The following is a 70,103-nucleotide window of genomic DNA, read 5'->3' on the forward strand; positions in this document are numbered from 1 at the left end:
TGTGGGCAAGTCTGAGCCTTCCTGAGCTAAAGTTTGACAGAACAAACACTTGCCCTGAGACGAAGGACCGGGCCATTGTTTACAATAGTCTCAGTGAGGGTCTTGAGTCATTGAGGAAGTTGATAAAACCAACCCTCTCATTCCCATTATCTACTCTTTGTTAAAGGGAGTCTGCTGCTTTCGTTTGCAGGCCTTCAAACTTGTGTGACTTCTGAGGCCTGTCTGTCTGTTCACTTGTCCTGCACTGGATACGTCATTTTTTGTATTTTATGAGTGTCAATATTGACACTTTTTTGCATTAAATTAAATGTCAAATATGAATGTTTCTGAACGTGTCATCATATGTTATTCCTTATAACCATTGCAGATTGTTCCTGGCACACATGCAGGAACTAAGAGAGAGAAATACACACCCACACACATGCATTCATGGATACATACTGCCACCTAAAAGCACCACAAAGAGAGGGCAGATCATACATTTCAAATGTCAGATAATGATTGATGACCTTGTTAAACGACATGATCTGTTTTTTTTGCTGACATTTCAATTACTATGCTTTACTTGTACATAAGGTTGTAAAGGATTTGTTTTGACTTCACCAATTATCAGTTTTTCTCCACACCCCAGGGCTGGCACACATTAATCTCCGCTATGTCAAACATGTATTATTGCACAGTGTACGCCTCCATTCAAAGACGCAAGGTCTAAATTTCTCACTCTCACAAGCACAGAATGAAGGCGCCATGAGTAAGACTGTAGGCAGAGCATGAAACCACACAGGCCTGCTCCATAGAGGACACCCAGCCTTACACACGCCATTCTAAATACCCATTCATTGGCCAGGATTTAGTTATAGCCAACTGAATCATGAAAAAGCATAAAAGGATCATGTAATTTCCAGCTCAATTATATTTTAACACAACAAACATGTATTACAGTAACAGGAAATGGAATGCAATGCAGACTTTACTTTCACTTTTAACAAAATATGAACGGGAATGAGGCATTAGCATTAGCATCTTAAACAAAGTTTTGTCTCACTTCAAACCATTTTGTACATCTTTGAAGTGCTCTGGGCTCAAACACCTCCAGACAAACACATCCGGATCCAAATGAGGTTCTTCATGGGAAATGCAACAAGCACCCCCCCCAGCCCTGGCCTTCCTATGTGACCATGTCTAAGCTCCAGTTACCTCATTCATTTTCTGTCCTCAACAAAAGGTAAGTGTCAGTGTTATAGAGGAAGTGCTGTCCACCTCCCATTCAGGATACGTCCAACGTTCAAAGTCAGCTCTCGCGGTCCGCTCTTCCCTTCCTCCAGACTTGTAAGAGGAGAGCAAATAAACACGGATAATGGCCGTCATCCCATATGAGCGGTCAGGACCGTCTTTTGATGTCAAAAATAAAAGCAAGGGAATAAGACAATATAGAACTAAACATTTTAGGAACTGTGGGAGAGGTGCACAAATGTGTGTGTGGTTGCATGCGTGTGTTCATTTTTAAGTGTGGCTGCTGTTCATGTCAATGACCACAGTCGTCAGTGATATACATTTCTGTAATTTGATTAAAGGCGGAGTGATCTTAGTTTGCAGAGTTGACATATGGGCTTGTAGTGATGGACGAGTGCGTGACTAAATGGTACGTGGTTCTGTCTGAACGCCTGACTGCTCTCTTACTGTTAGAACTCTCTGGAATTCTATCTCAGAAGATGAGTCTGTAGATGAATCAATGCTTCACGCCCTGTATCAAATGCCTTACTGACTAATTACACTGAACTGGCAACACTACTTTTCTGTTGCAACGTCTGAGCATCAGGTACCAACAATGATGGATTAACCTGTCACCAAAAATGACTGAATTGCCTACCTATACTTAACGTCTAAAAAAGTATTACTTACAGACTCATAAAAATAAAAGCAACAAGTTATGGTTCTAAACAGGACAAAAAGTCAGCTTTTACTTTTTGAGGATGTTGAGTTAAACGTGATAAATTCCACAGTTTGTGATTCTTTGTACAGCTACTACGACCGTGTCAGTAAAGGCAGGGAGGGAGCCCCTTTGTACTCTGAGACTTTTTCCATTTCAGATTGAAAGAGAGAGAGATAGAGAGAGGGAGAGAGAGATAGATAGAGAGAGAGAGAGAGAGAGAGAGAGAGAGAGACAGGGGGTGGGGGGAGTATGTAGAGCCATCCAGTTCAACCTCCCTCCTCCACTCTCCAATGAATGCCTACTTCTGGCTTTCACGTATGACGTCATTACTCCCGATCTCGGAAAACTCTGAGTTTCCGTGCCAAGACGCTGACTTTGTCAAGTCAAAGATGCCCTAAGGGTTGGCACAGGCCAACATGGGCCGTTCCTCTTAATGATGGCAATAAAATAAAACTTCACAGAGTATTTCTATGTCGAGGGAAGACAAAAGAAACAAGTAAATAAGATTGCTCTGTTTAATCTCTCATTGGGAAGGATTTTTGGCGTTTGCTGAGAAGTGCAAAGCCTGAGTTGTTTTGCCGGCTGGTTAAATAACAGCAGCTAGCATTCAATACCTTGACTGAAGTTTATCAGAAGGCAAAGGCAGACCAGAGATGGTGTCCATTGATATCTCTCAGGTAACTGAGTCTTGAATGCCTCTTACCTGCTGATACCATCTTTAATGAATAGCTGCATGTTCTCAAGGGTGCTGACTGATAGCTATCACATGTACCAAAAGGGGAATGAGGTTAAAGGGACAATCACCAAATTCCATCTGAACTATCTGGATGTCTTCCACATTGCCACACGCCCTGAGATTGCACCCATAATTGGCCTCATACTCCAAAATAATTCCTAGCCACCACCCACAGTTGGCCCGCCAACATATGAATGATCTTTTTTTCTCCTATCAGCACCTCTTTGTTGCCATGCCGATGGCAGTTAGAGATAGTGTTGTGTGAGTGGCTTGCCCCACATGGACAGATCGCCATCAGGCTTATCCCGGTACACCACTGGGTCTATCTACTACTCAGCATCGTAGGGCAGACCTTTCACCAACTCCCAAGAGAGCTTTATCAGTAACTGGAGCCAGAGACTGTGAACAATTAGCCCAATACTAGACTAATACTGTAAACTGGGGTAATAGTTGTGAAGTTTAGTTTTCTCAAATGGCGGGAAGAATGTGCTTAGCAAGTAGCCGAAAACAAAGGCGCTTGGATAAAAAATGCAACCTAGGGAAACCAATTTGACCATCATTTTTTACAAGGGTTAACCTTCAGGACAGATACCTTTTAGGAGATCCCTAAGAGGACATCTCCAGTCCCAGAGGGGCGAGCGGGAGGGTGAGCCTCGGTGATGTGTGCACATCAGAGAGAGAAATCTTGTCATGGCGTATGACAGCGTGACCAGCTGTTACATGCCCGAGGAGAAGGAGCAATGCAGAGATAACTCCCCATGCTTTGTTTGGCCTAAGAGGAACGCTTCGCTGGAGGTGGCTGAGGTAGCAACCAGCAGGGAGGCTGGAGGTGGCTGAGGTAGCAACCAGCAGGGAGGCTGGAGGTGGCTGAGGTAGCAACCAGCAGGGAGGCTGGAGGTGGCTGAGGTAGCAACCAGCAGGGAGGCTGGAGGTGGCTGAGGTAGCAACCAGCAGGGAGGCTGGAGGTGGCTGAGGTAGCAACCAGCAGGGAGGCTGGAGGTGGCTGAGGTAGCAACCAGCAGGGAGGCTGGAGGTGGCTGAGGTAGCAACCAGCAGGGAGGCTGGAGGTGGCTGAGGTAGCAACCAGCAGGGAGGCTGGAGGTGGCTGAGGTAGCGGCCAACAGGGAGGTTGGAGGGATCGGCTGCTGCCTTCCGTACACCTGGCAGTGTGTAGACATACACACTGTAGAATACTGCAGCACGCGTTTGTGAAACTGTTATACTATTCCTAAACTGATAAGGATTTTTTACTAAATGAAGGTAAGGAATTGGTTTTATAATGCAAATATTTCATACCCTAATATGATGCTGTAGGTAATATCGGCATGGCGTTATAACCATAGAACCAACCATTGTTGTTTGCAAATTCATTTTCATGCTTAAAGGGAAATGCTGTACCTGCACACTCAATGGATGACCAAGTTCACGGTGGGTTCATGACATCCTGTCCAATCCTGTCGCCTTATGACAGAGACATCCAGTACACTGGAGATCGCTGGGAGCCTTGGAGACACTAATGAAGACCAGGGGTCACAGTTAACAGCATGTTAGCAGCATGGCACGTATGGGTCCGAGGGGAGAGGGCCCTCACCTTCCCTATGCCGTGAAACCTGAGAACTTCACGTGGCCGGAAGACCTGCCTCTCTCTCTCTTTCTCTCTCTCTCTCTAAACCTGCGCTCAACTATTTTAAAAGCTTTGGCTCACCTAATCCCCAAGTCAAATATTGTGAGAGTTTCTCTTGATGCTACAAAGCCCCGATCCTCCTTTCGATCCAAGCAGGGATTAACAGATCAACAGCCTGGGACAATGATCTAGTGGTGGCACTGGATGGAGGGCGCAGAGGTCAGGGACTTAAAGCCAGCCAATCCCATAGCCAAACACTAACTTGAACTGACAGGTCGGATCAGTTGATCTTTGTTGGAGGTGCCTAATTGCAGGTGCAGCGTTTGGAATTGACCACGCAGTTGGATGGTCATTGTCCAATCAGACAGGGATGTCGCGCCATCGGCAACGCAGAGGAGGAGTGGTACCGAGCATTCCATGTGAAGCTTCTCTATCTCACCTGTTGAGAGGATGTTTAAACCACAACCTTCAAACTCCTTCTGTCCCACACTACACCACTCCATTCATCTCCTGGTTACACTGCCCCACTAATCCCACTGGTCTCTACCAGGTGATGATTGGACAAATTGAATGTGGACCATGTTGTTTCCTCCCAAATCAGCACAACTGAGCGAATCATGTACACAAACTGGCAAAAGGCGGGCCGATCCGTATGTGGGTCCATTTAAGATGTGCGCGAGGATTAAGATGTTTTCCTACAGGAGCCATTCCACTTGGGTGGCACAGTGAGAAGTCACCGTGGAGATAGCATTGTGTGCGTATAAAAAGGTAGCACGCTTCAAAGGCTGTTTGGAAGTAGGTGAAGCTGGCAGGGTGAAAATATGAAGGCATGGGCTCCACTGTTTCCACTCCCAGTCCTCTGCTAGGTGACTGGAGGACGACTCTCATTCACAGCAAGAATGACAGAGTGAGATGTCGGTTGTGGTGTTTTCTAACCGCTCCTCCACATACACACAGGCTTACAGGCACACACACACGCACACACGCACACCGTAGTATCTCTGGACCACACAGGTCAAAGCAAAAAATGCTTTCTCCGGCTCTAGTTGACTTTAAAGGCACTCAGAGACTGTGGGGTGAAAAGGTGAGCCCCGGAAGGGAGGCTAGCGCAGATGAATCACACAGTCTTTTCAAAATCATGTGACAGTGATGCAGCTGTCATCCGAAGAAAACACCAACAGTGTCCGTGTCGTCCTTTGGGTCTGTACCTGTGACACTTCCAATAGATCGTTCCTACCAATCAAAATACGTTGTCCTCAGTCTCTCTATTAAAGATCTTCAGTTCTGTGTTTGGAAACAGTGGTTGAAGTGTCTCTGCATTGCGGAGGGGTGGCGTGCAGCATGGGAGAATGTTGATTGGCTGAACGTTTCACTCTCAACAGCTCGGCATGTTAGCCGCCGGAACAAAGCCACTTTGAGTACTTCACAGGGTGGACAGTGTCGAGGAAGGCATCTGAATCGCCGGCGGTATCAGAGGACTGAGACCTGGCTTCTTCCCTGCAGATGTGTCATGGTGTGTGGAAGTGAGCCGGGTCATGGGCCGGAGCTGACCCTGGATGTCCACATCTGCGCAAGCCCATCCCCCCCCCCCTCCTCCATCCGTTCACCCTCCACAGTCCAGCGGAGACCATCATGTGGAGTCATCGGCTCTCTCTCTGCCCTTGTCTCTGAGCAGATGGCCACGGGAGGCCCCCTTCAGCCCCAGCCTGGTGGGCACTCCACCATGCACCTGAGAGAACTTTCCAGGCGAAAGCATGTCATTCAACATTGGACTATAAAGGCCAAACTCTGCATCTCACATGGCAAATGGTTTTGTCTTGACTAGGACAGTTTTTCATTTTACATATGTCAAGAAACGTAGGCGAACTACCTCCTGCCCCATGTGTAATGAGTTTTGTCACTAAACTTGTCTTTGCAAAAATACACAGAGTTAATCACCGACGGATACCATTCGTTTTCATCAGGGTGGTCCCCTTTTGAACTCCAATGATTATCTGCTATTAAACAACACCCAAATCAGATAAGAATTCTTGTCAACAGAGTGAGCAGTGTTTATTTCATGCTAGCCATGTAGATCTTTAGTACACAGACTTCATAGAAACACTCAGTCATTTTCACAAATACATAGAACAGTCTTTCAAAACGACATGTGACTACTATCAACCGTGCGTCCCAATGGTCTGACCAAAGAATCAAAGTTCACCCATCTATTTTCCCATCAGTCATCGGTTGCCTGCTCCTCAGCTTATAGACCCCCCACTACTGTTGGTGGTCTGCTATTGGTCACTGTTGGAGGTCTGCTATTGGTCACCGTTGGTGGGGCAAGGCTTTCCCCTCCGTGTGACCTCTGGCGGTGTCTGCGGCCCTGCCGTGCCCTCTCAGGGGTCATTAGAGGAAGGAAACAGATGTCACAGCCTTGTTTTATGAGTGTCTCTGTGGACGTGCTCCCTCGGCTCCTGTTGAACATCGACTGTTTGTTTTCAGACTTTCCCCAGTGTCCATAACTTTCCCCAGTGTCCACAACCCTGACCGAGGTGTCTGGATGACAGCTGAAGATGCAAAGCTAGAAAGTGGAAACCAGTGGTGTTGTCGATAAAAAATGTTTGGCTGTTCAACCGTGTACTGCACTGTTTATCCACACACTGGATGCTTAAGACATCAGTTGTGAATCATTACTGTTGAGGATACAACAGACTACGGTAGAGGAGGAAGGGACAGGATATTCAAGGCCTTCAAGATCCCCCAACAATACATGTTTTTCTCCGCTACTTAGTCCACAAAAGGTTGACACCTGATCAAAAGGTCTGGAGAGGCAGTGAAAATTCCTCACCTGCTGTTAAAGGTACAGTGGCCCTCATTAGTCGAAAGAAAACAGAGAAACTTAGTAGCTGTTAAATATGACCTGACGATACAGTAGATCTGACTCACTACGGCGTATCCCTTTTGGTTCTCTGATTCCCTTATTTGCTAGAGCTGAGGGAGAGTGGCTTTAATCAACACTTAAACTGGACAAGGTGTGTGCCTAAAGAATGTCCTGATGATAAACCGTCTTTACAGCCTTTAGACTGGATTCAAGACCTTCCTAATGAGGCTAAATGAATTCGGAGACTTCCTTGCAACAACTCATTGAAGTCACTTGATGTCAGCCTTCAAGGATCTAGACACTCGCTGAACTGGAACACCCAGACCTTTTATCGCGCTAATGCCCTCCATCGATCTTAAACTGTATATGTTGTCCAGATACACACAGCAGAAACAAGTGGGACGAAAGGCCTTATGACGCGAATTAAGAGGGCATTTACCAACAGGTTTACAACCCAAACACACGTGAACCTGAGTCCCTACCGCTCAGCAGGGGTTGAGAAGCAGTAAAACATACAGTCAGACAAGGAAAGAAATGACTGATTAACTGCAGATGAAAAAGAGTGACACTCTAGGCCGATGTTGCATGTCACTGGTTTTAAATAGGGTGGGCGAAGCCCTGAGATATGGCGCCATTTATCTCATAACCCAGCAGGAGACTGATGGAACACTGGGCTTGTGTGTGCAGCCTTACAGTACACGTACTGTATTTACTGTAGGTGTTCATTGAGAGAGAGAGAGAGAGAGAGAGAGAGAGAGAGAGAGAGAGAGAGAGAGAGAGAGAGAGAGAGAGGGAGGGAAGAGGGGGGAAGAGAGAGAAATTTAGCTCTCCAATGCAAAACAAGTAGAAAATCGAGCACTGGTGCAATTTTCGTAAAACAAATCAGCTGTGTCAATGGCAACACGTTTTGCAGTAAAAATTTGACATTCATCACAGGCCACAAAATCTACAAGCAGGAGGATCTTGAATTCAACTTTTCCTGCTAAAGTGACAATGGGCCCCCTTAAAAGGGGATCGCACATTTCCAACATGGCAACATCAGATACCCCTCCACAGGAGCAAACATCCAAGGACAGATTTGCAACAGATATTTCTCTCGATTAATGACACATATCGAGCTCGTTCAAATGATATGTATTGGAGAGAAATGGTTAGACCACCCACCCCAGCAGTGTTGAAACGAGGCCCACAGAGGGCAATTAAGCCGTTTCCCCGGGTCACTCAAGTCCAACTTGTTAAAGTTGTGAACTTGGGGAGGGGGAGCCACTGGCAAGGATCCAAGAACACCAGGTTGACAGTGAGGAGCACGGGCCAACAATATTTCTGTCCGTCAACGGCAGCCTCGTGGACCACATCGTGTCTCACTAACGAGGTAGGGAGCATTCCTCAATCGTCTCCTCTCGGGTCTATTTTCCGAAAGGCACGAGGAGAAGGTGTGTGTTGTCAGAATGAACTAAGCCTTTCAAAGCAAAGGCTGTATTCAAGCAAAATGGCCGATATGTGTTTTTTTTTTCTTTTTTTTTCACGTTTCTTGTAACAGTGCTGCATATCAAGGTGAAAATCAACGTTTTTTGCTGTGCTTGAACTGCATGCGCTTGACTGGATGTTTTCAGCTGTCCTTTTAAACAGTTATGGCCGTCCTGTTCAAATCTAAACAGTGACTCTGAGAGTGACAGGACAGTCTCATAAATCTTCTTTGTGTGGAACAGTGGGATGAGTTACTGTTGTCCAGGGACAGCTGACTGTTAGCCAGAGCTGGCATGTGAAAATAGCTTGGATAACTACTCCCTTTCCTCAATGGACAAAAGCCAAGAAATCCTCCCTTCGAGTATTACTTCTCAGCTGACCTACTTCCACACGTGACCTTCTCATTGTGAGGGAAGAGAGCAGTTCCTTGCCACCAAGGCCAAAGGTGACCCAGACTGCTGGACCTTCGGCGGTATCGCAAGAGTGGAGCAGATGTGGGCCTGTGAGCTGTGAAAACAAAATGGCTGCCAAAGTCGCGTGGAGTTTCTTACATCAGCAGTTGTGGTCCTGTGTGTGTTGAGGCTGGAGCCAGAGGTGAAGAATTGAGATGGAGCCAGTGACAGATCCAAAGGGCCGGTCAGGTTCTGAGGGGAATTCTCACCCTCTTGTTTTGGCTAAGGTCTTCCGCACACACCACCGACCACTGACATCATTGACCGTCTGCTTGGCGGTTGACGTCGCTGGCGTGGGTGTGGTCACGGGCCATAGAGAGCAGCAGAAAGGATCAAAGGGGCTGGAGCCGCTTGTCAGTCACCCACTGGGCCACCAACAGCAGTAGTAACACACAAGGGTGGAAGCAGGCGCATTAGGTCACACACTGAAACACTGGGGACGCCAGTCACACTCTCCTCTTTCCCTCTAACTCTCCTCTCCGGGAAAGTACTCTGGAGGGAACAATGTTAGTGTGGCTTTTGGGGGATGTTTGTTTAGTCAACAACATGACTCCTTGTGAGACTACCCTCATGGGGCTGACAGTATTTCTGTTGACGTTCATTTACAGACTGTCGAGGTATGACCTTTTGAACATGGTTCTTTAGCTTTATGTTTATCTGATATGTACTGTATGGATATTCCTCATAGAAGCCTTTGCTGAAATCGTTTTCCTGCAACAGCAGTGCACACTCTCAGACAATGGTAAAACCAACAGGAACTGCGAAGAACAATGGGGCCAGACAGTGCTGTCTGAAGTCTGTCAACATTTGCAGAGTCATCATGCGTCGTCATCAGTCATCTGTCGCAATCCAACCATTCTAGTTTTTGTCTATATTTTATCTATCTGTCTCACACGTACTCTCTCCATCTCTTTTGTAATATCACACTATGAGTGATCATTTGCTACCAGGTCACAACGTGCTTTCACAAGTCTCGTGTCCAAGACTGCCTACCCACAGTTGTCAACCATCCCACGACTACACCATCTCACCCTCATCAACTTATCTTGTCCCCGATAAGAATGTAACAAGTAGCTGACAAAAGTTGTGGTACAGCAGGTTTTGCCACCTTCATTCACCAGTCAACAGGCCTTTAGGTGCTTTTTCACTTGGGGCCACTTTGAGAACCACAGTCACACAAGCTGGTTCTGAACCACAGTCACACAAGCTGTGTAAATACACATAAAATGGTCAACACCAAGAACTTCCTGACAGACAAAACTTCCCAAAGTATTACATAACAGATTATTTGTGACACATTCAAATTAGTGGAGCTTTCCAGTAAACGTGGAGGAAAATGAGCGGCCTTATGGTATCTGTATCTTAGATACAGCCCGCACTGTGGGGCACGCTGGTGACGTACGTTTTTTTTTTCAAGTGGAGGTGAGAAAACGTCCTACCTGCATTGTCTTGTTTGTAAGCACAGCAGAGGAGACAGATAATCTACCATGGTGAGCTAGGGGCTGTTATAAATTACCTGCCGATGCCAGCGATAAGCTCTGTCAAAACTACCTCTGCCCCTCGTCCTGCAGGAGAGAAAGATCCCCATGGAAACCTCAGATATTAAGAGATAAATCACCTGGATTAGGTTCATTTACAGAAGATACACATTTAGTGGAAGGAAGACTGCACCCAATGACGGCCAAGATGTACCTGGAACTTATTTTAGTTATATAACTACCAAGGTATACCATGGTACAGTAAAAACAAAATGAATAAATCCAAGGAAAATGCCAATAACAAACTATTGTTAATGACTTTCCTCTCAAAACACTATAACAAAACCAAGTTCAAAAATAATAAATATAACCCCTGCAGTAGGACTGACATCTGCTGGCATCATCTTAATCAGCCATCTCACAGAGCCTTAGACTTCAAATTGACACCGTAATTACAGATAAAAGCAAATAGCAGATTATGTACTGCTTCAAGTGGTGTATTTAAAAAGCTGTGGCTACACGATAGTATCTTACCACCCCTCCACTCCACCCAGAAAATACCAAGTCTCAAACATTAAATAATCCTGCTATCAGACATAGCTTAACTTTGATGTTGTTGTTTTTGCAAATGCCCAAGCTCCATTAAGGGTGGAATTGCCGTGGCAGTCAGTCTGAGTAGGCGCCAGGCTTTAGGTCAGACCAATAGATGTGTGGGCAGGAAAATAATGCTTGACATGCAGTACAAAGACAGAATGAACACACATTTGTACTCATAATTACTACCGATAAGTCTGACGTGCATGAATACAATGGTTATTCTGTGATTTAAATATCTGCCCATTCAAGACTTCCAGTGTACTTTGCTTGCCACTTTTTAATAAAAAAAAAAATGTTTACCTCAGAATTTGTGGATAGTGCAAAGGAGAGAGACAATGTGCTAAATGATGTGCTCTAAATCTAGATATAAGCAAAGAATTCTACACACTTCAAACGGGACTCGTCGAGTTCTTTCAGGAAATCCCTCATTTAACATCTGAGGATGTAAATACATTGGGCAAAATCGGCTACTAAACCCTTACTGTGAACCAAATCAAAAAGCTATTTTACACAGTACAGACAAATCACCTCTGCCCCCTCAACACACAGACACATCACATTATATGGTCAAAACTGGCAAACCAGTCAAACAATAACAGAATATTCTGAACAGATTAGGGGATCAGAACATGTTGTATTACAGCCAGAAATATGTTACCTGTGGGAACAAAACACCTCCAATTTACCCACAGTTTGTCTGTTCTGTATGGGGAAAGCAAATGTTTATGGTGTAGAGCTTTGTACACACTTGCATTAGCCTAGGACGTTAAAGAGTGAACGAGTCATTCTAATTTCCTTGATCCAACTCAATGCAAGTCACATTAGTCCAAGAAGTTATTTATTATTGCTCAGTCTGTAGCAATAATCTGCTAATCTCTCCCGGTGGTCTCCTGGGACCAGTCCTGGCTACCGTGGAGAGAATGTTGGGGAGTTCCAAGGGTCATTTTCACCTTGTTTACATATCCTAGTCAGCTATTTGGATTGTTTATTTCAGGGCTAACTTGTGGCTTGAAGTAGTTTGCTAATTTGGTCCACTTAATTGTGTAATCGGCCTTTTTGAAAAGCTCTGTTTATTTTCATCGATGACGTTTTGCTAATGGCGTTGGTTAGATTTACACAATGGTAGGGTTTCAAAGAGAGTAGTTGATCTGAGACAAAAAGTCATAGAAATTGGTTCCTGAAAAACAGGAGAGTGGTGGTAAAATGGGAAGATTAAAAACGAATAGGGAGGGGGAATATTTCCCCCCCTCCCCCTCCGTCACACAACGAACACGTGAAACAACATTTTCACATTCAACTAAATTACACCTAACTTTTCTAGAAAAGATGATTGTAAACTCAAGAGTCCTGTTGAGAGACCAAGAGCTGTATTAAATCATGAGCCACATGTTGCAGATATGTTGAAATGTAAAGCCTTCCATCTCTCTTTAGTAGCTTCTACATGACTAGAGTAAACCGTGGCCAGACCCTCCTGGATCTTATTTGTCCATATTGAAGACAAGAAAGGCCAAGATGGATCCACCTGGTCCTCATTGCAAAGCAGCGGCCTGTTCAGATACATATCCTGATCACCGCAGATGACCTACTGGCTTACGCACTTTATAAAAAGTCTTCCATCATCTCTACAAAACTGCAGAATACCGGGCCATCACCTGAAACATCATAAACACCTAGATCAGCGTCTTCTCTTCAGGGCTCACTCCGAAAGCAGACCGACTTTTTAAGAGGACATACGTTCGCTAGAAAAACAACATGCATTCCTAATAGGCCTATGATGGACTCCGATTTCAATAAAAAAGAAAACACATAATTTGCCGGTGGAGCTAAAGCACACATGCATCTGCTTTCCGAGTGCTTTTGATAGAGATCACAGGAGTCACACAGAGTCAGTTAACCTAGTGGGAAGCAAGCCAGAGAGAAAGCCATGAGTGTGACTGACGACCAGCTGGCCAAAGTATACCACATACAACATCAATGGCGAGCCAAAAAGCAGATTTCTGTAGCTTGTTGTAAAAGACACATTTGATTTGCTTAAGGCAAGAAAGAGGACGTTTGGTTGCCCAGGTAGGCGGCAATTCAGAAAACATGAAACAGAAAATGATCTCATAGGGTTGTAGTGTTTTTTTGTGAAAAGGCCAATGCTCCCCTTTGCGAGGGTTGCCATGACTGTGATTGTATCTCGAGCACAGAGGGGCTTACTTTCAACAATCTGAGAGGAATCCACTAGCCTAATTGACATTGCCACATCTCAGATAGGATCATTAGATCAAACACTTGTTTCAGGCACATGAGCCCATCCTTCCTGACAGGCATCAAGGACACCCTTTCAGCAACAAAGACAGAGACAGCTCGTGTTGCTCATTTCTACCCTTGGTTTCAACTGAATGGGAACATTTCCCAGTGTTAAAAGACCCAAAGTACTGCTTACTGACGGCACAACCGGAGCCTTTCTTCTTCCAATTTGTCACCGTCAATTACTAAGGAACCCAATCACAGCCCAAAAAGGTGTTTCAGTATAAGGGTGTCCCTTTATTGGACTATGTGTGAGTAATGTACACAAGTAATGTACACTTCATACGACTCCTGTGCAGGAAAGTTGTGTTTGGAATACTGTGTGTTGTTTTTAGAATACATTTTTACATGAGACGTAGTATAAAACATGTTTTGAAAGAGTTTCCACAAGATAAACAAGTTCAAATTATTATTGTTTGGCAATTACAAGGCATTTTTTTCAATCTTACCTTTATTAGCATTAACTAAAACTAAGAGAATACCGTAGTGAAGAATGTCAGAAGACTTTGAGATCTGTCTGAATTGGACCCTTATTGAATTGTGTAGTTTGACTATAAAGCGATTTAATGCGTGCTAACATAATGGATGTGATTTATTTCTTATAAGGGTTTGATTTCTCCAATTCTGGTCTGGATATGTAGCCATGATGCTTTGTTTAGGGTGGTTGTGATTTTTACGTGGAATTCAAGGTTAGTAATTTCTGCCGAAGCACACAAGTAAAGATGAATGGATATTTACTCACTCTTTCTCTAACATAAAAAGGTGAGGTAACACATGAAATACAAACGTGAGGAAGTAGATGAACATAACCCGTAAATTCCTGAAGCAATCAGTAGTAATATCAACCAAAGCAAGCGTACACAACCATAATTCATTTTCAATAAAAAAACAAGTTCTTCTGCAAATATTTTGGTGAGATTTATTTTATATTGCACAAACCAGCCATCCACTGACGTATATTTACTTGAAATATAAAATAAAATAGAAAGCTAAATAAAGTCGATTCTCCATTGACGCAACAAAAAAACATCTTACTTCACAGAAGAGGGGAGTGAAGCTCCTGTTCCACATGCCATAAATCTAAGCAGGGGCCTGCAGGTGGAAAGGTCTTGCCAACACCAACAGGACCACAGAGCAGCTACTGCTGCCCTGCGGCTAAGCTGGGGATTCGACCCGACTGACCCTTGCTTCAGACGACCGCAAGCTACAGGCGGCACCTCAGACAGACCCACCACCGCATGCCCTTGACCAGCTGGGCTGAGAGAATGCAACAAACAACCCCTTCTCTATGAACAGTTTCTGGAACAATCTAGGGTCATATCTTCTCGAAGTGTCGCTTTTATAGTCCAAGTGTCGCACGGTAATCTAAATTAAACAACTCTGTGGCTGCTAGGGTCTGTAAAAGTGCCTACGGCATGTGCTCACAGCACTATTAAGGGCTGTGGAGAATTCCACAGCAATACTGCCACCTTCTGTCTTAATTGATGCTGGAAGATTAGTCTCTTCACACTGCAGAGATGTGTCTGAAAATATTATCTATTTGGGTGACAAAACTGGCAGTTTTCTGATCTGCGCTTTCTGATACTCTTGGATTTGCACAACTACAGGTTCCTAATAGAGTAACACGGCTAATAATAACAACAGGTCTACATGGTTTATGATTACATTTACATTACATTTACATGTAGTCATTTAGCAGACACTCTTATCCAGAGCGACTTACAGTAAGTACAGGGACATTACCCTAAAGGCAAATAGGGTGAAGTGCCTTGCCTAACGACACAACGTCATTTTGCACGGCCGAGAATCGAACCAGCAACTGATTAATAACCCAATTCCTTAACCGCTCAGCCATCTGACTCCCATAAGAAATATGTATGTGTAACAGATGGTATGTGTCTGTATATACACGCTGTATATAAACAGTCATATTTCAGTCAAATGTCATAGAAACATACAAACCAGGATGTTGAGTAAATGGGAGAGGTCCGTGCTTGACAATGTACATTTGTGAGGAGCGGCGACCTCCAGCAGTAATCCATCTGAGCTTGTGATTCTTTAAAAGGCATGGCCAGACACCCAGGGGACCCCATGCTGGGTTGTCTTGAACTCTCCCACGCAAATGCACAATTAACTCAGGTAAGCTCCTGGAAAATCCCTTTCTGTTCATCTGGCTAGGGGAAAGACTTCAGGACAACAACTCATTTCTGTTACTGTGCACTCTTATGGATTGAGATATGGATTGAACACAAAATAATACCACGTAAATGTGATCCCATGATTATATAAGACAAAGAAGTATCAGAAGTGAGAAAAAACAGATAGAAAGTAATACCATGCCAAAATATCACAGTTTTAGCTGCAGATAATGGACAGACTTTGGAAGAAACATTTTGGTCATCGATTACTGTCTTATTGACATTCTTTCACAACTTCATCTGTAAAATTTTACGGGAGTTCTGACAAAGGCACCTGCAGTAATAATAGGAAGACTTCTTCAGGGGAACATCTTGTGAGGGCCGAGCGGGCTTTCTTCACATGCAGCCAAACGATCCGTGAGGGAATTAAATGGAAGTTGTAAAAATAGATGAAAAAAAACCATCCCTGTTCGGCTGTTGCGGTGGTCTCTTCTTCTCCCGGGTGAATAGTCTACAGCTGAAAACACTGAAGATGTTTGTGTTTAGAGGGAAAATTACACATCTATCATTCATTGTGGGGGGGCGGAGGCGGGGGAGGGGGAGGGGGGGCGGAGGAAGGACCGGCGGGCCTGTTTCCACGACTGACATGCCACTCAGTGGAGCACGAACGAGTGAGACAGAGGGGAATCCTAGAAAGGCTTCATCTTGCAGCGCTCTTTCTGTTTTTGGTCTCATTGATTTCCCATATTTGTCGTTTCCACTGCATTCCCACCGAGCCTTTGGAGTCCCAGTTAAACAGCCTGAGAAGCTTGTTTTAACAAACAGGCCCATCAAGTCAACCAACCGTAGCGAGCACTCAGTGCTGTTTGTATTACCAATGGTTGAGGAAGACTGTGAAGTTTGCATTAATAGCGTCAATTAAACTGTGACCTGGGGGTGGATAGTGACAACGTGGTGCTTCTCTGTTTGAAGGAACAAAAAAAACCTTGAAGACATAAAATTTCACAGAGCCGGACTGTACAGTCATCTACACAAATATCTTGCCTGAAATTCATGGGCGACACCCATTGTATATTTTACTTGGCCACAAAATGTGCCAAGGGTGTAATACGTTGTGTGTCCTTTGGTACTATTTAATGTAGAAACTCCAAAACTCACAAATGCAGTATAACCAAATGGAATGTTCCAAATACAAACCAATATGCCAAACAAGTCATATATCTTCCCTCCTCTCTTGACACAGATTGACCTCACTGGATTGATGGATAAATTCAGACCCAGATTTTCTGCTGGAGCTTGCAAAGGGTTCCTACTGTTTTTCTGTCTGTTGGTGGCCTGGGCTCTAATCACCTTAGCCTCCCTGAGAGACCATAAATTTCTCAGATGAGATGAAGTCCTTGTGTTCCTCACATGGGCAGCAAGGCGAAATCTGCCGCGTTGTGTTTTGACAGCCTAAGACTTTAAATCACGGTTTTATGACGGCTGGGGAAAACTCACGTCCATGTTGTCGAGGCTGATTTATGCTCATTGGAGTCTGGAGGATATGATAATTTGGCCGGCAGCAGATGGATAGAAAGATACAGAAGGGTGTTCTAAGCCGGACATTCTCAACACCGAACACAAATGGAATCCACATGATTCAGAACATGCCTCTGTAGAACATCTCTGTTTCAACTGTGTGGTTGAACTCAAGGCTTCAATCTGATGGCATTGGGCTTCTATCAGAGGTGGCAAGGGCTATCTTGTGGACATTCGTAGATTTTCATAAACACACCAAGTTTCCTAACTAAGGCCATGACTGGCAGCAGAAATATTCTATGCAATAAATTATCCTGTAATTACTAGTGTGGTCTGAGGTCTGTCATATCCAGATAGCTAACTTTTTGTGGTGAGAGTTTCAATAAGAGGTGCTGTGAGTGATTCCATCAAGGATTCCATCACATATAAATCTCAATGAGCCATGGAATGGCACAAATCACTGCACAGCAGCGGTGGTTCACATCCCAAATATATTAAAAAAGAGGAATCCTGAACCAATATGCTAAATAGCCTGGCGCAATAAATACATGAATCAACAGTGCTAATCCTTTAGCTCGCAGAATAAGACACAGCGTGTGCCCACACCTGGAACACGATGCTTTGAGCCATAAACGCTTCAGTGCTGTGACATAATCACACACATTGCCATGTAAAGGTCCTGAATGATTTACAATAGCTTTGTGGGATGATCTCAGTGAATATGTGCTGTTGGCAGCAAATTCTGTTTCTTTTCCATCCTCCTTTTTTTGACTACACGGGTCCCTGACAGTTATGAGGTCAGTTGGACTGAGAGCCAACAGTGTAAATTGTAGAGCTGGCATTTGTATGCAAGTGTGTGTGTGTGTCTTTCAAGTGTATTTGCCAGTACAAGTACAGGTACACATGTTTTTGTGTATGCATGTGTGTGTGTGTGTGTGTGTGTGTGTGTTCATAACTACACACTGAGGCTAACAACAGACTGGCTGATGCTTGAGGGAGTGAAAGTATGGTTCTGTTTGACCTTAAACATCTCCAATTTATGCTGAGGCACTGAGTCAGAATAATCCAAAAGTTTAAAAAGTTTCCCAATCACGTATTTAGGTTGACTGGAGGCCAGAAAATTGCAGGCACAAAATGTAACAGTAACTACATTGAGCTTACTTTATGCAAAACCAAAACTTTTATAATTGTGAGAATATTACAAATCCAAGCACATTTTCACAGTACCTCTATATGGCTAACTGGACAGCAAATGTTACAACGAGGGTTACACAACTAAGAATTTGCTATCCAAAGTTTATTAGTTGTTGGCACATTTGTTGAGCTGCCCTCTACACATATTTCAATGTAACAACTAGTTTTAGGTGGTGGCTGCATAGGCCATTATGGTTATTTATCCATTGTATGCTGTGGGGTTTCACATCATGGAAAGCTATTTCTCAGCGCAACAGTGTTGGTGGGCCACACGTGTCTGGCTGGATTCCTCCGGCTACAGGCTTCTTTAAATAAGTATCCCCCCCCTCAGAGTGTCTCCCAGCACGGAGTCTGGCTGACCATCCCCCTCCCCCTCCCCCTCCCCCTCCCCCTCCCCCTCCCCCTCCCCCTCCCCCTCCCCCTCCCCCTCCCCCTCCCCCCAATCACATGACCACTCTCCCTCACCTTGATCTGGAGGAGGATGTGACATGTATGGATGGGGTCAAAGGTGAAGGAAATGAGGATCCCAGCTGAGACTGGGGGGATATAATCTATTACCGCTCGGAGACACTGACGCTCTGTGAGGGAAGGAGCCGAGCTCAGAGCTGCTCTCAGGGAGAGATCTCCATCTTGTCTCCTTCCAGAGTGGGTGGGATGCACAGGGGAGCCCTGTTATTGTTAACCGCCAATGTGTTTCAAATGGAGTGAGCGACGGTACAGACAGGTTTGTGGAAAAAGCAGCTTGGTGTGGACTGAGCGGGAAGTGATTCAGCGGCAGTACGGTCTGTGACTGCGAGCGCTGCTTAACCCATCACCGTTAGACAGGCGCTCCTTGCTTGGGTCTCAGCCCTGTTTTCTCTGGGTTATTCTACACGGTGTCTCACTGATAGTCGTACTTTGGGGAAGGAGAAGTTTGTTGGGAGCCTTAGCTGTTGTTATTTTAATTATTTTTTTTCCCCTTCAGTAACCATTCTGTTGTGGCAATTACAATATTCAAATATCACTACTAATAAGATTTGGGCTATTTATAAGCCTACCAATAACTCCATAAATGTTGGGGGGTTTTGCCTCATAAACAGTGAACTAGCTTCCTTGAAAGAACAACGTAATGTGTGCATTATTTTGTATTCAAACGCTTCTTCACGCAATGCCTGACTATTTCCTTCTATCTTAATAATCCCTAATAAACAATCGCTTTTTTAAATATACATGTATTATAAAATTATAAAATGATATCCATTCCCGGGAAGACTAGGAATAATGAGACGCTGAACAGAGTCGGAGGAGGGATTTTATGTTGCTCAGAATTTCTGAAGGAAAATTGGCTCTTTCCATGAGAACATGTTTATAGCAATCTTTTAAAATGTTACCCTTCATCCACTGTCAAATAACTAGCCAATTAGCCTCCATATCCATAAATGAAAGAACTATGTACCTCCTTATGATAATAACATTTCCTTCTGAAATTGGATGTCTTGCAATGTTTTCCCATTGAAGATGTGGGAACCAAAATACAAAATCTGTATATAATAGAAACATTATTTGCCGAGCATATTACTTTTATAATATTTGATACACTGCCTACCACAAAACATGCAATTCACATAAGAGCTGATTGAGCTTGTTTGACATTAGGCAACGCTGACCAATGCCCCAACAGTACAGGGACATTGCACTTGTAAATATTCTGTCACCACAGCTTCAGAGACCTTCGATATTTGCCTTGTGTAGACAGTCCCAAGGTATTAAAGAGAAATTGTGCAAGGCCTAAGGCCAGAGATGCTGCATCTTAGTAATGATGTTCAGTAACATCTGCCACAGGTAGGCTATTGTGTTACAGATGTCTTAAATAACATTCATTTAAACCAATCAAGACTGCGCAGGATGCAGACATAGTTACTCGATGTTACTGTATTCGACCAAATTCTGCAATTAACCACTGCTGGTAATGTAGTCACATTCTGAGTACTCTGAGTGTTTTGGTCACTACTACACAGACACCACTAGATGGCAGCAGTATGCAGTCAAAAACAAGTCACCTTACACTTTTATTGTTCTGCAGTTTTTTTCCATATAGGTATGACAAATTATAAATATGTACATCAATGTGTATTTTAAAAATAGCCTGTTTGTCATGTTATGCATTTAAAGACACCCTATAACAAGGGTACATCGAAAAATAAATGGCTGATTCCTCCCCTCAGGAATGACATGCTTACAACACCAGAGGGTGCTCTTGTCAAATATAAAGAAGATTTGAGTCGCTTTTATGGACATCTGTTGAGTGTAAACTAGAAATACCTAAGCACCCTCTTACCTATGCCCTTGTTCTTACACCTGTGTGTTCCAGTATGAAACTAAAAATTGAGCTCTGACAACTTTCTCACACTTTTTCCATGTTTTTGAAGTATACAATGGAACAGTCACATGTTCACTCTCCAACTCTCTGAGGATCCCTGGCATAATGATCGATTTATATATGATCAATCACCTGGAAGAATTGGCCCATTTTTCCAAGCCGTGTTAAGTGACTCAGAGAATATTTTGGATGTGAGTCAGGCTAGTTTCTGGAAGAACAGGTAAGCCTGTAGGCGCCAAAACACACATGCCCATTGATCCAGTGTGAGATCTGATCATTCTGCAGGACATTTTGTCCTCCTTTTTGAATATGCTTTTTCTGACATGAAATAATGCATGATGCATTATACCATAGTAAAACGAAATACCACAGCCATTGAGTCTCACAAAGATGATGTCATTCTCCTACTTTTTTCCTCCTGCTGGGCCCGCAGGCAACACTGGCTTAGCACAGTGAGCAGGAAGGAGAAAAACAGCCTTGGTATGGCTTTATAAAGCTTTACTCTTTCTGGCAGAAAATGCCTCTGTGGCTTTGAACATTATGGCTTGGTTTGGATGGGTGACATAGCAGCTGGTAGTAATAAAGAGCTGCCTAACCATTGATCACTGCAGGGTTACTGACTTAAAGGATTTTTTTGCCCAGACTTCCATTTGGCTGACATGAAGAAAGTGAGTGCAGCCGAACTATGTTGTGTGCGTACTCAATCACAGGTCGATGAAAACTTGACTACCGTCACACTTTCAGTTGTGACTCAATTAGATTTTTTTGGCACAACAAATGATTTAATGAGTTTTCATAAATTGTTTCCAAAATAAAGATGTCCATCTCACAATGAATAAGCCTACTGTATTTTAAACCTTAATAAAACCTAAAACATCCTTTCTATTATAAAATAAAGGCTAAACACAATTGAAATTTTAAAATATTTTTTATTTTCCTACTTGTGTCTGAGAGCTGCCAGAAAACAAGTAACGCTTCTGACGTCACGTGAAACCGTTTTTCATTGTGTAGTTCATGAGACAATAATGCACTTAACATATCCTGTCAGCACAGGTGTGGCAAAAAGGCTGAGATGTCAATGATGGATGGTGTTCTGGGGTGGTCTCTGCATTAGTCATCATGGTGCATCGGTGAAAGTTCTCCTGACGATTCACAGACTTTCACATCCCTTGTCTGCTGTTTTAGGCGTGTAGCCGACCAACACTAACATTGAAGTAAACACACAAAAAAACATGAATGCGTCAAAAAGTGACAAAACATGATTTGAAAAAACGTTAGAGTTGCCTTATACACAAGTCACATTTGTATTCATGTAACCGCGTAATCGCAGCCTGTGTTTGTTAATGCTAACCCATAGGTGGAGCCATCTTTCTCTTAATTCACCTGCCAATCAGAACGAGATGCAAGGTAATTTTTTAAATCGAATATCACAAGAGCCTTTTAATAACATTCACTTATTTTTTATACTCGATTTAATATTGAACTATTGATCCAAATCAATCTGTTTATTTATATAATAAGCTTCGACTTATTATTTGTAGATAGTTTGAATTTAAAATGAGTTGTGAGTGATAACATTATTTCTAGGCCTACTAGGCTATATGGTTGTTAAACCATAAAATGTAAGCTACTTATACGATCGTTCTGAGCTAAATTAACACACTTAGTAAACCTTACAGATGCACTTCATTATAATTTAGACTAGCAGTTCCAACATGTGACCAGGGTTATTAGAAGTTGTTTACCATGTTACAGGGGATTTAGTTCACAAAATCTAAGCATAAAACTGCGTAGCCTATTTCATTCAGGTCTTTCGAATCGTGTGCGGTAAGTCCAGTTTTATATTCTGCCCAAATCATAAAGTGACACTAGAGATAAACAGAATGTTTACATAGCCTGTGTGAGCTGAAGCTGATATGTAAATCTAGTCTTATTCTTTCGTCACATTTACATTCACGCTCTTAACCAAACACCACAGGGCTCCAATCCAAACAACTTGAATGATGGTCACCTCTTTATGACCGACCGTCATGGCAAGGAAACGGGAGAAGAGCAAATTAGATGTGGATAAAAGGAAGGAATCAGGGAACCTCTTGTTAGCAATAATTGCTCAAAGTTATTTTCTTCTGTCCGACAGTGCAATGTTGTGATGCTCCAGGGGCCGTCGTGTAACTGCATCGCCTTTCTTCCATTCATCATCACTTTTCTATCTTTCGCTAGCAGCTTTGCCATGACTGTTGCGGGCCTTACTATCCAAACACGTGTTATTATTGAACATTATAGCAGTTCCTGGTCGAAGTGTGTTAACCTCTCAGGTTTGAAGGCTAAAACCACATTTTCAGGACCATTCGGTTAAACGAAATCTGTGTGGTTGAAATTTAAGTATCTAGGCCTACATTTAAACCCACTGACCTTCGTTTTTTAAAATTCATTAGGTCTCAACGGATTATTCAGGCGAAATATGCGGTTGATTTTAAAATGTAGAAAACAACACTTGGTTTATCCTATTCGCAAAAAATTAAATAAAAATGTATGTCCTTGAAATTCATCAACCATTGCAATCTTATCATCAAGTACTTAATGAGAGCTCAGATAAGGCTGTGTAAATGTCCTACAAGTACAATCCTAATAGGTCAACACAATAACATTTCCCAGGCCCATAGTCTGTTGTGCTAGGAATTTCTTGAGTAATAACTTTAGCATCATAAAAATAAAATTTAAATCAAAACAACACAAGGCGTCTAATGTGGAATCTGCTAATATTGACACACCACACCAGAAGTAACTGAGGTAAGTGTGAAAAGCCGGAGGTGAGAGAGAATACAGAAAAGAGCCAAAGGAGCCGGCAGACTAGACTGGGTACAGGCTATTGTATAGGCCTAAGTCCTCTGTGACTGAAAAAAGGCAAACAGTGTTTGGTCCTCACAGGGTAACTGACACTGGAATGTTCCCTCTGAACATCCATTCCCACCACACTGTCCTCTACACTATATTGGTCAAATCTTGGTGTCAGTGCTCTGGATTGTCTTAGAGTAGAAGCTTTTTATATTGTACGTAATATTCTCTTCTGCTTTCCCGGGAAAAGGCTTTGAAATGGGATGGATTACAGCATTCTGGCGAGAGAATCTCCACCTCATCCCCTTTTCTCCTCTTCCCCGGCAAAGGTTCCTGCTGTTCAGAGAACCGCTCCATGCCACACACATTCTGTTTGCTCTCCATAAGCAAACAGATTGTAAACTGGCAGATAATTTTTGCACTGACAATGTCATTTACGTCTGTCAGACCTACTCGTCAGGTCTGTTTGCTTTATTCAAATATGGGGGGAACTGGACCTCCTTCTGAATTAAAATCACATCAGGCCACTTCCATTCGGGCCTTATCTAAAATTCATTGGAAGCAATCACTTGGTTGACTGCTTTGCCATTGCCATGGAAACAAAAAAAAATGTCTGGCTATAGACTTGAGAGCGGTATGACAACTTGGAGTCTAGGAGTCTCTTTTCTCTCCCTCTGGCTTGAGACAGTGGAGCTGATGTGTAAAAAAAAGAAGAAATTTCTATATTGATAAAATAATGGTGACGGCTGACATTTGTGTTCATCTGTGCATGTCCTGTGAATAGTCGCTGAACACAGCAACTAACCCTGAACGCTGAACATTTGTATTCAGCAAAAATAGGCCCCCTCTTTCAGAAGCAGTGTATTGAAGTTGCCACGGAAATAAGTATGAGCGTGTCTCTTAATAACACCGAGCAGGCCACCACAAGCTTATCTCCTTCTGCCTATCAGCCCCCACTGTATATCGGTATCTAGGATGCAACGAAACAAGCGTTGAAAGCGGACGTGTCTTGTTGTTTTTAGGTACAGGTGGAGAGGCTTTCGGATTCTACGCCAGGCTGCGTTATGTCATCAGCCTCTGAATTCAGTCTCCCCACAAGTTCCGCTCATAATACATCACTGTCATTGTGTTCCCGCCCGCTGTCATTGTGCCCTCTGTGTAAGATGGTCCATTTTGATGGGATTAACTGTAGCTAGGATCCCTGTCATAGTAGACTTAGTTCACTAAATGAAGGCTTTATGGTGTTAGAGGGAGGGAGCTTAGATGGCCGCGGCCACCCAGGTTCTTTAGGCTGCGGGGACAGCCAGACTCACGCAGGAGGCTGCAGATGATAGCTCAGGACTCTGGCAAAGATGTAGCTTTCAAGCCAGCACTTCTCATACCTGGTTGGAATTGTAATCGCTAAGCCCTGGGAAGGGCGGGGGGGGGGGGGGAATGGCTGACATTGTGAAAACAACCAACAGCCAAGGAGCTGAAGTATCTTTTTTCACCGCTCATTTGAGGCCTGTCGTGAAGTTTGTCATTTGTGTTTTGACGGCTTCCTTTTACCCCGCGTTAATGTTATGCACTGTAATTCTTGTCAGGTTTATTTTTTTAATTCTCTGTATTCTTTTTGCCAATCCCAACAAGGCAAAGGTTTTTTGCGGGGGGGGGGGGGGGGGTATTCTGAACCCAACGGATGCACTTTATCTGTTTTCATCACAGCCATTGTTCATTGCAGCTCGAACTCTGATCACTCTGGCCTCATCACTATTGTGCCGTTTATCAGTTGATGAGAAGTCGATCTGATAGAACACTCCAGCGTTTAGATTAACATTGAATACCCTGTTATCTGGTGGCGATGGAGTGAAGTGGAGATTGGCAACGCTGGGATGCGGAGCTCCCGTATAGCCATGTGAGAGAAGCTCTTTGTATGCAGAAAGGGGGCTTTATCTCCAAGGTTTCTGCTGAGCCCTGGGTCTGACATCCCCCCCCAGCTCCCCCCCCAAGCCCCCATCAAAACCCCTCCTGTAAGGGGGTTGGAGGAGGAAGGGAGGAGGGTGTCTGTTGGGGGAGCATAGCCACCAACGGACCAGCACGGTTTGTTTAAGCAGCGATCGCTAATTTATGAATAACAATTACGGCCGGTCTTCTCTGACCAAGACTAATGGAAGCGCTGCATGCTTCTCAGGCGAAGGCCAAGCTTTGCACTAGAGCCTTAGCCATCAATGCCTTGTTTAGACAAGGAGCGCTTACCATCATTGATCAAGGGGCTCCACACACATGCACACTGCTGCTGTCTGTAAGCTGGGAAGGGTGTGTGGATGGGAGGGGATGTCGTTATCGGCCTGACATATGCACAGTTATGCTTACTGGCCTCTAGATGAAACCACCAGGTAGGCTTTACTTTAGGACCCTGGGTCTCTGCACCATGGGCAATATTGCTGCGTATTTCTGGACAGGAGCGTGAGGGCAGGTCATTGCTGTTTGTTTATCTATTGACCTGAGTAATCCTTATATTCAGGTATGCGCACGGTCAGCACTCTTCTCCCCTCAGAAGCATCTTTGCCGTCGAGGAGAAGCGCGTGTTCTTTCATTTCCCTGGTTCCCCGCGAAGAGGGTTCACGTTCCAAGCTCCCTGTTCTCTCCATCATTCCAGATCTTTCCAGATCTCTGCCAGAGTCTCCGCTCTCTCCTGCCTTCAGTGCATATATACACTCGTTCACACTGAGTAAACCTTGACATGTGGATGGCGATCTTCCTCATATTTGCAGTGGGCTTTATCAAGCCCTGATCGGTTTCCAGGACAAACCTCCAGGAAAGGAAAACATTGTGGACAGGGTGTAAGCCAACAGACACGGTGTGTCTCCCGTGCAAGTTATTTACATGGACCTCAACTGTTTTGCTAGGGCTCTCTTAAAGTGATGGGGATGAATGGAAATGGGCCCATTGAGGTCAAAGAGAGGTGACCTTGTCGGGTCCTGACACACTTGTTTTAGCCTTGACACTCTTGTCTGTCATCTTGAAGATTGTTTGTGTTAGACTCGGATCTCAACGCTGTTGCGGTGGCTTGGATTTGTGAATGGACGTATGCCAATGACAGTCCAGGGACACACAGTATTTGCCTTAAACAAATACTTTGACCAAACATATTTGAAGTACTGTAAATTTGACTGTGGTGAATTGGGGGCAAATACCTACATGCTGGCAAAAACACGTGGAACTCTGCACACAATTAACAACACACAATTACTCTGAAACGTTTTTTTCCCCCTACAAGGAATACACTGTACACTAAAATGTGGCCGATTTCCAGGTCTAAATACTATTAGTTTGATCTACAATTAATCTGGGATTTATGCCGTATTACCTTCATCTCTTAATCCTATCTATACTATACATGCTATCTAGGTTTTTTTTGTTTTGTTTTCTAAATCTCTAAGAAGGGGGATGAATAAGAATTCAGTTGCAAAGGCAAATTTTCTTGGTGAAACTCGTGTGACACGACACCACAGTAAATGCAGGTGAGGAGCCACTGAAAGAGATCTTTTGTGTGCCAGTTAATGGTTAGTCCCAACTCTTCCAAATGGCCCTCCTTTTGTGAATGAACGTCCAGCCAGGCTCAACACCATCTCGCTCTTGTGAGACTTCATTCTGTCATTGTGCTGTTGTCTTGTCGAGAGGTATTTTTACAGCCAGTTATGCCATTCATTTTGTGGATGGAGTGGCAGTTTGTCACCCCCTTTAGTGGCCTGGAAAAGACGCCTTCACGTTACTGTTGGGTACTGCTATATTTTAGATGTCTTTTACGGGCCACTCTTATCTTATCTATGTGGTTATAGCTCCCAGTCTGGCTCCTGAACCTGTGTGCTCCTGGTTAATTGGTTGTCTTGGGGGGTTGTCCCTAGAAAGGTTTATAAAACAGTTTCCTACTGACTTCTCCCAACTGGTCGCAAAGTTAGATCATCTGATTATTCAAAACATTAATTAAATATTTTATATAGATCATCACGTGTCAAATATAGGGGTTAGGCCTAATGGAATAAATAATGAAAGTATTTCTGTGAGAACAAAATATTTTGCACACATTCCGCACTGACAACATAAATGTTATGTCTATTATATTTACTTGTCTGTTCCATCATGCTTCTCTATTGATTCCCTGGGACACGTGGCGGCGTGTTTGTCTCACATCATCAGGCCCTTTTGTGTCTGCCACCCAGACACCTCCCAGACAGGTTGCCTGGCATTGAGAGCGCTTACCCCTTTGTTGTGCTCCAGTCTGCCCTTCCCCAGCCGAGGGCTCCCCAGCCTTGCAGCTGGCCCCAGGGGAAGGCCAGGCCATGTTTACCTGGGAGACAGGTGACCCCCCCCCCTCCAGCAGCTGCCTCATCCTACGCATAACCCCCCTCCCCTTTCCCTTCTCCCCTTACTTCAAAGCTGCACCTACATGCATGCATTTAAATGGGACGAGCGTATACAGAAGTGTGCGTGTGTGCGGCGTGAGCTCACATGCTTTCTCCCCCTCCGGTGTTGTCAGAGGGCAACATGGCAGGTCATCCTAAGTGGGATCCCAGCCATTTCAGAGTGCGTGTTTTTTGTTGTTGTTGTGTTCTGTCAGAAAGCATGTCGGTTAAACACGCATCACTGGCTAGAGCTGGAGCATGGCCATCGCAGCAGCCGTGCACAGATCCCGCCGTTCCGGCCTTTGACTTGGAGCAGATGCATCTCAGACCCAATGGTACGGACTCTGGATGCAGGGCTACTGAGTTGAAGTGGAAGTGTCTCTTGCCTACTTGCCCCTGTGTCCTAGTGCCAGCAGGTTTTGGGGATAGATACACAAGCTGTTTTAGCACTAATGCAAGGTGAACATGGAGAGGCCTTGGCTGAGGGTGTGTGGGAAGTGAAGATCACACAGGTACAGAGGACTTACTAACGGGAGCTTGTGCTTTACAGTGAGTGGAGATACCATTTAGATATGCCTTTATTTGGGAAAGAAAAAAACACATGAGTGACAGAGAATGACTGAAATGAACATTTATCACTTTTTCTGGAACCCACTTTCATGACTTGGCCCAGCATTTGCTGTTGGCACAATCAGTGTGTTAACTTAATCTGTAGTCCTAATCTTGCAAATGGTTGTCAGTGTGTCGATCATTCCATGCCCTCTCTCCAAAGCCCGTCAAATGCACATCACAGTGACTTTGAAATCCAGTGTGGGGTTCGTCTAAGATGTCTCGAAACAAACCAAATACAATACACATTTCAGTCAGCTGTAAACAGGTTTTCTTCCCTTCTGTGCATTGTTTTAATCTGAGACGAATTGTTCTCCCGCTTGCCTGTGCTGTTAGATTAGAGAACCTGGGCCCGCACTCATTTCCTCTTGTCCCTTACTTTACAACTTTACACCCTCTCATCTGTTGATTCTGTGTGTTTACATCAAACATCTTTATCGTTGTTTTACTGATAATTCACTGGTTTACAGCAACAGTGATTGCTGTGAATTGAAACACGGATGGGAGAAGTACAAACACGTAGGTGTTTGAACAAAAATAGATACCCGGTCGGACGTGTGCCAGGCAAAAGTACAGTACTGTACTCTGTGTTTTTGCATCATTGGAGAGAGCCATTTAAAAAACACATTGAAATGGTTTAAACTCGCCAGTACGGGTCAACTTCTGCATTACCCATATTCATGAAAATTGCATGCTACTGCTTTTTTAAATGTGTACAGTTTGCTGCATAATGCATTGGGTGGTGATTATGTGATTTTGTTGATCCATTGTGTGGGGTCTAAATGCTGCCATTCAAACCATGTGGTTGGCTCTGAGGAGCAAATCTCTCATGCCTTGTACATTTACTGGAAGAGGTCACGAAAATATAACCCCACTTGAGGGGAATACATTTGTTTTGTTTTCGACAGTGAGGGCTTTTACAGCATAAATGAGTTTGCTCATCCCCCTGTTGTTTGGCCATCCTTCGGCGTACAGTTTTTTTTTCTCGTCAGTGTGAGCTAGTGAGGGGTCAGCTAGTGAGGGTTAGTTAGTGAGGGGTTAGTTAGTGAGGGGTTAGCTAGTGAGGGGTCAGCTAGTGAGGGTTAGTTAGTGAGGGGTTAGCTAGTGAGGGGTTAGCTAGTGAGGGGTCAGCTGGTGAGGGGTTAGTTAGTGAGGGGTTAGCTAGTGAGGGTTAGTTAGTGAGGGGTTAGCTAGTGAGGGTTAGTTAGTGAGGGGTGAGTTAGTGAGGGGTTAGTTGGTGAGGGGTTAGCTAGTGAGGGTTAGTTAGTGAGGGGTTAGTTGGTGAGGGGTTAGCTAGTGAGGGGTCAGCTAGTGAGGGGTCAGCTGGTGAGGGGTTAGTTAGTGAGGGGTTAGCTAGTGAGGGGTTAGCTAGTGAGGGTTAGTTCGTGAGGGTTCAGCTGGTGAGGGTTAGTTAGTGAGGGGTTAGTTAGTGAGGGGTTAGCTAGTGAGGGTTAGTTAGTGAGGGGTTAGCTAGTGAGGGTTAGATAGTGAGGAGTTAGTTAGTGAGGGTTAGTTAGTGAGGGGTTAGCTAGTGAGGGTTAGTTAGTGAGGGGTTAGCTAGTGAGAGGTTAGCTAGTGAGGGGTTTGCTAGTGAGGGGTTTGCTAGTGAGCAGGGGTGAATCTAGGTTCCCACTTTTTGGGGGGCTAAATCCCTAGATAAAACCTATTATTTATCCTGTGACCCAGCAGAACTAGGGGGGCCAGGGGCATGTTTCCCCAGAAGAAATGTTTGAAAATATCCTTTTAAATAGTGTCCTCTAGTGGGTTTTAGGAAGATAAATAAAGACATTTAGATTTTAATTTTGTTTGGGGGGGGGGGCAGATGAAACTTTTGGGGGGGCTCCAGCTAGATACGCCCATGCCAGTGACGGTTAGCTAGTGAGGGGTTAGCTAGTGAGGGGTTAGCTAGTGAGGGGTTAGATAGTGAGGGGTTAGCTAACATGCCTTAGCCTGCGTCTTCCCAGCATGCCTTTTCTTCTCACTTTCGAACGTGCAGAGTGAATTGTGGTGAGGGGGGGAAGAGGGATGAGGGGGGTGAGGGGGGGGGGGCAAGAGCGGGCGAGCTTGAAACGCTGGATCACCAGAAAGCAGCAGGCAAACACAGTGTCTCATTGGATCAGGCATTACTGCTCATGTTTGCGGTTGTCCCTGACAGCGCCACTGACTCCAAAACACCTGTGTTTGCTCACTGGCTTTTCCCAATCTACTAGAAAAAGGCCCCGGCTTGTCACATGGCAGCTAGATAACCCAGGCACCAAGGGAATACAAAGAGCCAGGCTTTTAGTACAGTTAATGATTAATGGACAACTTTCCTTTTGCTTTGTCCTGCTCAGCCCTATTGAAGAGAACGCTGATATTTCATATTAGCTTTAGGACCGGATTCATCTAAGTGCAAAGCTCCATGTTTCTCAGTCCCCTCTAGACGGGCCATGATTGGAGCAATGGAGGTGGCCATTATTAGCTAGTCTTCAGCTAAACACATAGAAAGATGGATCCAATGGTCAAATTAATCAGCCCACTTATGATCTTCTTGACTATAAAACAGTCACCTGGCAACATAGCCTAGATATTATACTGTAGAAATGACACAAAACAGGAGGTTGCGGAAATGACAATTGACAACGACAACCCTATATTAATTTGGCCGGGTCCATATCTCATTTCACTTTGATGGTGATATAAATGGGTGATGGCTCATTCTGTAGTGTGTATGTGTGTGTTAATTAAAAGAGGCCCTCGAGCTCTGTCTTAATTCATACTGTGAATGAGAACTCCGATGCTCATTTCCAGGCTGTCAAGTGCTTTTATTGGATGCAGGAAATGAAGGCCGGTCAAAAACAGGCCCTCATTCATCCTCATAGAATCCATTCTCTGTTTTGTCATGTCTTTGTCAGAGGGGCAGCAATCAGGCTCTCTTATGTGCCCTGGTGAACCAATCGTTTGTTTGTGTGTTATCCTCCCAAGCCAAGCCTGAGTGGTGTGTCGTGGAACTTGAAGAGAAGAGTTTAAAAGAGAAGTTAAGGGCGGTGGGGGGGGAATAACATGAAGCTCCACTGTGTCAACAGGCCCAGCCAAACACTAGAGGAACTGTAGAGTGTGGGAGTGTCAGGTCAATCATTTACCCCAGCTCTCTGAGAGCTCCCGCCCCCGCCCCCCCCCCCCCCCTCCCCCCCGAGAGGGTGGAGGGACACAGGGGGGTGGCAGGACTGGTGCTGTGGGTTGACACTGAGCGATATGAACTCACCGCTAACGAATGATAAGATTCTCAGAAAGGCCTAGTTTTGGCCCGATCGTCTTTGGTGTGTCCTTTCCATGTAGCGGGTCTGTTTTTCCCTGAAAAAGTACCGCTTAGCCTCATGAAATCAAGTCTTTGCAACCAAGTAAAGATTTGTAGACCCTTGTAAGTTTCCGGAATGGTTGTTAGTAAGGGCTTGGATGCTATTCTGTAGCTCATAAGATCTTTACTGGTCGGTTAGAATGAGTTTGAGTCAATTACAGAGAAGTGGTGTTGACACAGACAGGGAGACATCTGTCTGGTTCGGTTTATACGTTTTGGATCTTTATGGAGAGCACACCCTGTATTATCACGGAGCACCTGGCCATCGCCTGTTTTACATGAAACTACTGTATGCGGTTGTAAACTCTCGGGTAGTAAACGTAGTAAACATCAGACATCCTTCTCCCGTCGGTTAGCGCTTTCTGTTGTGTCCACACACCAAGGAAACGGAGCACCTTGTCCATATATCTGCAATATACTGTATGTGTATGTGTCATTCAATATACTGCTCCCTTTAATCACTTTTGCTGTCCTTGGTTGAATTATTTCGTGAATAACCAAAGCTTGCTTAGATGAGACGTCATTGAACGTTGTGTGCACAGCTCTTTATGCGTGAGCGAGCGTAGCAAATACCGTTTCTAAATAGTAAAAACCGAATCAAAAGTGCGACAGTACACCTATTCCTTTGGAATGATAGCACAGGTGAGCAGCTTAAAAATAGGACCCTAATGACTGTAAAACAAATGTCCTTGTTGGGGAGGGACCAAGTAAGATGGATGTCTTGTTAAACATTTCCCACATAGCTTTCTGGTGCCATCGCAAGGTCATAACCTGGTAGCTAGGTAAGACATTGGTCTCCTTCATACACTTGGCCCTTTTTCTCATTCTCCTTTTTTTCCGCTTTCAGGGAAGCTTTTATAGGTTCTTATCTTCGTCCGACATTCACTCAGAATGCACAACCCCTGGGTGTACAATGGGATGAAACCTGCTTCGGGGAGAAGGGACAGATTCAGAGCTTAGGGCCTGGTGTTAAATCTTTCATAAGCTTGTCCCATATCGTACTACTCTCAGATGGTAGACATCACAATAGTGGCACGGATAGGTGTACACAACCGAATGGGAATTTGGCATTGAAAAAGCACAACTGCATTAATTCTTGCACATTCGCAATTATTGCACTGCATTAATATAACCTTTGTTTGGAATAAAACCAGAAGGCAGTCCTTCCATGCACTTATACACTTTTATAAATATCTTATGACTGAGCTATAAATACATTTCACAGAATCACTTAGAGGTTTTCATAATATTCCTATAGTTACCTTTTAATAGTCATAAGTCAATACTATTAGCCTGGAATCCTACACATTGAACTGCCCTGGAATGTTTGAGTCATCTGCCCCTTACACCCAGGACATTGTGCTCTGAATGCTGTTTACTGAGACCTCACACTCTCAACACAGGAGCGGAACATTCCAGAATGGAAAGCCATGTTATTGAATCACTTTGGGCTTTTAGAGTTTTTTACACTTTAGGGAATTTTTTATGCAAAGGTAACACTCGGTGCCACAATAAACTGCTCTGTAAAATCAACTTTAGGTCATTAGTTAAGCGTGGGTAACTGACATACACGGCGTAGATTCTCTTTGAATGTGGATCAATTCTCAAGCAGTGCCAAAGTGAAGCACCAAGGTGAGGTGAGGAGTGTGCACATGATTGTGTGGTGAAATTCTGTGAACAGCTCCGTGTTTCAACATCGGCGAGCCATGAAGAATCGTGCACCACCCAGTACCTCAGCCACTGTCTGAGAGAATGTACCCGTGTGTCCCTCCCTGAACCACGTCTCATACCACAACACAACCAGGACTTTCATCGGCCCTTCACAACGTCACCACACATGCACGTCCGTACACTGTAGCACTGATGTGGTCATAGTCTGCACTGGGCAGGACAGTTGCTCGATTCTGTCAATTGAGTTTGTATATCGTTCTTTTTATGGGTTAGGGTTTATTTCTAACCCTAAAGGAGATAGCATTTGAGATCTGACTCTTCATAAATTGTCTTTCTTTTGGTGTTGTGACGTTTAACATTAACAGGTATTTTACAGTCTGGTATGATTACTTCAGATGTTTAAAAACTGGGTTGATCAGCTGTGACGTGTCTCAAATAACTTATTTCACATTCCCTTTCAAACAGTGTTATTGTTTGGTTCTTCTGAACATGACTTGTGAACACTGTGTATATTGTTTATTTCAAATCACTACTGTGTGTAATTTGTTGATAACTGTCTTTGATACTTTACTGTAATGCTGCAGTTTTCCCTGGGGGGTGAAAAAAGTACCTATCTATTTCTAACAAAATCTGTAAGATCTAAGAAGGACTCACTAATGCCATAGAGGTGCATGTTTATAGCATCACCGAGTCTGTACAAGTTAGCTTCAGAGCACTTAATGCTTCTCCCAATCATGTGCCTTTAGAAAACATAGGTGACTATTCCCATCGTTTTTGTGAAGCAATTTGAACAGACAGAATAATGCATTAAGGCCCAAAAAGCTAACGTCGCAGGGAACTTCTTGCACATCTCAATACTAAGTTCTCACTAGATAAACAGCTGTTGGCCATTCACTGAGACGTACAATGTCGCTTTTTTAAGGCAAAAAGAGCTTAGGCGCCGATCTGTATGCCTTTCAGACCCCAGGTCTGGCCACCCAGTGTGATCTGGGCAGGGGGGGGACTTTAGTGGGGATGGGTGGGTGATTGAGGATGCAAAATGCACTATAAGTCAATAAGATACTTTTTATTCATTCAACTATTACCACAGTTGATGGGTGCTTGTTTCTTTGCCTAGGGTTAAGGGGAGGGCTCTGTGGTTGTGAATCTTCCCACCAAACTATCAGGTGGAACATTTGTTTTGCTTCTCAACGATGCCTGCAAAAGCTGTGAGCAGCAGCCAGATTTCATTCACAACCCCTGGCTTCTCCAAAAGCAGCTAAAGCCACAAATAAACGACGACACGTGCAGGTCTGAACTCAGTCCATAAAACAAAAGGCTGGAATGATAATGAGCGAAATGGAGGAGAATCAAGAGCTGGTCATGCAGATGTGGTCACGTGACTTTACAGTTTTGCAGAAAAAAGGGGTGTTTAGAGGCGTATGGCATCCCCAGTCTTATCTAACAGAAGGGTGGCAAACCCGCGGTAACAAAAGGAGTTTAAGACACCACGCTTGATTCATGGGAAAGCTATCGGCCAGCCTTTGTGGCTGCCCTTCTGCTGTGCAAATAGTCCAAACTGTTCATTCGCCATCCTCCATTCTCCTCCCCGGCACATTGTTTGTGTCCTTGCATTTCATTCTGACTGGAGAAGATTGCTCTCAGGACCAGTGAGCAAACAGTCTAGAAAGGAGCCTGCCATCTTCTTCTGTTCCCAAGAGAACTCGCATTTTTATTTCAGCTCCAAGCTGTCAATGGAGCCAGGAGTTTATGTCAGGATGCTGAATTAATTGCTTTAAGCCAGGGGGCTGGCCACCTTTATCACCAAATGTTCACTTAAATGTTTCCTAGTGATAATATGCCTCTGCCTCCCATCGTTTGACTACTCTCATCTCCAAACAGATTGGATGCGTAAATAAAAAAAGTGGAGCCAAATCTTTTTTTCATTGCCAAAATCTCAATGGGTTTAAATGCCTATTTCTTGGAATTGTTCTGGGTACTGAGGATGGGGGTATCTACATCCATTTTGACCGAATAATGACTAATGAATAACAGACACATCCAATATCCGTGGCTCATGGCCTCCATACACACAGCATCCAGCCATCGATCCTGTCTGAGGTCCAATAGGGAGCTGGGGTTAATATATAACTCCCAGTGTCTGTACCCGCCCTGCAACTGACCATTCTCAGAGGCTGCTCAGAACCTGTTCCCTGTCTCTTTACTGCATTTTACGATTTCTCAACACGTGTCATAAGAAATAAAAACCTGAGTTCTTGATCCAATTTCCATTGATACCCGTGAGCTTCTATGTTAATGCCAAATAAACCACAATTCATACAATTTCTGCAATGCTTTTGTGTCCTGTTTTAGCGCTCAAAACATTTGTCATTTAATCCCAGTATACATATATGTTCCTAACGTCAGAATCTCAATAGGTAATTTCTTTATGTTGTTTGTGTATTGGCATGGTCTTGCCACAAAGCAAGATCTATTGACTAGGAAACTGAGCTTGTCTGCTACAGGGAACACTGCCTCTTGACATGGAGAATACTGTTAAATCTCTTGTCTTGTTATTGTCTCAATGCCTCCTCTGGGGGTCTTTCGATTGCTAATGGTAAAACAAGGTCCAATCACATCCGATAAATCTGGATTTGGGTGCATTACAATGGCCATTGGCCTTAATCTGCCATGCCGCTAGAATATTCCTAGACCGCAGTGGTTATCAGCCCTTGGAACATTGGGCTTCAAGGCACTTGTCTGGGAAGGGAACCCAGAGGCTTTGTCTTCAATGCAACACAATACACATCCACAGACTTTGAAAATGATGCCTGATTTAGAACACCACCAGCAGCCTATTCTCTCTCACACAGGGGGCATGTGTATGGATGTTTTAAATTGCAGCAATATACGCCAGGTCCTGTAACTTCTCAAATTGTTGTTGATTTCACTTGTCAGCATCCATTCAAGAAAAAAAAGAAACAGTTAAAACCCTGATGATTATAAGAGGATGCACTGTACCTGTACCGTTTGCCATTCGTTTTCTCCCTGATGGAGAAAGCAGAAGGTTCTCATGGTTTTACGGCACACAGCCTCTTGACAGGAGGCTGTCAGCAGCCGAGGAGAGCTGACTGTCCACATGATTGATAGAAGGAATGGATTTATTGATGGATTGACTGAGTGTTGACCCAGTGTGAGAGCCGTGAGGAGAACGTGAAGGGGGACTGAGGGGGTCAGGGCTGGTTCAGACCTCAGGCCTCTCAACCACAGTCAATGGGGCAATGTTGACTCTCTTCTCCCTTTCCGAGTGCTCCGTTCCCCGGAACGTAAACGCCACTATGCCGCCCGCCCATGAAAGGCTCCCCCAAAAAAGTCAGGAATTTCACACCAGGCTGCCAGAGAGATCAACCTATCCAAGTCAAGTCTCTCCCTCCCTCTCACACACATTTGGACCCTTTGCACCCTTGGCGCTTTCCCATATCTAAGGCCATTTTTTTCAGCAGTTTGGCCTGTTCTGTTGGTGGGAAATTGGATATTCAGCCTTACACACATTTATTTATTTTTAGTGATGTTTATATCCAGCTACATAAATACAGCAGGACAATACAAATCTATTCTCACTATAGACAACTGCATCTTCATGCAGTTGCTTCCAATGACTGTCCAGTACTGTCCATTAAACTGAAGTGGACAGCCCCGCAGATGCCAAAAGCTGTACTGTTTGCAAAATGGGTTTTCAGAAATCACCCAGGAAACAACTACTTGGGTGTTCCCAATCCTACAGCAAATAATGGCCTAGATCTTCAGTCTTCGCAGTAGGGCTGGTCGTTCAATTCCAAGTAGGCCTATTATCTGCGCTACAATTTGCACTTCAGCTGTAGCCATGCAGGGACCAAATTAGGTGAATTTGGTGCATAAGTTGTGTTTTTCCATAAACACCCAAATGTTCTATCATTTCACAAATCTGATGAACTTCCGTATTTCTCTTCTTCTTCTTCTTTTCAAATGTATATAACGAAATAGCGTTTCTGGCAAAGGCCTACATAGCATTTACTGATGGAATTTGCCCTTATTTAATTTGGTTGCACAGCAATTCCAGGAATGTTGTCCCGAAATTGTTTGAGCTGTTGTTGATTTTCAAGAAAGACACTAAATAATTAGACTGATTATGTTTCCTCCATTTTCGAAGGCTGGACGTATAGCCTAAATTATTCCTGCCAAGGAACTCAGAAATGAATTTCGTGAACATACATTTAATACTACCAAGTAATTGACAAACCCTGAACCTGCATTACCCCTGGAACAGTAGAAAATCAATAATTCAAAGACGCTGACCCCGTGGATTTTGACATCAGCAAAGGGGAATCTCACTTCTATCGCATAAAAGAAACGCATGATAACATAAACGAAACAAAAATAGGCTGTGAAAAATAATTTACAACGACGTAAATAGCCTTAATATAGTAATTGAATTTTTACTCCTGTTCGTGAAATTTGCTTCATTTTCAAAAGAACGGTCTTATCGTTCATGTTATTTTATTATTTGACAGCAGACAACACGCCGATCATAGACCGGTAGGCCTGTCCACCATCGCTGCACCTTTGTGATATCGTTAGCCTACCTACTGTTTATTTTAATATAGCCTCTTTCCATCTTATTTCATAACTTGAAAACGGCCCTGACTGCTCACCATAGGCTAGATATCACTTGTTTTAATGACTAACCTCTGTATAGCGCTTAACTGGATGATGTTTTAGAGGTAGCTGCAGCCTATCAACATTTTGTTCAGACAAACGTCACAAATAAAAGATTTAGGATATCCTTCCTAAACAAAGATTGTTTTACACATATCCCTACCAATTTTGAAAAGCAATTTGCATAAGGCCTATTAGGAAAACAATAAACAGTTGTCTTTCTATAGACAAACTGGAAAGAAGAATTATGTGACATATGTAACCATAAAAGCGTGTAAATTGTAGCCTGGGCCAATGCTTGCATTCAGCCAACTGTTTGCAGATTATTATCCTATTATGCTGCTATCAATAACCTTGGGTAACATGGGGTGCAAATGAAGCCTAGCAAGACCTTTAGCCACACGGCTGCAAATTGATGTGCGTGCGTTCCTTTGGCGAGAGTGCATGCTGACATCAACGGTGTTGATGTAGGCCTATTCGGAGAGGGTACGTGACACTACTTCTTATCAGTTATCGGATCCGTGGTAACCAAGTCAAACGTTAAGTGGTTTAAGCACTGTGGGGCTGACTCAAAAAGGGAATTGGAGCATTACTTTCATGGCCGTCTGTTCTCACTCACTCACTCACTCAACAGGGATTTGATACGTTTATTGCAAATACTTATTATTTTAAATAATTGAAATTATCTCAATAGTTCATCATAATAATTACATAACAACAACCATAAAAAAATATGAATGCAAATTCAATTGTTTGTAAACTAATTGTATGATGGCTATTGTTGAAGTTATTATTATGATACAATTTCAGAAATTATAGGCTATTTGTTACTGCAACAATTATTTCAGTTTCTATTGTCAAATTTATAAATGCATAATATTGTATCAACAAATTGCCAAAAACTACCCCCGTCGTTTTATCTCTGAATGATCCCACCTGTTTATCGGCTAATTTGAAAACGTACACTTTGCCATTTAGGCCTATTTTTCGATTTTCCGAACCATTTCTGTAGGCCTAAATGTAGTCTATACATTTCATTTCATCGAGTGCCATAAATTGCATTATGAAACCATCAAAAACAATCAAGACATACTTTAATATATATGTTTTCGTTTGCTACATGAGTACAAAGTTACACATAAAATAATCGATAGGTAACACAACGGATATTGGCATCGAGTATCAAGTTTTACAAATATTAATTAGCTTAGAAAGCTATAGGCTAAATCCTTCAGGAAAGGTAGGAATCATGGGCCATTTTCGTCGTCGGAATGGTCCAATGGGTTGCCTTTCGTATCCAGATATATGTACAAATTGTTAGTTGGCAGAAATGTACATAGAAAGATTCAAGAGGAGTTCATAATTGGCCTAGAATACACACCTTGGTAGTATGATGTGTCTGTAGGTGTCGAAACATCTATGCCCGTTTTAGACATTGAGCCCATTGAAAGTGCCCCTGTCATAGGTGAGCCATAGCCGTACTGCATCACCTGTTCGTATGTTTTTAAGTCCATTTTGTGATGATGATGGTGATGCTGCTGCTCCGACGACATGAGATTGTTTATGGAGAAAGGGTGGTTGAAAGAATAGTGGTGCTCGGGTTTCAGGTGCCCCTCATGCACGAGCACCGAATGATGCTGAGGCAAAAGATGATGTGTCTGAGGGACAGGAGAGGGTGCGCGCACGGGGCTCATTGCTTGTCGGAGTTTCGACTCTGGTTTTTTAACCTCTTTGACTGCAGGAGTTGGGTTCGGTGACTCGTTGCCGTTGCAGCTTTCCGAGCTGCTGTTAGATCCGCCCTCGGATGCCTTCCCTCCAGACTCTAGTAATTTCTCGCACTTGAAACGTTTCTGCCTTCGAAGATAGCAGCCGTTTTCGAACATATTCCCTGAGTCCGGGTGAAGCGTCCAGAAAGAACCTTTTCCTGGCTTGTCTGGCGACCTGGGAACTTTGAGGAAACAGTCATTAAATGACAGTGAATGGCGTATAGAGTTTTGCCAGCGTTGCTGGTTTTGTCTATAAAAAGGGAACAGGTCCATGATCCACTGGTATATCTCACTCAACGTGAGCATCTTTGTGGTTGACTGCTGGATGGCCATCGTAATGAGAGAAATATAGGAATATGGGGGTTTGGCATGTGTATAGCTTCTACGGTATGTTTTCGGGTCCCTCGACCTTATGTTAGACTGTCCATACATGGGGCTCATAACGCTCATGTTGCTGTAGGTAGTCAGGGCATTCATTGACGAAGGTTGTGCGTTTATTGGGCTCATGCTTGGGTTGAGAGCGGCACTCATCCCCGCCATCCCAGCTCCCATGCCATGCATGGCCCCAGAGCCCGGTGACATCCCAGCCATTGAGTGGTTCACACCCGTGTTCACGTATGACATATTCATAGGGCTGGCTGTCATGTTGCCTGTCGAAGTCATTCCAGGCATGCTCATGTAGGTGCTCATTGAGTTCATTCCAAGTCCGGAGTTCATGTTTCCAACTGTGGTGTAGCACTAAGAAAAACGGAGAGAGACGTTAAATCAACGAGGCGCGTTCACCAAGGCCTCCTGATCAAATTGTAGGATAATTCATTTGTAATTCGTTACCAGGAATGTGTTCAAACGTTTACACAAAATTTAGGAAGGAGCCTAGGCCTAGATATTTAGCAATAAATGCGTTAAATATGATAGGGGAAGAAACTATTTAAATAAACCTACGCACATATTTCTAAAAGATGGAGAAAATATGGAGAAAATATGTTAACATTTCACAAATTAACGATAAATGGGCATTTAATCAACCTTTTTATTCTTCTTCCATATGGCAATGTGAAATCAGAGTGCAAAACGATCGGGGAGGATTCCGAGGCGCCTCAAGTCAATATTTGATCACAAAGTTAATATTATCTCAAGGCTAATATTGAGTTGTATAGACAGCAAAATACATATAAACTCTACCTACCTCAGGCTCTGTGTAGTATGCGCTCCAGTCTGAATGGTCGTGTCCTTCCATTTTGACAGCGCTCAGCATTGTGGACAGTCCAAAACTAATTTATTTCTTCAACAGCCTCACAGCAGCAGATTATAAAGCACCCAAAACCGACTGGGGACCACGGGTAGCCCAGGTCTTCTTGATGCCCGGAGGCTGGATCATGAGTGGACTGTCTTCCTATCTGTACCTCCACAGAGCGACTGACGATGACAGAAGTTCTTGTATGACGTTGGCTCCTTGCCTTGCTGTGGTTCAACTCTGTGTTCTGCGCTATAGCCTCCAAACCTAACTCAGTGTGCGCCCTATTTGAATAATCTGCTCACACCAAGACACGAGACTTGCGGTAGTCCTCTATTGCAGCCTACACCGGCGTTCGCTGAAAAAGACACCCTTTTAAAGTATTCAATGCATCAAAACCGATTGTTTACCACCAGACAAAAAGGAACAAGCAGGTTTACAAAATAAGCCCTTTCATTCTTCCGTGACTTTGCCTACCTATTTCTCTACCTATTGTGTCAGTAAGGAATGTCGCTTCCCATACCCTGCAGTGAGTGTGGTCCTCGTTTTGTTTGCAAGTGACAGATGGTTACATTAACCTACTCTAAATTTAATATTTTCCTCCCACCAGTTTCATGTAAAATGTTTGTGCTGTAAAACAGTTGGCCTATCAAAATATCCTTACCCATCCATACCGATGATTTAGGGGTGAAAAATTCAACTGTTGAGCAATAAGTCCAGGGGTCCATCGATTTAATTCAACGGCGGTGATAAGGGTACACGCTGACAAATATGTAGAACGCTGTGTTCTAGTATTTCGAAACAGCGCGAGTCAACATTTACATTTGACGACTTCTGTCTTTCCTCGAAAAGAAATTCATGGCAATGCCAAATGTCATGTCTCACAAAGTTTCATATTTTTCTTTGCAATATTTATATATTTGTGATGGTAGAATTTACAATAGTTAAATCCCATTCACTGTCTATAGTAGCACACAACTATAAACAGGGCTATTCTGACCATCATTGTATTGATTAATCGAGCTTTTCCCTATATGTTTGAAATGACAGATTTTAAGAAAAGCAAAGAGTATCTAAGCTGTTTGATCACCAGAGATGTAATGGATACCAACACCAATTGCTGATAACCTTGGAAACAAGGAACTTCTAGAGAGGAGCCTTTGTGGAGTTGTTTAGTCCTAATGTATTTAGTATTTATCTTCACACTGACTGACAAATTCAAACAAAATAATGGATCTTTTTTAAAGGCACTTGAAGGGTTTTTGATTAGGATTTGATGGCAACTAAATGTTAAAGGTGTGTAGTATGGGATTATTGTACTGATGTAAATAAATTAATAAAATATGGTTTCCTAATCTTTACTATACTTGTTTCTATATTTTGTTAATTAAGGTGTTGATGTCATATACATATGTATGTATAAATCAGATAATGTATGAGAGCTGTTAGGACAGTGAACTTACACATTGCACTTTCACGCACTTTCACGTATGTTGCACTTTCACATGTATGAAACTACAAAATGAATAACCATTTTGAATACCAAAAGAAAATATAACAACTTGCACAACGTTTTGTCACAATGGCAAGGGCTGCGTTTGTGGTAGAGAAGAATTTATTGGATAATTTATGCCAGTAACCCTTCTGCTCTGAGCAATATAAGTTTGGAAAAGAACAAGGGCAAGAGGTTAAGCTTGTGATTTATCAAAGCAAAATTAAGAAAGAGTCTTTTCATTGTAAGACGCCCTAAAAATGTTTGCTGCCAACTGCTCATAGTGACAGCAAACATACCAAAGTGAGACTTGGACCTAGGCCTTTATTCTACGCAGCTGTGACAACGGCTCTGGGTTCTAGGTTTGCAGCCTGCCACTGTGTTTACCTGGTGATGAATCTGAAAGGCAGCAGGACAGGGAGGACACACAACAAAGGTAAAGAGAACAAGGGACTCCTATGTCGGGTCAGAAGAAAGCCGTCCTTTGCACCTGACCACCGTGTTTTCTGCACACATGAGAGCTGGGAGACTGAGAGGATCCAAATTATTTTCGCTTTACTTTGCTTCGTTTCAGATCAAAAGCACACAGCAGCACATTTTGTAATTACAGAAGACTTAAGGTTCACAGGTTCGAATATGTTGCTCTTTTTAAGTCTCTACATTTCCAAAAACCTTTTGATAAATCTTTGACAACCCCCAGTGACATTGATGAATATAGGTTAATGCATTGCATCTGTCTGAGGGTTTAGGTTGGTTTAGGTGCAGTTCTATGGGTGTGTGTGAAGCCCTCTGTGACATTGCTTGTGAACGTGGTTTCCAAATCAATTTGATTTGATGTAATATTTGGTTAATTTGCATTTCCTACAACCAAATTTGATGGTGCCTGGCTGTTGGAAACCACATTTGTCATCAGCTTGGATTCAGTTTTGAAGTCAGTCAGGGGAAAAAAATAACATTGGAGCACAAAGACCCAGCTATAACTCTTCCTGGAATCTCTCTTGGTCCTCTGGCTTACAGATTGTTTCAGAGAGAAACTGTGGGCTCCACAGACTAACACCAGTGAGCTCAGGGAGGGATGTGGCACTCTCTAAACCACGACAAAGCTCCCCACTGCCAGACAACACGATTGTCCAATCTGTGTTTGTCTATGAGAGAAAGCCCCTTCCAGATCCTAATAAATCGGCCTCCTTACAGCTCCTGACAGCCAACAGGCTAACCACGGTGGAGACCCATGGCACAGACACTCCTCCAGTCAGCACCTCATCAGCCTCCTGTAGCTTGGGACAAACACTGTCCTCCCTCACAATGGGCTTTACGGGGTGAGGAATAGTCACTCCATGGGGGAGCACCTTACAAAATGTCTGGGCCTCCCCACCCAGGCTCTGGAGCAAATGTCTTCCTGGTTGGCCAACTCGACAGCCAGATATGTGTTTCTCAGGTGAGCAAATATTGCCACTGAGTTAAGACTTCAAGGATCTCCTCCTTCAGAGGCTGTGTATTCCATGGGGTCTGCAGGAAGTGCTGGTAGGCCAGCCAGGCATCAACCTGTGAGGTTTCAGGAGAATGTTGGTGGTGCGCTGCAAGGACTAGCTTATTAGACTCAATCACTCGCCAACCTAACATGGTTGAATTCCCCTCATTGCCCCCTTTTAGCCTCTCAATGAATTTGAATCACCAAACCAACACACTGGGGCAAAGTTGAATGGTCCACAGATGTTAAAGATGTGTGCACATGCCATAGGCTCAAAAGTCACATTAGATTCTTGTTATTTTTAAATAGTATGTGTTTAATGTGCCACAATCAGGGTGCGAATTACAGGGGGGTTTGGGGGGGTCTGATCCCCCTAATTAAGACTTGAACCCACAAAAGAGGAAAAAACAACAGGTTGGGGAAAAAAGATGTTGACCCCCCAATTGTCAGTGTATAATTCGCACTCTGGCCACAATCCTGTGTCAATGGTTCTGTGTTTCATCAATGGATGTGTTGAAGTTGATGACAGATAGCTGTATCCTTAGACCTGTTTGAATTAATGCCTGGATGGCTGCCTGAATCTTTACTGATTTCAATTACCTCAACTGCAGATTAATTAAGTTCAAACAATACATTTGTTCTTATTATTAGAAAATGTGGGGTTTCTGTGTATGCGAGTTTGTGTGTGAACCATTTGAGCACTCTCTCAATATCTGTTTGACAAAAAGCTGTAACGACCTCTCCTGGTAAATTCACGACGTTGCAAGACCTCAAAAAGCGCTCGTTTGTGCTACGTGTTTTGGATCAGCCGAGCCACCGTAGTACAGGAAGCGCAAGTGCTACAAGGGCATGAGCGGAAAGTAGGTGTGCATGTTGTTTTTATGTTATGTTGGTTGTAGTTCAATTAAACGCCAAGATGTCCATACCAACAGCTATAGTACAATATTGCTTTATTTAGCTTAACTTAATAGCTACGTGCTTCGATAACGTTTGGCCTAACGCCAGCCCACTGTTTACGTTTGTGAATGCTATGAAATAAATGTATCACCTCATTTAACCCGGTAGATGGCTCCTAAACCTTTTCAGTCGACGGCCAAGAGACTGTTCAAGGGACTCGTAATACTAGAAGTGGTTGGTGTAATTGGTGCCTATGGTCTCTTTCACAAGATGAACACAAGTCAAGGTACTAGTAAGGCTTTATTTAAAAACGTTAACCAACGTCAATAATATAAAGTACAGATGTATACCCTATAATATACAAAATGCACATTGAAAATACGTTTTATATGTCATTCAGATTTCAGGAACAGCATGAATAGTACGTTACCCTCCGTTTTGGAAGGTAAGGGCCACTGACACGTGTTTAATATTCCTGAAAATGATCCAACATAAAACAAATCCTGCATTATGTATTGTGTTCTCAACATGTATAAGTTAACAAGGCTAGCCAAGTAAAAATGTTACCATGTGTAGGTTTTTGTTCCAATTATAATCTAGCCCACCCAATTCTAAAATAGCAAGCAAAAAGTACAAATAGGGTTGGAACAAAAACCCACAGGATGGTTGCCTTCCAGGCGCATGGTAAGCCGTACAGTGAGAACTTAAAATGGACACAGCCCTTGATTTTGCATTGGGGAAAACAATGACTGATGTCAACCAGGAACCATAAACTCAATGCAAAAAGTGTCCACTGGAGCACTTGTTTAAAATGGCCCAGTTCACGTGATGGTATTACAGTGGCTCTTCTTCCTCTTCAGTTTACTACAAGTCCAACGAAGCGGCCGGGATCTATGGGATCCGGGAGAGCGACAATGCAGCATGGTCCACCAAGGAGTAGAGAGGTGTGTTGATCCGAACACCCCACATTCAGGAGAACTCACTTCTTCTTGAACTTCTTGTTGGCTTTCCCAAAGGATTTCCTCTTGTTGAACACTGCCTTTTTCTTCCGCAGCGTCTTCACGTCTCGGCCGCGGACCCAGTCGTCCCTCTTGGCCTCCCACTTGAGCTGCTTGACCCCTGTGGGAGTCGAGGAAGGAGGGTTAGGGTTAGAGGCTCTGCAAGCATCCATAAACCACCCGGATATATGAACTAGGCGCTGACTCTTAGTTGAATTTCATTATATGTGAGAATAATGTCAAATATATTGAGCTATATGTGAGTTTTTGTTCACTTGTTCATTCCTGAAAGATATCAAGTATCTGGTTTGTAATAAAACAGTGGAGTCTGACGGGCACTGTTGTCCAACCTGCTGTGAGGATTACCATTGCTCCTGTTCCATGGCGGACAGGTTGTTTCTGGTTAGCATCTAGCCAACCAAATAAAAATATCTGCTTGCTGTACACTGCTGTACTAGTCTTTGTATCTTCTGTCAGAAGACACAGGCTATGGTATATTTCAAACTCACCGGCTTTGTCTTTGTTAGCCATAGCGTTCATCCCAATGTTGTCAAACTTGGACCCAGCATTTTCATCCAACATGTACCCAAACTGTAAAGAAAACAAACGAAGCGACCAACGTAAACATCAAAATCCTTTCACGACACTGAGGGGGAAAAAAAGAAACGGAACATCTCTCATGCACAATACTACTGATACTATAACAAGCCCACCTCTTCAGCAGACGCAAACACGGCACTGTCTTTCTTTCCTTTCGGTTTCTTCCCTGGTTTGGACCCTGCAACGGTGAAAGGTAGACATATAAGACACCTCTCTCTTAAATGGAGCCGTTTGAAAACCCCCACCACCAGCAGCAGACGCAGACACGAACCTATGGAGCCAGAGAAGGCGAGCTCCTCCGAGGATTTTCTCTTTCCTTTTTTGGGACCTGGGGTAATGTCTGGGATCTCCTCCCCCTCGTCATCTGAGTCTTCAGGGGAGAAACCGTCATTACACTCTCACGCAGTAAATACTATATGAATGTACTATATTTCACTTTCAGTGCACCAAATAGATGTTTTCCTTGTGTACATACCATCAAATGCGGCGTTGCCTTCGAGATCGTCTTCAAGCTCAGGATCTGTGTAGGGAACAGAGACAGAATAAATATTCTTGAGGTGAAATTGTGTGACAAGGCTAACCAGCTAGTGTGCCGTCAGCCGCTAAAGACTTCACTGGAATATTATCTGGAGAAAGAGAGGCCAAGCATGCCTTCATCATCATCTCCACCAGGATCCATGAATGCCCCGCCCTCCTCTTCCAGGTCATCTCCGAAGTCTTCTTCATCCATACTGCCCAGGGATATCTCCTCATCATCCAGGTCGTCCATATCATCAGAGTCCATATCGGATTCAGAGTCCTCCTCGCCCTTTTTACCCTTCTTGGACTTGCTCTTAACATTTCTGAAAAACACAGGCACACATTTGAGCTATCTCTTTTAGCCTGTGAAGACTGAACAATGTGTCGCTGCGGGACATGTAGTGAACCGTTTAAACGCCAATGCTGGGGCTGTTTCAAAAGCTTCGCTTCGCATCATTACACAGCGCTTACCCGGCAAAGTCCAGTTCCTTGTCAGGCATGTCTGTGAAGAAACTGTCTCCTTCGTATGAATCTAAAGGGGGGGATAATAAATTAATCAACTGAGTCTGTGCATTTGGTGGTGCAAGAAGTGGCCTGTTCAGCCTCTCGTCTTTTTAGCCTTCACAAGCTTGGGTACAGTCTTTTTTTTTTTTTTTTTACTAACCCAGCAGCTTCTCAAACTCATCATCATCCACGTCTTCCACGCTCTCGTTGTCTCCGTCTGCCCGCGGCCGGCGCAGCCTTTTCTCCTTCTCCCGCTTTTTGAAGAACCTAGTTGTAGTTCGGAGAGCAGTAAACAACACAGGATGATTTTCAATTCAAAAAGTAGACTGTACGCAGACTACAAACCCTTAACCTTCGGTCAGCATGACAACCATGCCCCATTTAGTCATTTTTTTTACATTTACATTTAGTCATTTAGCAGACGCTCTTATCCAGAGCGACTTACAGTAAGTACAGGGACATTCCCCCCGAGGCAAGTACACAACGTCATTTGGCACAGCCGGGAATCGATCTAGCAACCTTCAGATTACTAGCCCGGTTCCCTCACCGCTCAGCCATCTGACTCCCTTAGTCATAAAGCATTTGCAGCATTCAGTAGTTAATGGAGAATGGCTTCAGAATCGCTTATTACTGGGACTCACCGATAGAAGAACACCTCGTCAACAGGAATCTGACTCTCTTCTTTGGACAAGAACTCCTCAGAGTTCACTAAAACAGACAGATAAGGTTTCCTTACACCAAGATCAATTTAAAAGAATTCTTCATTGAATACATATATACCAAACTCACCAGGCAAGGAATGGATGTTGTTCATAAACAGCTTCTGTTTGGGCTGCATCACAGTGGTATCTGTATTTTCTGTGAAATTGAAACGATTCATAAGCATCGTCAGTTCAAATAATTCCCTCAAAGAATTGCTGCAGCAAATACTGAAGTACATGTGTATTCAAATGAACTCAATGTAGTAATTACGTTTGCCCTTGAGCTGTTTGGGATTCCTGAAGACAAAGCGGTCCAGGAACCTGATGAGGGTGAAGTCCTGGAGCGGGTCTCCTGTGTACTGAATAAACTCTCCCTGGAGGTTTTACAAATAAAGATGTCTTAATAGCGATGAATAGAAATAGGTTTTTATCAGCTTATGGGCTCACATAAATTGAGTGTTCGTTTGTGAATAAGTAGTACCTGTAAAATAGTCTTGGCAAACAAGGACACTGAGGGGTGGAAATGTGCAGCCAGCTGTAGAAAAGGGCATAAGGTTAAATAAAATGATTTTGAGATCATTTTGACACAGATTTTGTCTTTATATTTTCAGTGTTGCCATGATGCCCTACTTTTTGCAGTTCCCACAGGGTTGTGTGGTCAGCCCCACAGAATAAGGGGTTCCTGTGTAAGGGGTCGTATGTCTCCACGCTCTTCCCACCTATGTTCACCAGAGATATGTAGCAAAAGAAGAGCAGAAAGAATAAGATAAATATGGTGAGTGTCCTTTTAAGGGGATTTGACGAAGCAGGAAATTCCCCTCTGGCATAAATTAAGTTTTTAGAACTGAAATTCAACTGAATTGAATCCATTAATTTTCAAGAAACATTTTTACGTTTACATGCATGTTATTACAGAAAGAAACTGACCTTTCAAGTTCCGTTGGTGTACCCATGATGCAGTGGGCTTTGGCGGCTCCGCTTTTTCAATCGTTCCTTCTTCCACTTTATCAGCATCCACAAATCTCTCCTCTTCGTCATCCTCGTCCTCCCCAGGCAGGTCTTTGAAAATCTCCTCATCACCATCCTACGATCGAACAAACGAACAACGAACAAACGACAAGATTGTTTGAGGAATCAGGGATGTGCCTGTGGTAACAGCATTAACGGTGTATCTCTGGTTGGTGACTTGGTGCGTGTCCTCACCCCATCCTCCTGCAGGAGCAGTTTTAGGCCTGGCTTGGCCTTGATGACCTCTGACACCAGGAAGAGCGCCCCACAGGCGAAGGTGGGGTTCTGCTCGCAGCTCACCTGCAGCAGCCTCTTCACAAAGGCTTTGACCCGCCGCAGGACAATGTCCGCCTTCAAAGACTTGTAGATCAGGTTGAGGAACATGCTCTGCTTGGAGCATAAAGACAGACCCTGGTCCAAAAGCTTCCTGTGAACCAGACGGCAGACAAAGCAATAATTAGCGACAACACGGCGGTTATATGGATTTGGAAAAGCCCACCCTTCGACAGAAAAAGGCCAAGGTTGACGAGCCCCTACGAACGGATGGGGTCGTTGTACCTGTAGAGAGCCACGTAGTAACGGTCAGAGACGGTCTGCTGAGAGTCCATCACCTGGAAGAGCAGCATGAGAGCCTGGACGGCCGTGTTGAACTTCACCAGGTGCACCACCTTGAAGAGGGTGTCCAGCTGCTCCTTGACCTTCTCGTCCCCGGCCTTGGCGTACGGGTAGGCCCGGTTCACGCCTGACAGCAGGGCGCCGAGCATCTTCCCCTCCACGTCCTTCTTCTTCATGCAGGCTCGGAAGAAGGAGAAGTAGATGGTGATGAGCTTGGTGGCCAGGTCGGTCTCCTCGTGGCTCAGGAGCACCTGGTTGAGGAAGCACACGGCGTAGTACTGCGCCTTGGGGTTGATGTTGGGCCGGAACATCAGGCGCTCCACCTCGCAGCACACCACCGCCTTCATGTTGGGGTGCTTGTGCAGCAGGGTCTCCAGCAGGTACGAGGCCTTGGCGGCCGTCTTGTACTCCGGGTCGCCCAGCTTGTTGACCACCTGGATCAGCAGGGCCCTCTCCTGCTCGGGCCGGTTGCACAGCAGCTCGTGGGCGGTGGCCAGAGCCTTGGCCTTGGTGGCGGCCACGGTGTCGTGGGCGAGGGCGTCGAGGGCCACCACAAACTCGGCCACCTGGTGCTTGAGCTGCTGCTCAAAGTACCACAGGATGAGGCGGCGGTCGCGGGCGTCCCTGTTCCCGCTGGCTCTCTCCTCCAGCTGGGCGAATGGATGCTGGTTGAACGTCCGGAGCTTCCGGTTCTCCGGGAGCAGGTCGGACATGAAGAGCTCCCGGAGGGTGTCCAGGGCCATCAGGCCTTGCCTGCGGCTGCCCCTTTTCTTCACCATGGAGACCAGGTTCTCCACGTGCTCCAGGCTGTGCACCGGGGAATCCTGGATCAGAACCGTCATGGCTGCCATCCTGTCAGCGAGGGTTCCTGCCGAGACCACGTTCTTCATCCAGGCCGAGTTGGCGCCCTTCTGCATGTTCTTCTTGCTCTTGTAGAGGCTTGACTCGGCCTCAAACAGCCTCTGTGCCAGGGCCTTGTACTGGGAGACCAACGACTCATCTTCTGTGGTCGAGGTTCCCTCCAGAGTGTACTCCATGTCGAACCATTTACCACCAGGTTTAATCAGCAGCAGTTGTCTTGGCTGAAACTCAAACAAATTGACGTTTTGTTTGGCTTTCTTTCCTGTGGCTGTTTCTTTTGTTTTCTTATTCGTCTTCTTGTCCTCTTTCCCTGGCTGATCTTTACCTTTTGGCTTGCTTTTTTGTTCATCTGACTTTGCCGTCTTGGCTGCAGCATTTGTATTCCCTGACTGGGTACCTTCTGTAGCGTCCCCCTCCACAGGTTCGTCTGGAACATTCTGCTGCCCTGCATACGCCCGGATGCCCAGCTTAGTGATGAACTTCTCCAGCTCACCATCCTCCAAGTCATCTATTGCACCTTTCTTGCCTCCATCCACAAGCTCGTTGGAGTCATTGATACTCTCCAAGAGGACGTAGTCAGCCTACAAAAAAAAATCGCCATTACAACATTGCGAAAATTTAACTTAAAAGAACTGCCACTGTTTAGAAACAGTGTCCACAGTTTAAATGTCAGTAAGCAGCCTCGTCGTAGTAGATTGCTAGTTACCTAGACTCCAATGTTAATGCTTAACTGAAGTTCAATGTGACAATGGTCCTGAATGTGTCATTGTTCCCCTGTTTTACTGTGCTGTGCTACCAAAATCGTAAATTACCTAGCACCATACAGTGTCCATATAAGCAATGAACGTGCTATTTTACAGCTAGCTACAGATGCACTTACTTTGGTTCCACCCAAACGTAAAACTTCGTCCAAGCTAAACTCATTGTCTGACGATGTCTCTTCTTCATTGGTTGTTGATTTTTCACCTTCTTCTTTGTTGTCATTTTCAGAATCAATTTGATATTTTTCATTGGCATAATTTGTTTTGGCTTTAGCCTTACGATACTTGCTTTTCGGTGCCATGCTCAAAGAAGCATGGAAAACGGCGTAGAAAAATGGAGTCAGAAAACAAGGAAGATACATACAGTCAACACTGCTTGCTGTTCAGTTTGTGTGTGACTTTTATGTAATTACCTCATTACGATATGTTCAAATTATATGTTTGTGTTATATTTTTATTTTATCAAAAATATTATAGCAGAATTATTATACTAAAGATTCTCTAAATTATACTTATCAAACAGGACCTCAGTGGCAATAGTTGAAAGTTCACAGGCCAAGACGATCCAATCACAACCTATGTGATGAACTACGTAATTGTTATTGTCCAATCAGGAGGTTTGTTGTCCCTGAGGCAGTGCGATCAGATATTAATAATTTCCACATTGTGTTTTCAGAAAAGGTAGTCTGTCTCAGCCCGTGGCTTGACAACGCCTTCTCGGCTCCACCTTCACGGCTGTCTCCGCTAAAGGGGAAATATTTGCTCCGATAACTTATGTTGAAAAATGTCGAGGGGGAGGGGGGGGGGGGGGGATTGTGCCTCGCTGTGCCACGCAGTGCCACGCAGTGCCTCACCCCTCAAAGAGTTAAAACATTTCAGCGGTGCTTATCTTCTGGTCTAACATGGGGCGAGAGGAGGTTGCAATCAGATGGGTTGTACTTATAGACCTATTTAAGGTTTTCCTCCAGGAAAAAAAATCCAGTCAGTACAATCCTGCACAGAGAGGAGGCTGATAACGTGAATAAATTTAATACATTCACACATTTCTGAAGGTCAGTAGATTTCAATTTGATCCTTTCAAATAGGATACGTGTTTATACATTGTGCATAGACTGTACAATAACAAAGCAATGAGATTAAAGCATGTGATGCGCTTTGGCTTAAAAAAAAAAAATATTGCTAGAGCATTGTGATAATCAGGCTAGCTTTATACAGTATATCCTATTTAAACAAGGAGCATCAAGTCAAAATGAAAAGTCCTCAAGCCATTGTTTCTAAACACTCCAGAACAGGTTGGGATGGAGTTTATGCCTTTCAGAGTCAAGATAGGTGGTCCTTGTCTTCCTTGAGGGTTTAGGTTGGTTGAGGGGCAGTTCTATGGGCGTATGTGAAGCCCTCTGTGACATGCTTGCGTGTAAAAAGGGCTATACAAATCAATTTGATTTGATTTGAAGATAGGGAGAGATATACAGAGAATCTTATCAATCTACTGACAACTTGTATGCATGGTAGTGAAGTACAAGGATGTGTCTATCACTGAGGCATCACTGTGCAGCGGACAAAGAAACATGATTAGCTCCATGTCCCAAATTCTAAGATTCTGTTGCGGCTCAGGCCAAGACCCAAATGCAGGAAGCAGAGGCAGGTATAATAGGTAACAGTATTTTATTCATCCAAAAGCAACAGGCTGACTTAGGTGATGGACAGGCAAGGTTTGGTACACAGTGATCTAAATTTAGATACAGATACTTGGAACACTGACAAAGAACAGGGAGAGAGAGGTTAAATACACAAGGAAAGGGGGGGAAGACAGGTAGCACAGGTGAATAGAATTAGGGTGTGACAGGATGTATTACAAAATTGCATACTTCTTTCTTCTTTCTTTTCAAAGAACTTGAAGGGACTAGGACATGAGTTTCTCAGGGGAGAGAGTTGAGGGGGGGACTGCACCTAAAACGTGTCTCTCTGTGAAACATGACACGGCCACCAAAGCTAAAAGGTAAGATGAGATTCCAGAACAGTTTGTGCCAGTTCTTTATTTTGGAGCTGAGCAGTGATAAGTAAAGGCAATCCCCATTATTTATTATAATACAATACAGAATCTTTGTCTCTGTTGAATTAAAGCCCAATCCAAGACAAGCCTCACATGTGCCTGTGTGACCAAAATTAGGGACAATGTCCCTGTACAATACCTATTACTTTTAGCCTGATGTACTCAAGCTGTGGTTTGTTATGGACGCGTTATCGGATAACATAAAATAGTTTTTTTTTACCATGTGTAACATACGTTGTACGTAAAAGGATCATGCAAATGTACACTCTCAGAATCTAAACATGTGACAGTTCCACCTGTCTAATAGCCTAATGACCTGTCTGTGTCCTTAACAGAATCAGGCAGCAAGAACCACCCTCACAAGTACCCAGCTGTGTGTCCCCAAAGAGCGACAGGTCTGTGGAACATCCTTTCCATGTCAGGCCTCTGACCTATTATTATAATCTCATCATTAGTCCAAATTTTGCAGGTACTTAAGTTTTGTCTCTTTTGTATTGAAGCCCAAATCAGCCAAGGAGACAAGCTTCAGAAGTAGCCAGCCGTGTGCCCTTACAGAGAGACCGTTCATTGGAATATCTTGTCCATTTCAGCGATGGAGACAAGCCTTCCCATGACAAAGGGTATATACTTTATTTACTAACCACTGTTTTAATTATTGTCATTTCATTAAGAGGACATTGATGTTATATACTACTGAAGTACCGACTCAGGATCATCATATTCCATTTTTATTGAATGTAGATCTGAACAAATAGCCTGGCTTGCAGTGACAGTGTCTGGTTAAAACACACCACACTCATTTCACTATTCATGGTGTTCCCCACGTCACCTGGAGTTGAGGAAATGAGCAAACAGTGCCATCTAGTGGCATGAAATGATATGATATTATTTACATTTATGTCCCCAGTGATCAACAGGAGGAAGAGTCTGACCAGAGTCATCTTGAGGACTTATCCACTGTATTCACAGTATGTAATTCGGTGGTTCTGATCTCAATAGGACATATAAACAGTTGTATATATTTTTTTACTGTTTGACTTCACCTGATATCTTTGCTCTCTAAGTCGCTAGAGGAGATGGTCATCACTTTTGGGAAGAATGAGCTGAAGAAGTTCAAAAGGATTCTGAGTGAGATCTCCCAGAGGGCTTTGAGAGTCGGAGAGAACACCAGGAAGAGGTGTACCCTGGATGTCAGAAGCAGAAGGGCAGTGGCAAGAAGAGGAGCTCTGAAGATCACTCTGCATGTTCTCAGGAACACGAAGCGGAAGGAGCTGGCTGACACACTGGAGAAAAGTAAGATACCCTACTTTTATTTTTACTAGCCCATTGATGCTATATGAGGCAAATGTGAGGACACGGGTAGCCAAGTTAAATGCTGTAGTTAAAATTGGCTGTCAACTGTCATGATACTTTGTGCCAATAAACAAAACTAGTGGCAGTACAAGCAAATGTTAAAACATCGATAGATGTTTCGTTTTTCTAGACTTGTAGGATGCCTAAAACATCTGGTAAACAAAACCCCTCTTTTTCTCCATTTAGATGAGCTTGCTAGGATCTAGGTTAATGCAAACTCAAATCTGAAGAAGTTTCAAACTGTGTTTGAGGGAAAAGCTAAACAAGGAAACCCAACACTTCTCAATAAGATCTCCTCAACGCTGTACATCACAGATGGTGAGAGTGGAGAGGTCAATAAAGAACATGAGGTGAGACAGATTGAGATGGCATCCAGGAAAACAGTGCGTGCCATCACATGCAACCACATCTTTAAGCCCCCCACTAGGCCAGACACACCTATCAGAACTGTTTTGACCAAAGGGGTGGCTGGCATTGAGAACTGTCACTGTGCACAAGTTCCTTCTGGACTGGGCTGAGGGGAATAGACAATCAGGAAATTCAGTTCATCTTTCCACTCCCAATTCGAGAGCTAAATTTGATGGAAGTAGAAGACCTTAGCTTAATCAGAAGAATCAGACCTATTCCTCAAAAATGTGAGTATTAACTGCGATGAAGTCGGTTATTAATAATAATGAAAGAAGACTGACTTAACTTAAGCTATTGCATAGAAAGTACACTATAATTATTACTACCAACTGTACTTACATACAATATGCAATACAATATACAGTGGCCATACAATACAGTGGTCACAAATGTAGAATATTCATGATGATAAATCTTCCAAATCTACCTATAAATAAAGTACCCTGTCCTGGATGGATAGGGTCTGATTCACAAATGTCTGCTTGTCTCAGGGTCTATTTCAGACCTACTTTTAAATCAATGGATAGTTAATGGATTTAGAGAAGGAAGGGAGGGTGATAGAGAAAGCAAGTATGAATACTTTAAGTCTGTGAGTGGAAGGGTGGGGAGATGGTGATAGTCAGATACTAGTAAAGATAGAGAGATTCAAGAGAGAGATAACGAACCTACAGTATGCTTTTAGGAAGAGGGAGACATTCTACTGTGAACACTAATTATATATACTGTATCTTTGTCTCCTTCCTCAGATGCCTGTGAGCTCACACTGGACCCCAAAACAGCATGCAAAGAACTCTCTCTGTCTGAGAACAGAAAGGTGACACAGAGCGAAGAGAAGCAGCCGTATCCTAGTCACCCAGAGAGATTCGACTGGCCTCAGGTTCTGTGTACAGAGGGTCTCACTGGGTGCTGTTACTGGGAGGCAGAGTGGAGTGGAGACGTGGTTTTTATACGAGTGACATATAAAGGAATCAGCCGAAAAGGAGGGGTCGACGACTGTCTGCTTGGACACAACGACAAGTCCTGGAGTGTGGAATGTAATGACAACAGTTACTCTGCCTGTCACAATAACAAGACTGTCAAACATGTCCCTTCCTCTGGCTGCCACAGAGTGTGTCTGGACTGGCCGGCCGGCACTCTGTCCTTCTACACAGTCTCCTCTGACACACTGACCCACCTGCACACATTCAACTGCACATTCACTGAGCCCCTCTATCCTGGGTTTGGGTTGGGGTCTATAACTCCTCAGTGTCCTTGTGTCAGGTAGAATAGCCTCATGTGTCCTGGAGGAACACTCCCGTTCAAACAACTGGCAGACACAACCCTGTGTTTTTGTAGGATTATGACCGAATACAACAATCACGCAAGTAAATTAAGTGTATGACTAAGCACGTATAGGGGTGATTTAGATATGGTCTATGTTTATATTTAGGGATTTTATTTTGGGTTAAGAAGCTGTATCTTAGACCAATGCTGACATTCTACTGTTAAGTAACTATTAACTATGATCTTATTAGTACATCCGACACTTGTTGCATTACGCACAAGCCACCTTATTTGCACTGTTGCCCATTCATATTAATATTCTTATTTTTACATATATTTTATTTATATTTTATACTGACTGACTACTGTACTTTTTGATTGAAGATCCGTATATGTTTATTGTTTGCACCTTCTGGCCACAGCGAATTCCGTGTTTGTGTAGACCTACATGGTGAATAAAACCAGATTCTGAAGTAAATACTGGTACTGTAGGATCTATGGAAAGGCAAACAGCAAATGAATTGAAAATGTATTACATACAAACTTCTGTGATAGTTGGTGATTGTAAACGAATATAAATATGCATTAGTTAGGATGCATACTATAAATTCAGTAGAGGCATCCCGGGTGGCTCACAGGTTGTGTGAGCACCACTTACAATGCCTCGTCGAGTTGTCTGCATATCTGGTAACCACCACTAGGGGTCAGTGTGTTATCGCGGCATCAGCTAGATTTTAAAGAAGCCCTTCCAGTAGATCTTTCAGGTCTTACAATATCCTTAAGTAAATAAAGAAACGTAAAAAAAAAACCACCAAGAACGTTTTTAAGGTGAAACTTTAAGTGAATCTTTGACATGTTGAAAGCATGCAACATTCAGGAACAAAGGAGGCCAAACCAAGCTACTGAATTCAAACGCATGTGTATTTACTGTAGCAGGACAGAACCCAACACACAGTTTACTACACCAGGATTTAAGAGATGAATAAGTAGGCCAGAAGTGCTGTGTGACCTTTGGTAAAGCGGAACACATCCAGCATCCGAGGGTGCAGCAGGTCCTGCTCGTCCAGCTCCATGCAGACCACCTGGTCCCTGGTGGCTCCATCCCCAGTCCCAGTCTGGTCTTCATCACAAGGAGCTGCACAACACAGAGACTCAACCATGAGGTAAGACCACATCACCTCCACATAGACACACACAGTAGCCAACTCCATGTGGAAACATGGTTAGGTCAATTGTTGGAGCTTGCTACTCCTTTGGTGTTGGTGAGTGTTTAGGATCATGAGGTGCCTGTTACTGCTCTGGGTTCCTGGACGACAGGATCTAACCTGGAGCCCAGCAGCATTTATCCAGCAGCATGATGGTCGCCAGCAGGTAGGGGTCGTCACCGCTAAACCACACAGCAGCCTGGCCAGAGAGATGGAGGCTGGAGGTGGGGATGGAACGGAGATGGTGATGGACATTGAGCTGGAGAGAGAAAGAGGGTTGTTTTCAGGAGTAGATGATACTGAATTATGAAGTTAAATGAAATCATCCGGAACCACCAGGTCTTTTCTCAGGGTACAAAAACATTGCAATATTTAACGAGTAACCGCACACATTTCTCACGTTTGACTGCCATCCAACTTTTGGGAGAATGTATTCCTTGGATTCCACAACTGTACCATCCTTCATCTGACTTGGGATACATTGTGGATGGTCGTCTCTGCCCTGCTTTCATTCCTGATGAGTGATCCATCTCTATAGAACTCACCACTGAGCTTTGTCAGAGTATCCTAGGGTCTACAAAGTAGCCCCACTGATATGTTGACTGGATGACTATAGTCTCCTGTTTCGACTCACACCAGTACACACCGCCATCTTGATATAGGATCGGTGCGAGGGTGCATGTGGTCCCTGTCTGTGAGCCCCAGTCAGGCATCCACTGCACCTCACAGATCAGTAGGAGAGATTCACCCATGACATGCTGAACACTGTCAGGGCCGATGGTCAGAGAAGCAGATGGAGATGGACCTGGTGAGAAAGAGAGCAGGAGAGAGAGAGGGAGTGGAGGGAGGGAGAAAGAGAGAGAGAAACCGTACCGTATCAGCAGTTCAGACGCTACGTACATTTTGCAATGAGAAACTTGCCCTCCACATAGACAGGTTGAGGCTCGCTTTGTCCTGTGCGATAGACTGGCTGTCCTCTCCCAGCATGACACGTGTAAAGCCCTGTCCTGTCTGAACCATCAGAACTGAGAGTGTAAGCCCCAAGATGGCTGTCTACCAGCTCCACTTCAGAGAAACCCTTGTACAATGATGGAGATGGTACTCTTGAGCTGAACCAGAAAATGCTCCAGTCTGTAGACGAGGAAGAAAGCTCACTTCTCAGATTCACAGAGTATCCACCAGCCAGCCAACGAGTGGCAGACATGGTCAGGTGGGCTACAGGAGTCGCTGGAATGGAGGAGAGATACACATTTGTTCGCTTCTGAGGTGGTATTCACATCTTGAAAGGAGTAGAAGTGAATGGAGAATAGAGATAGAACTTTCACCATTTGCTGGATGACTGAACCACATACTGAGTGTATCTCAGGTCTACAATTTCATTTACAGGTCAGCAAACTCCAGGACACATTCCCTCAACTGGTCTACCGGTAGTTGTGTTCGTAACATTGATGAACTTCACTACATCACAGCGCTGAAATCTCTCTGGGTTGCACCTTTTAGAATATACCAGATGCCCTCGTGGTCTCTGTAGAAAAACTGAGTATTCAAGCATCTTTTTAAAAAGTCGACAGTCTAATGTTGTCAATAATTTCTGATTATTTAATTAAAATACTACATCAACATTGCGTGTCTGTGCACATACTGAAGAAGTAAGTGAGACTGGACACAATAGCCGATTCTCTATTTTCAAGCCATCAAATGGAACAAACTTAAGGCAAGACTAACAATCAAAGTGATGTCTATCACACTGCCTGGCCACAAAAACCAGAGGGGTATGTTTAGGAAGTGAATCTCTGTGAACTGGATACAAGAGTCGGTGATTGGTACACCTTTGATTGACTTTGAGTGCTGGAGGGACAGCATGGGCGTGACACACACACTTGATAGGTAGTTAAACTCACTTTGGTTGTGTCAGGAGTAGCTTAGTGTACTCAGCACTAGAAATCAGACAGAGAAACACAAACTGCTTCATTTTCATGGAGCTAAAAAATAAATAAAACATAAAACAGTGGGAAAACGCCACAGAACACATACTATACAGCTTTGTTGAAAATAAAGAGCCATTTTACCAAGACTGGAACAGACAGTTTGAAATTCGTTTTTTTAAGCTACTCTCACAATTAGTGCGGAAAATATGTTTTGGGTTGGATAAAATGGATGCCATACTTCATCCCACTAAATGTGTATACACAAACATAATACTTACGACATAACAAAAAAGGCCAGTCCATCTTGTTTGTCAAAGGACACTGAGCTTCAGTATTTCCTGTGTGCGGTATTGCAGAATACTGATCATGCATGTTAAGAGAATGTTAAAAGGAACGTGAGTGGAAAGATAATGCCCTTACCATATTAGAAAATCTAAACTCACCTGTTTTTAATTCATGATCTAATTGATGACATGATCATCTCAGTGTTAGCTCTACTCACATCCTATGTACATTCAATGTCCATTCCCACATATCAATCTGCACTTTGAACTTTGTATTTGTGTGTCATTTTTATACTGCTTTACAGGCCTGCTGTTCTGTTGTCTGCTAGTGTGTCACTGCTAGTTTTTACTATTCATGCCCCTTAATGTTAGTTACTGCCAGCAAGACCGGCTGTACAGTATCTCTCCCACCTGGGTGGGAGATCAGAGAACCAGGATTTCTGCTTGTTCAGTGGCCAAGCTTGGGAACAAGGCTCCTGTACTAACAACCTTTCCCACAATGGAAAGCTAGCCCAAGGGGTGGCAACTTTGATTCCTTCTATAAAACACTCAGAGGAAGACAAATAACCAAGAAGAGAATACTAAGATCCGTCATGTGAATCCAACAAGGACCAATCCAAATAACATCTGTTGGTATCACTGTTTTATTTAGGTCTCATTTCATAAGGCTCCCTTGTGTTTTATTGACCTCTTAGCAGACTTGCAGCTTTGCAGTATAAAAAAAGTACAAAATGTCCCACTTTCCGTCACCTGCACACACGAGACCCAAACTGAGAGCGGATTTGACAGCAGTTTTCTATCACGTTATCTATCTTTTCAAGACAGGTCAGTAGGTGGGGTTAAGGAAGGACAAAGCAGAGGGTAGACACTCATCAACACTCGACCCACTTTTATGCGGTGATAATACGTTGAAACACAATCTTGAAAATCAGCATCCTTATTTACACACAAGCCACAGCAAATAGACAAAAAAAGAAAGGTTGCCAGTTATGTAGGACTACATATTTTACAGCAGACCCAAATAGGTTGCATTGAAGCAAAGATCATAAAGGGCAATTAACAAGCATTTCGCTGTGTAACAGACACTACAGCATATTATTATAGATATAGCATACATAATGATGTTGACGTGAGAAGAGTGTTGGTTGTTTTCAATGGCTGTGTATACAACACTATCTACTGCTCATACAAGTTGAGGGTTTTTTCCGGGGATCTTTCTAGGAGTTATAAGTTTAAGTCTTGTTCCACAGAAAATTAGTCGTCAGTGAAATGTAAGTGTAAAATGTAGTACAGGTCATGAGCACAGCAATATGTACAGTCGGATATTGTATGAAAGTTACATTGCTGGACACGGACACTGCCAGTGTCCTTCTTTAGCAAACCAGGGTAGCCCAAATGGTCAGCGATGTGCCTTTTACCTCCGTTCACTTTGGCCAGACAAGAACTGCTACTGTACCACTCAGGCTACTAAGGAGTAGAAAACACACCCGGCAACCCATTCCAGCCCTTGACCTGTGATTGGTTGAGCCCCCTGTTGAGGTAATGCTTATTGGCTGAGCACCTTGTTACTATATTGGATTGGAGGTGGATGGGGATCAGGTCTCCCTTTGGGTCACAGTTTGAAGAAAGGTCCTTAATAGTTAACCACAAGTTAAACACAGTAAAACAATGTTCAGTCTGAGGAGCAGTTTAGACACGTTGCTGTGTAGGTGCCATGGAACCATACATTGTTAAAATATCACCAGTTTGTCTTTGTAAACAAAAAAACATCTGCATAAAAAACCCATTGTGAGTTTCTGTGTGGAACATTAGAGCCCCAGTCTCATATAAAACAACGGTGAGATGAACTGGATCTGGTGAGCCAGCCAGTGAAGATAGAACCTCGTTGACGACACGGCCTGTTGTCGGTGACTGAGTCCCAGTAAAACAGTTCAATGCAGATTAAAAGTGGTTTCATCGGAGATAGGAACCACAAGCGTCTCAGGATGGATCAATGCTTGTCGATCAGGAGTGAGGAATGTCTGTGAATGTGAGTCCGTTCAGTTCGAACAAAGCCATAGTTCGAAGTGGCTGCCATCATTTATATCAGAGGGGCTTTTTGTTTGAGCCTGTCAGTAAGGATCAGGAACAGCAACCGGACCCGTTCGGGTCAGAACCGGTTCTGTCTGAGCCTGTCGATGTGGTAGGACAGCTTGAGGGCCGGACCCAGCTTCAGCCCAAGGTACTTCATCATCATGTCACTCTTCAGCAGCAGCAAGGCGTGGCCATCAATCTCCTGTCAAACAACACAGGAGGACACAGATCAGACCACCTGCTACAATCCGAATCACAAACAGAGACAAAGTCAAATATCCGTGGGTAGAATCCTCCGTGATGGAGGACCTAATATTGACTGCCAAACAGATGCAATTCCCGCCAACAGAGCACGCAGTCATTTTATAAATGCAATTTGGGGACTGGGAAAAAAAACAGGCGGGACTGTCTCTTTAAGTCTTGATCATTTGATTGAGTATGTATGCATGAGAATCTGATGGGGTGTGTGTTCCACACGCACGTGTTTCCTGAAGGCCTCAGCGTGGGGCCCCAGAGCCTGGGGGTCTGCATCCTTGATGAACCACACCACCTGATCCACGCCCCAGCTGGATGGGTCCTTGCTGGGGGGCCGCTTGCCCTCCCCTGCCTCCTGGGATGGGTTGTAGGCTGTGGGGGTTAGGGTTACACGATTCGTTTGAGACTTGATTAGGACCTTGAAATGGTAGGCTAGACAGTTCAGAGACTGGGGCATTTCCTGTTACCAGGGAAAAGGATTTGTCCCTGTATAAATGTATTATGGGTACCTAGATGCCTTCCACACAAAGCACACACACACACACACACGTCTTTATCAGTTTTGTTTTCTTTAGGAAATCTACCGGGGCTGGACGCTTGTCTGCACATGCCCAGAGGGGCAGAGCCTCCACTGCTGCCACGGTAACCATAGGTGTGCTTGGGTGGAAAGGGTGTTGCCATGACGCTAAAGGCAGAGTCGCTGGGGTCGACCGCATAGCGTTTAGAGTCCACCGGATCGCACAGGAAGTCCTCAGGCATCGAGGTCTCTGCTGAAAGAGGGTGACAAGAAATGACCTCATAAGTCCAAGATGTGACAGGAAGAGACTTGGGTGTCTAACAGCTTCTCAACCTGGACGCTTCCAAACAACTGAGAAACTGGCACAGACTGGTACCTATTTTTCCCATTACATTAATTTATGGATAAGTGTAAGAATAATGAAGTTACATTTCATTCCTAGATATGAAAAAGACCCCATGCTAAAAGCACATAATTACTGTATATTACTGTATAATTACTGAACCTATGGCATAAAAATACCAACATTACATGATGTAATGATAAAGAGACATCAACATATTTATATCTCTAACCTTGGTCTGTGAGTGTGTGTACCAGTGCTTCCGATAAATGAAAAGTCAATAAGGGAGAAATAATTGGATGGTGGCAGTCTTTGTGAGCACGTTTAGCAGATGTAAGGTTGGCTAACCCTGAAGAAAGGAGAGAACAACTACTATCAAACACAAAAGGCCTTCATGAAACATGACTCTGTTTCGTGGGTTTGAAGATTCCTAGTTATTTCCAAGTGGCTTTGAGAGCGAGAAAGAGACAGAGAAAGAGACAGAGAGAGAGACAGAGAGAGAGAGAGAGAGAGAGAGAGAGAGAGAGAGAGAGAGAGAGAGAGAGACAGAGAGAGAGACAGAGAGAGAGACAGAGAGAGAGAGAGAGAGAGAGAGAGAGAGAGAGAGAGAGAGAGAGAGAGAGAGAGGGCACGTCGGTGTGCTGTATGACTTCAAACCGTCCTCATTTATTTGCAAGCGTAAGACAGCGAGTCCCCGGTTGACACTACTTGAGATTCCAATTTCTGCCTCCGATATTTGGGAGACTATCTTCAAATATTTGAGAAGTCCTTTGCAGACATTTTAAACGAGGCAGAGAGGGATAGATAAATAAAAAAGAGAGAGAGAGTAAGCACCAGACTGAGAGATAAAACACTTTTTCATGTTATGCAGGAGGCAGAAGGGGAGAGAATTGAAAGAGAATAACGTATTAATGCTTGACTGGGGCGTTTGAACAACACACAGGGCACTCTTTCTGATCCTACCCCTCTTTCTCCCTCTCACACACAAACATATATGCAAACGCACACACTCACACGCGCGCGCCGCACGCACACACAAAGCATTCTCTTTGCAAAGAAAAGAAAGCTCTTACTGTCATAAAGCAGGCACGATGCCGGTGAGGTTAAGCTAAACATTATGTTAAATCCAAACAAAGCTGTCACTGGAGAAAATAATGAATCCCAATGAATGCTAGGCCGTGCATGTGTGCGCATTTTTCATAGTGTGTGTTTGTTTTCTTTTGTCTGGCAGATTGGCATGCTGAGGATGGAATCCTCCTGTGAGTGTCGCCATGGTACTTAGAGCTCACATTCACATGAACTAACACACACTTATGTTTGAACCCAGAATAACAATTATTTTTACATTTATATATTTAAAAAAAAGTGTGTGCATTTCCATGTTAGCCTGGCTGCCAGACCAACTTCTCCCCGCCCACAAAAACATTTGGTCGGGAAGTTGGGTCTGGAGGGTCTCGTATTGGGAACAACTACATAAAACCAGGATCTGGGCGGACCAATGAAATTGCCAGGGCGGGCTTTATACGATGATGGACAGATGATCAACAGTAACGTAATCAACAACGTCACAAAAGAGCCCTTGGGTTGAATTCGTTTTCAATAAACAACATATTGCGTTGCTCTGATTGGTTGTAGGTCTATCCAATTGAGCAAAGAGGCATTTGTTTTACGAGTTTGGTTGAAACACGCCCCATAGTCACAGCCCAACGGAGAGTTTTCAGACTCATATTCTGACTAGAATTATGAGTATGACAACGTCAGGCTATTTCCATGTGCTTTGTAGTTGTTTGTTTTTTTATGGATATGTGAATGAATGAGTGTGTGTGTGTGTGTGTGTGTGTGTGTGTGCGTGTGAGGACCTCTGGCGTGGCAGAGTGGGGGACAGTAGGTGTGTACCTGTAAGGACCTGTGGCATGGCAGAGTGGGGGACAGTAGGTGTGTACCTGTAAGGACCTGTGGCATGGCAGAGTGGGGGACAGTAGGTGTGTACCTGTAAGGACCTGTGGCATGGCAGAGTGGGGGACAGTAGGTGTGTACCTGTAAGGACCTGTGGCATGGCAGAGTGGGGGACAGTAGGTGTGTACCTGTAAGGACCTGTGGCATGGCAGAGTGGGGGACAGTAGGTGTGTACCTGTAAGGACCTGTGGCGTTGCAGAGTGGGGGACAGTAGGTGTGTACCTGTAAGGACCTGTGGCATGGCAGAGTGGGGGACAGTAGGTGTGTACCTGTAAGGACCTGTGGCATGGCAGAGTGGGGGACAGTAGGTGTGTACCTGTAAGGACCTGTGGCATGGCAGAGTGGGGGACAGTAGGTGTGTACCTGTAAGGACCTGTGGCATGGCAGAGTGGGGGACAGTAGGTGTGTACCTGTAAGGACCTGTGGCGTTGCAGAGTGGGGGACAGTAGGTGTGTACCTGTAAGGACCTGTGGCGTTGCAGAGTGGGGGACAGTAGGTGTGTACCTGTAAGGACCTGTGGCGTTGCAGAGTGGGGGACAGTAGGTGTGTACCTGTAAGGACCTGTGGCATGGCAGAGTGGGGGACAGTAGGTGTGTACCTGTAAGGACCTGTGGCATGGCAGAGTGGGGGACAGTAGGTGTGTACCTGTAAGGACCTGTGGCATGGCAGAGTGGGGGACAGTAGGTGTGTACCTGTAAGGACCTGTGGCATGGCAGAGTGGGGGACAGTAGGTGTGTACCTGTAAGGACCTGTGGCATGGCAGAGTGGGGGACAGTAGGTGTGTACCTGTAAGGACCTGTGGCATGGCAGAGTGGGGGACAGTAGGTGTGTACCTGTAAGGACCTGTGGCGTTGCAGAGTGGGGGACAGTAGCAGCGTCCTGGGGGATGGAGCTCATGTCTGGCTCTGGCGTGCTGCTGGTCGGAGAGTTGGCCAACGATGTCATCACCATCCGCGGTTTCAGCTGTATACACACACACAAAGCATCAGTGTACATTAACGGCCACCATTTTAGGAAAGTGACAAGCCTTGTGATTGCGCTGAAATAACACAGTCTCGCACCATTAGCTTTTTCTGTAGCAAAAATAAACATTCGTAAAGCCCATGACCAGTCCTCTTCATTCCACACACCTTAAAGCCAGGCTTCCTGCCTCTCTTCTTGGGCACTTTGGGGGATGAGAGGGGCTCTGGGTAGTGGCTCTGGAACTCCAGCTTGCGTATGGGGGGGCGACCCCTTTTCCGCCCTGGTACCTTTCCACTGGGGCCCCCCACAAAGGCGGGGGCCATGAGAGGGGACTGCATCTCTGAAGCCTCAGACTGGATACTCATCAGACCTGGGGAGGTAGAAGAGAGAGAGGGCGGGCAGAAGTGAAACGGACTCAGAATAAACCGAGAGAAAATAGAAATATTTGAATTCATGCTTTTGTCTGAAACCCAAGTGAACACAGGAAGTGGTAACCAAAATTCAAACCCTGCAGATTATGTTCCATTGATAAACAAATTACCAAAACTCACTCCGCTATTTTTATTTTTCTAACCCCAAAAACCACTTCCTCTTCCGTTTACAACATTTAGTTGAGAGGCTTCAATATGCCTGAGGCAGTAGAAGGGTAAAACTGTAATAGTACCTTTCAATAATAAAACAGGGTTCTGGAGGTCCCACAGTGGTTTTGGTCTAAATAGTTATGGATTGGTTCTGATTGTGTCCTACTAATACTGTAGCAAGAGACAAAACCACATCAAGCTCACATTATATGCTGCACCCCTCCCCCACTCTAACACTATATCCCCTCCCTCCCAGCTGTGTAGACTGCCCTAAATATGATTACAGACACACACACACACACTCAGACGTCTGCCTCATTCATTCATCCATCCATCTCACCCATCAAGGTACTATTATAATTCCCAGGTCTCAGGTTCATATCCAGCTCAGTGCAGCACTTTGGATAAAGGCGTCTGCAAGCGTTTAATTAAATAGAGGCTATATGTCATATTGTCTATCATCTATAGCCATAAACTGCTACACATACTCCATGTGCTTCTCTCTCTCTCTCTTTCTTTCTCTCTCTCGAAGCTAGATATAGGCAATGGGACTGAAAGAGTCCGTCTAGCCGGAGCAATGAGTTTCAATTACGATTAATTTAGACGCCCGCATGACCAAAGCACAGAGCCCTGATGTGTAAGATTGCAATGTGTAGATCAAGCGGAGGTGTGTTTGTGTACGATAGAGACTGGGAGAGAAGAAGAGAGGGGGAGAGAGAGAGACAGAGAGAGGGAGAGAGAGAGAAACAGATTTATTTGCAGCATTGTGCATCATGTGACGCACACGTCTTCCTTCCTCTCCTCCTCAACCATAAAACCAAGCTAAAATCACGTCTATTTCTAATAAATAATTAACGACTTACCATACATACAACCTCCGTTGACTTTTGATCCCAATCTCAAAGATGCAGTAATAGTCCTTTTATGTCAAAATATTCTTTGTGGTACAGTGTATCCGAGAGGCCGTACAGAGAGCACCTACTCCCGGCCTGTACAGCTCCACACTGCTGATGCACCGGCAGCTGCCCCCCCCCCCCTCCTCCTCTCTCTCTCCTCCCCCCTTCACCCTCATTTCCGTAGTCATAGAAACACGTCTCTAACATCCCGCAGCAGCCGTCTGAGAGCGGGTGGTGTGTGCGGCACGACCTGTCGAATCGTAATTACTGTTATCCTACAGCTGCCATTTTTTTGTTGTTTTCTTTTCTTTTCACTTCTATGTCCACAGAACGCTTTTCTATGCTACAGGACAGTAGATAGTATTTCCACTGTAAAGCATGCCCATGAGTGCTGGTTCACTCATCACACATTGATTCAAACATCTATGTTATTATTAGGCTATTATTATTATTATTATTTTTTCAAATGGTCTTGTTTTTAGTGGATGTGGTGTAGGATGGGCTACGTCAAATGAAACCAATCCGGAAGGAACGCTTCAGTAAAATATGAACAAACCCCTGTGTTATAGGCTATATATATATATATATATATATTTTTTTTTTTCGTTCTCAAATAAGACTCGGGACCAGTCCATAAAACACCCCCCAAAACAGTCAAACTAACTCCCCACCTCACACACTAAGGCTGTAGTTGCGCTCCCTCGTTCCCACTATCGATTAGTTACGCTGCAGTTGCTATGCCGACGCCGCCCCCGCATGAAAAGACCACTTTCTCGGTTTTTAACTCTCAATCAGAGGAAGGTTAAAACCACAAAGAGGGGATCAAATGCTGTCACACACACGTGCCTCTAGCGAGCGTGTAAGCAGATTTGTCAATAGCCATAATGCGCAGACGGGCTCGCTCACAAGATCCAAGTCTGTTTTCTGGGGTAGGGACAGGGGCGATTCGAGGATGAGGGTTGCTCAGCCCCCAATGAGAATGTGACATGAATACAGTACAGTGGCTTGCAAAAGTGCTAAACCCCCCTTGCTAATAAATCCCTAATTTCACTGGATGACAATTCATTCATTTATGCAAAATATTGAATGAATGAATGAATGAATGAATGAAAAAACTAAGGATGTCCCTTTCTTCATGATCTACCAGCATCAAATGATAATAAACAATAATCATTTTTATTTTTTTATTATAATTTTTTTTTGGGGTGCTGACAATTTGGTTCAACATAGTCTGGAGAACAGGGCCAGGGGTGCGAGTTAAGGGCGGCCTCGCACAGACATCCTATGACTCACACACACACACACACACACACACGCATGCATAACTATCACATACAGTCTGGTGTGACAGTGAGTCTTAGAGCTATAGCGTTAGTTCAGAGGGTCCATCTGGCCAGTCTGAAGGAATTCATAAATCATACCAGCAATTACACTCATAGATTAATCCTGCCCACTACTCAATCGACTCTATCCAATTATACCAGAGAAAGAGAGAGAGATACAGATCTTTCCGTTAAGGTAGACAATAGAGCCTAAAGTCAGAAAAGAGGGGCTACAGGAGTCAGAAGGAGAGAGATACCCCCTTTTATCATAAATTATTGTGTTTATATTAATGTGTTTTGCCCAATCTGATAGACTGCAGCAGTCTACACTATGAGAGACTAGTCTGTTTCAGATTATTCTTTTGCACACTATTTTGTTGGAGTCCATTTTGTTGCAGAATACTTTGTTGCAGACTACAAGATGATTTCACCTCTGTAGATGAGGGAGGAATTAAACCCCTTGTGCTAATGTACATCTCTAAATGGCACACCTACAAACATGCATGCACACACACAGATGCAGACAGACACACACACACACACAAACACATGAACACGAAAAACATTAAACAATGGCAGTTTAATCAGTGAGCATACGGACTGGGGTTGGTAGATGTGTGTGTGTGTGTGTGCACTAAATGGAAGTAACAATGTAACAAACACCCCCGAATTTATTTACGGCTCAGGCAGGGCGTCTCTATGGTAACAGACAGTGAAATCTGATCCTGCGCCATAGTCACATGACCAGGTGATAATAAATAAAGGCATAAAATACAACGCTGTGTGTGCATTAACACTTTGCTGAGGCACAGCCTGCTTCTGCCTCTGCCTCACTTTCTCAGCCCCTCCAGCACCAACGCTAGCGACGACACCGTCAGTGCAGAGGGATGGAGCAAAAATGTCCTGTTCTCACAACATAGAAAATAAAGTTGCATCCAAAGCGCCATGCTGCTTACTGTTGGAGCAGGTGGGCGGGGCTCTGTCCCGCAGTCGCCGCCCAATGGGCTCGCTCTCCGCCTCGCTCTCCAGGTCGACCAGGTGCCAACAGCCGCGCCCTTGGTCGTCGCGGCGATCCAGCCGCAGCCTGAGCCGGACGCTCCGCACGCCCAGGACA

General features: G+C 44.1%; 5 protein-coding genes and 1 long non-coding RNA gene across 8 annotated transcripts; 2 read left to right on the forward strand and 4 right to left on the reverse strand.

Moving 5' to 3' along the window:
• Positions 1-21,560: 21,560 nt before the first annotated feature.
• Positions 21,561-36,627, reverse strand: LOC146286889 (uncharacterized). Its single transcript, XR_014758528.1, has 2 exons — positions 36,489-36,627; positions 21,561-21,854 (listed from the first exon to the last, which is right to left on the reverse strand). It is a non-coding gene; the product is annotated as an uncharacterized LOC146286889 (long non-coding RNA).
• A 2,612-nt stretch (positions 36,628-39,239) lies between these two features.
• LOC146286890 (forkhead box protein A2-like) lies at positions 39,240-41,722 on the reverse strand. 2 transcript variants are annotated; one of them, XM_084700750.1, is made up of 3 exons: positions 41,115-41,715; positions 39,544-40,666; positions 39,240-39,450 (listed from the first exon to the last, which is right to left on the reverse strand). In XM_084700750.1, the coding sequence occupies exons 1-3, from the start codon at positions 41,181-41,183 to the stop codon at positions 39,410-39,412; spliced, it is 1,233 nt and encodes a 410-aa protein (XP_084556876.1). In that variant the 5' UTR covers positions 41,184-41,715; the 3' UTR covers positions 39,240-39,409. The 2 variants fall into 2 exon arrangements, with proteins under 2 accessions (XP_084556876.1, XP_084556877.1); XM_084700751.1 differs by having other exon boundaries at positions 39,240-40,666; positions 41,115-41,722.
• Positions 41,723-42,999: 1,277 nt separating this feature from the next.
• Positions 43,000-46,464, forward strand: LOC146286891 (protein CEBPZOS-like). Of its 2 annotated transcripts, none has more exons than XM_084700547.1 (5): positions 43,000-43,090; positions 45,191-45,308; positions 45,423-45,467; positions 45,883-45,966; positions 46,077-46,464. In XM_084700547.1, exons 2-4 carry the CDS (start codon positions 45,191-45,193, stop codon positions 45,960-45,962), a joined length of 243 nt encoding a protein of 80 aa, XP_084556673.1. In that variant the 5' UTR covers positions 43,000-43,090; the 3' UTR covers positions 45,963-45,966; positions 46,077-46,464. The 2 variants fall into 2 exon arrangements, with proteins under 2 accessions (XP_084556673.1, XP_084556672.1); XM_084700546.1 differs by lacking the exon at positions 43,000-43,090 and adding an exon at positions 44,882-44,985.
• On the reverse strand, positions 45,304-51,966 carry cebpz (CCAAT enhancer binding protein zeta). Its single transcript, XM_084700545.1, has 17 exons — positions 51,709-51,966; positions 49,911-51,409; positions 49,548-49,779; positions 49,272-49,428; positions 48,975-49,063; positions 48,826-48,879; positions 48,616-48,718; positions 48,433-48,501; positions 48,285-48,351; positions 47,804-47,910; positions 47,611-47,671; positions 47,272-47,462; positions 47,096-47,140; positions 46,892-46,990; positions 46,734-46,798; positions 46,530-46,611; positions 45,304-46,141 (listed from the first exon to the last, which is right to left on the reverse strand). Exons 1-17 carry the CDS (start codon positions 51,949-51,951, stop codon positions 46,002-46,004), a joined length of 3,303 nt encoding a protein of 1,100 aa, XP_084556671.1. The 5' UTR covers positions 51,952-51,966; the 3' UTR covers positions 45,304-46,001.
• A 487-nt stretch (positions 51,967-52,453) lies between these two features.
• Positions 52,454-57,144, forward strand: LOC146286893 (uncharacterized). The gene is made up of 8 exons (XM_084700416.1): positions 52,454-52,641; positions 53,481-53,588; positions 53,978-54,037; positions 54,143-54,262; positions 54,550-54,610; positions 54,707-54,935; positions 55,182-55,630; positions 56,150-57,144. Exons 2-7 carry the CDS (start codon positions 53,500-53,502, stop codon positions 55,199-55,201), a joined length of 579 nt encoding a protein of 192 aa, XP_084556542.1. The 5' UTR covers positions 52,454-52,641; positions 53,481-53,499; the 3' UTR covers positions 55,202-55,630; positions 56,150-57,144.
• A 3,584-nt stretch (positions 57,145-60,728) lies between these two features.
• On the reverse strand, positions 60,729-67,771 carry LOC146286894 (sex comb on midleg-like protein 4). Its single transcript, XM_084700385.1, has 6 exons — positions 67,635-67,771; positions 66,358-66,560; positions 66,061-66,190; positions 62,996-63,181; positions 62,638-62,783; positions 60,729-62,358 (listed from the first exon to the last, which is right to left on the reverse strand). The coding sequence occupies exons 1-6, from the start codon at positions 67,639-67,641 to the stop codon at positions 62,233-62,235; spliced, it is 798 nt and encodes a 265-aa protein (XP_084556511.1). The 5' UTR covers positions 67,642-67,771; the 3' UTR covers positions 60,729-62,232.
• Between the last annotated feature and the right edge of the window lie 2,332 nt (positions 67,772-70,103).

This window comes from Hypomesus nipponensis, chromosome 6, assembly GCF_054491055.1.
Source record: "Hypomesus nipponensis isolate SF chromosome 6, ASM5449105v1, whole genome shotgun sequence".
NCBI lineage: Eukaryota > Metazoa > Chordata > Actinopteri > Osmeriformes > Osmeridae > Hypomesus > Hypomesus nipponensis.

What these genes read in the sequence shown, in the direction of transcription:
- cebpz (XM_084700545.1), bottom strand. Translation starts at nt 51,951, where the DNA reads ATGTATCTTCCTTGTTTTCTGACTCCATTTTTCTACGCCGTTTTCCAT. An exon ending in TACTACGTGGCTCTCTACAG is followed by an intron (nt 49,780 to 49,910) that starts GTACAACGACCC and finishes TCTGGTTCACAG; the next exon opens with GAAGCTTTTGGACCAGGGTC. An exon ending in GGCTAACAAAGACAAAGCCG is followed by an intron (nt 46,142 to 46,529) that starts GTGAGTTTGAAA and finishes CGACTCCCACAG; the next exon opens with GGGTCAAGCAGCTCAAGTGG.
- LOC146286894 (XM_084700385.1), bottom strand. An exon ending in GCAGGAAGCCTGGCTTTAAG is followed by an intron (nt 66,191 to 66,357) that starts GTGTGTGGAATG and finishes GTGTGTATACAG; the next exon opens with CTGAAACCGCGGATGGTGAT. An exon ending in AACGCCACAGGTCCTTACAG is followed by an intron (nt 63,182 to 66,060) that starts GTACACACCTAC and finishes ACCCTCTTTCAG; the next exon opens with CAGAGACCTCGATGCCTGAG.
- LOC146286893 (XM_084700416.1), top strand. Translation starts at nt 53,500, where the DNA reads ATGAGTTTCTCAGGGGAGAGAGTTGAGGGGGGGACTGCACCTAAAACG. An exon ending in ACGGCCACCAAAGCTAAAAG is followed by an intron (nt 53,589 to 53,977) that starts GTAAGATGAGAT and finishes TGTCCTTAACAG; the next exon opens with AATCAGGCAGCAAGAACCAC. An exon ending in ACTTATCCACTGTATTCACA is followed by an intron (nt 54,611 to 54,706) that starts GTATGTAATTCG and finishes TTGCTCTCTAAG; the next exon opens with TCGCTAGAGGAGATGGTCAT.
- LOC146286890 (XM_084700750.1), bottom strand. Translation starts at nt 41,183, where the DNA reads ATGCTGAGCGCTGTCAAAATGGAAGGACACGACCATTCAGACTGGAGC. An exon ending in CATACTACACAGAGCCTGAG is followed by an intron (nt 40,667 to 41,114) that starts GTAGGTAGAGTT and finishes CGTTTTTCTTAG; the next exon opens with TGCTACACCACAGTTGGAAA. An exon ending in AGACACATCATACTACCAAG is followed by an intron (nt 39,451 to 39,543) that starts GTGTGTATTCTA and finishes TGGATACGAAAG; the next exon opens with GCAACCCATTGGACCATTCC.
- LOC146286891 (XM_084700547.1), top strand. Translation starts at nt 45,191, where the DNA reads ATGGCTCCTAAACCTTTTCAGTCGACGGCCAAGAGACTGTTCAAGGGA. An exon ending in CAAGATGAACACAAGTCAAG is followed by an intron (nt 45,309 to 45,422) that starts GTACTAGTAAGG and finishes TATGTCATTCAG; the next exon opens with ATTTCAGGAACAGCATGAAT. An exon ending in GTTACCCTCCGTTTTGGAAG is followed by an intron (nt 45,468 to 45,882) that starts GTAAGGGCCACT and finishes CTTCCTCTTCAG; the next exon opens with TTTACTACAAGTCCAACGAA.